This window comes from Lytechinus variegatus, chromosome 10 (assembly GCF_018143015.1).
Source record: "Lytechinus variegatus isolate NC3 chromosome 10, Lvar_3.0, whole genome shotgun sequence".
Taxonomy (NCBI): Eukaryota; Metazoa; Echinodermata; class Echinoidea; order Temnopleuroida; family Toxopneustidae; genus Lytechinus; species Lytechinus variegatus.
Genome location: NC_054749.1, coordinates 21,378,381 through 21,450,469, shown reverse-complemented (window position 1 = coordinate 21,450,469; position 72,089 = coordinate 21,378,381). Strand labels below are relative to the sequence as shown.

General features: G+C 37.0%; 2 protein-coding genes across 3 annotated transcripts in view; both read right to left on the bottom strand.

The window, feature by feature from the left end:
* Positions 1-3,408, bottom strand: part of LOC121423098 (cytochrome c oxidase assembly protein COX11, mitochondrial-like) — an 8,473-nt gene extending 5,065 nt beyond the window's left edge. Inside the window, exon 1 of the mRNA XM_041618388.1 lies at positions 2,845-3,408. Within this exon, the coding sequence (XP_041474322.1) occupies positions 2,845-3,399 (555 nt within the window). The 5' untranslated portion in view covers positions 3,400-3,408. The remainder of the gene's footprint in view (positions 1-2,844) is intronic.
* A 10,292-nt stretch (positions 3,409-13,700) lies between these two features.
* Positions 13,701-62,462, bottom strand: LOC121422881 (serine/arginine repetitive matrix protein 2-like). 2 transcript variants are annotated; one of them, XM_041618109.1, is made up of 15 exons: positions 61,994-62,462; positions 53,384-53,613; positions 48,395-48,485; positions 47,177-47,216; positions 28,065-28,097; positions 25,992-26,080; positions 25,050-25,161; positions 24,184-24,287; positions 23,648-23,820; positions 22,956-23,059; positions 22,306-22,491; positions 21,214-21,253; positions 18,988-20,814; positions 18,257-18,323; positions 13,701-17,947 (listed from the first exon to the last, which is right to left on the bottom strand). In XM_041618109.1, the coding sequence occupies exons 2-15, from the start codon at positions 53,547-53,549 to the stop codon at positions 14,176-14,178; spliced, it is 6,804 nt and encodes a 2,267-aa protein (XP_041474043.1). In that variant the 5' UTR covers positions 53,550-53,613; positions 61,994-62,462; the 3' UTR covers positions 13,701-14,175. The 2 variants fall into 2 exon arrangements, with proteins under 2 accessions (XP_041474043.1, XP_041474045.1); XM_041618111.1 differs by having other exon boundaries at positions 18,988-20,811.
* Between the last annotated feature and the right edge of the window lie 9,627 nt (positions 62,463-72,089).

Sequence of the window (72,089 nt, the reverse complement as noted above, 5' to 3'; positions counted from 1 at the left end):
TTTACTCGTATATCACAGTTATATGCATTTTATGATTCTCACTCTTGTGAAAATTTGTTTCTCCATTCGCATTGTGCATGATAAATATAGGGCCTATGGCGGCCATTTTGAATATGTTGAATGTCAAAATACAGCATTTATTATTTAAATGGCATATGAACAATGATGTTTTTAGTCAGTATTCCACTCGTTTATCTTAATAATATGCATTTTAGTGCTCACTCTTGTCATTTTTTTGGCCCCGGCCATTGCCATTGTACATAATACTCCTTGGGCCAGTGGCGGCTATTTTAGATATCAAAATACAGTAATGTCCCCATATGTGACATAATAAATGATATATCTCGTTATTAATGATGATTTGAATATATTACTTTGTTCATACATCGCGATTTTGTGCGGTTTAGTGCTAATTTGTGGGAAAATTAGTTTTCCCTATTTTTATTGTACATAATATAGAGTATATGGCATATGGCGGCCATTTTAAATATCAGGAAAATAAATATTTTGTCAAAAATTATATTTTCAGAGAGTATTTCATTCCTGCCACACGATTTCATGCATTAATATAGCCAATGGGCGGAAAATGTTACGTGCAATTGTGGTGCTCAATCCTGTGAATAATAGTTTCCCACTTTACATTGTACACAATACTGTTAATGTCTATGGCGGCCATTTTGAAAGTCAAAATACAGTATTTAACACAAACTTGAAACCTGAATGATATATTTCGTTAAAAAATATGTTTTTAGACAGTATCCCATTAATTCATCACATATATATGCATTATAGTGCTCTTTCTTGTGATTTCTTTGCTCCTCTTTCTCATTGTGCATAATACTTTTAGGGCCTTTGGCAGCCATTTTGAATATCAAAATGAAACTTTCATCACATACATGGCATATTAATAATATATTTCGTTAACAATTATGCTTTTAGTCAGTATTCCACTCGTTTATCTTAATAATATGCATTTTAATGCTCAATCTTGTCATTTTTTTGGCCCCGGCCATTGCCATTCGTACATAATACTCTTTGGGCCAGTGGCGGCTATTTTTGACATCAAAATGTAGCAATGTTCCCATATTTGACATAATGAATAATATATCTCATTAGTAATGATGATTTGCATATATTACTTCGTTCATATATCGCGATTTTTGCAGTTTAGTGCTAATTTTTGTGAAAACTAGTTTTACCTATTCGTATTGTACATGATAGTGTATACAATGGCCTATGGCGGCCATTTTGAATATCAGGAAAATAAATTTTTGGTCAAAAATTATTTTTAAGATTGTATTTCACTCCTGCCATACAATTTCATGCATTTCACAGCCAATGTGTGGACAATTTTATGATTTTCATGGGTAATTTGCATATTTTGGCGGCCATGTTGGATTTTGCCAATTTGCGGAAAATGCTCAAGGTTACACGAGTGGCATCATCCAGATTCGTAATCAGCACCCTCGAATTGACAAGAAACCATAAAAAAATATTGTATATATAAAAAAACAAGGTTTGGTCAAGTTTCTATGGGGCCTATCCTGGACTAATATCAAAGAGCTTAAAGCTTCAAAATCTGAAGGAGAAATGACCGCATTTTCTTCTTCACATTTTAAGATGAGAGTGTAAACAAGTGGAATGCCTCTGGCCGTCTCACCTGCATCACGCGGTTCAATATAGCAGCAGTGCTGACTTTGAATACTACTCTAACTCGCACAAGATGTTCAGTGATACATGGTTACTTTTATGTCCACTTTTTATGAACTAGACCAATAAACTTACAGAGATATGATGGTTATTCAACAAAAAACCCCAACATGGCCAAAGTTCATTGACCTTACATGACCTTTGACCTTGATCATGTGACCTGAAACTCGCACAGGATGTTCAGTGATACTTGATTACTCTTATGTACAAGTTTCATGAATTAGATCCATAAACTTTCAAAGTTTTGATGGTAATTCAACTGATACACCCAATTCGGCCAAAGTTCATTGACCTTTGACCTTGGTCATGTGACCTGAAATGCGCACAGGATGTTCAGTGATATTTGATTACTCATATGTCCAAGTTTAATGAACTAAACTAATAAACTTTCAAAGTTATGATGGTAATTCAACAGATACCCCCGATTCGGCCAAAGTTCATTGACCCTAAATGACCTTTGACCTCAATCATTAGGCCTGAAACTCGCACAAAATATTCAGTGATGCTTGATTACTATTATGTCCAAGTTTCATGAATCAGATCCATAAACTTTCAAAGTTATGATGGGAATTCAACAGATATCCCCAATTCGGCCAAAGTTCATTGACCCTAAATGACCTTTGACCTTGGTCATGTGACGTGAAACTCATGCAGGATGTTCAGTGATACTTGATTAACCTTATATCCAAGTTTCATGAACTAGGTCCATATATTTTCTAAGTTATGATGACATTTCAAAAACTTAACCTCAGGTTAAGATTTCAATGTTGATTCCTCCAACATGGTCTAAGTTCATTGACCCTAAATGACCTTTGACCTTGGTCATGTGACATGAAACTTTAATAGGATGTTCAGTAATACTTGATTAACCTTATGGCCAAGTTTCATGAACTAGGTCCATATACTTTCTAAGTTATGATGTCATTTCAAAAACTTAACCTCAGGTTAAGATTTGATGTTGACGCCGCCGCCGCCGTCGGAAAAGCGGCGCCTATAGTCTCACTCTGCTTCGCAGGTGAGACAATAAATGACTACTGATTTCATCTTCAAAAACTTTACCTTTACCTATGTTATGTACTGTATCAATTTTGCAATCCTAAGGCTAGGTTAATCTAAAAATATTTGACATTTTACCTGACAAAACACTGTGTAGAGAGGAACAGCTGCATAAGAGAATCCAACCACAAGGACTGCTCCAGCAATCACATACAACATGACAGACTTATTCCTCTCACGCCATGCATTCTGCTGGCTGCTACTATGTGAACTCTTGAAACGTACAGATCCTGGCACAAACGGACTTCTAACATTACGATGACAGTTCCTACATGTGAAATGATATGTCGCAATGTAAGGCCTAGTAAGTCTTGATACGATTCCTGTGTGATATAATGAGGATGAAGTGTGAAGATGGTGGGTTCCTCCGAAATGTGACAATAGTTTTAAGGTTCCTTGAGAAGTCCTGAATGTTTTTGCTTCAGTTCTTGATGAGCACCATCGGTGTGATGTTACTAGTGACCGATGGAGAGATGTTGTTGCCTTGGTTGACAGGAAGAGATGATCAGATGATTTCAAGTGGCTGGTGCTCTGAAGTAAGTTCCATTTGAAGAGGTTTTGTTGCCAAGGAATTGATAGAGATGATGTAGCCCTGGAGAGCCCATTAAGCTGGTTTGATATTACTCTAATCATGCTGCCTCAGTAATCCTATGAAAGCAAAATACAAAAATTAACAATAATCCCAATAAGGTTAAATGGTTTGATCTCAATTGACAAATATAGTCCAATAAATATATTTACACTAAGAAACAGGTAGAGCCACAATTATATTAATGGAAGAGTGCAAAGATGTTGTTTTTCTTTGTACACAACACTCTAATCTTGAAAGGGTTATTAAATTAATCAATAGTGTAAATATTACAAATTTGTGTCAAGCCACGCGGAATTCTCATTCAATTTAATGATAAATTCCAGTTGTGGTGACGATTTCAAAATGAGTTCATACAGAATCCAATGAAATGACCACCAAAGTGTCTGTTTGTATAAATAATATAGGGTATTTATATTGCACACATATCCACCTTGTTAGGTGCTCAAGGCGCTCCTATAAATAAAAAACATATGCCAAAGGATTCTGGAAGAAATTCATTTATCTTTAAATCTTACACACATCAAAAATACTTAATTGAATAGCTTTAGAACACAGAATTTGTAGACCATACATAATATCAATATGATTATAAAAAATATAGTCAAACTTACTCGTTTGTTTGTTTGCTTTATTGTTATTTCTGCGTTCGCAATACATTATCGAAAATATTACTTAAAAAAAAAAAATGACTTCAGACTCATATTTTGGCACTAAGCTTTCAAGCTGTCAAAGTCATACATGAAGGTGAATTCATCAGACTTCTGAACTATATGAAACACCCTGGGTAGTTTTGGACAAACCAACAAATAACTAAAGCAGGGTGCTACATAACTTTAAAGAAGCAGTTGCCCGGTCGGGCAAGTAAATTTTTAAATAGTTGGACTTTGGAATATACTCGCCCAAAAATCTATTTCACTTGCCCGATAAAATCCTTGAAAAAAAGTTGTACCTCTTCAAAAGAAAGTTTTGCAGCTTTATAAACCATTGAACTTTTTCTCTCTTTGGACATAAACTGATCTACCTTGTTATTGCATTTCTTTTTCCAAAGTGATTTTATGACCAAAGTTAGGGTCAATATCATATCATATCGACACTAATTTTGGTCATTCTACTGTGAGAATTTTGCCTGCCCCATTCGGGCAATTAGTTTTGGTCTTTACTTCCAAACAGTTGCTCGACTCTAACTTTGACTTGCCCCGGGCAATTTGGCAAGTGCTTATGTAGCACCCTGCTAAAGTATCAGAGAAAGGGAGCAGTCAAACAAAGAAGGGCATGGTCTGTTACTATGTTTCAATCAATGAGACACTAGCCATCATGTAATTATTATTATTGGAAATAGCCTAGGTTTTTATAATTTTCTAATGTCTTATATGGATCTGGTGGGTCAATGCTCTTAGGGTCACTCTACTCATGGCCTGTTACCTATATGTTCCAAACAACCTCAAAATATAGACCAGGAGCAAGGACATGTGAAAAATGAGCTGATTCAACCCACACCACAGACAAGGTTTGAAACCCATAAAAATGTGTAAAAACATTGTGAAAAATTGTTCATCTGTACCTTATGAGTTTTGGTGTTTGAAGAATGTGCTGTATTTAGGTCTAACTAGATGTGTTGCATTAACTGAAAACCATAGTAGAACAGATAGTTGTTCTTTCAACCTTTCCAACCTTTTTGCCAAAAGGGTCAAACTTAAAAAGGACCACAGTAAATGTTAGTATGATAAGGGGCAATTCCTAAGAAAAGTGGAAATTTCCAAAATCTTACAGCTGTATTTGAAATAGCCTATACTGTGTCAGTAAAAATAAAACAAAAAACTTGACACCTCACAAATTCACAATCAAAAGGAAAAAAATATGTCATGAACACTGTAATACATCATTTATATGGCAGGAAAGTGAATCTTCTCCAAAATAATTTGATACCATATTTATGAGGTATGTCTTCACGCTTGGATCATCAGTAAATTTTCTTTGCAGTGATGTAACTTTTGATTTATGCCAAAGTAAGGCATGACTGCAATTAATTAATCCAGATGTTAAAGGTAAATGCCAGTTTTGGTAGCGATATCAAAATGAGTTTGTACAGAATCCAATGAAATTACCACCAAAGTGTCTGTTTGTATAAATAAAGAATATGTGCCAAAGGATTCTGGAAGAAATTGTGTAATTGCTGAGAAATTAGCAAATAAGCACAGGATTCGGGTCAAGCGTCGGGCACGACATTCAAAGCAATAATAATACACTGTCCCACGTGCGCTTATCTGTGTTGGTGATCTTCAGTGTGAATATTTTTCAGCGTAGATTTCAAGATTTCACAAAGTTCAGTTTATGTGACTGTACCAGATCTAGATCCTCGATGATATATTGACAATTAAGCCTGGTTTTACACACTTTCTCATGAAATCAGTGTTTACTACAATTACTGGCATTTTCTTTAATGATGTCATTACCCCACATTGTATTAAAGTCCACTGCAAAACACCTTTCAATAAGTAACATTAGAAAAATGCTTTTTAGTATTAATTCTCAAGTTAATTTCATTCAAAAGGGATTTGCATATGTCTATATGTTTCCTAACTCATAGGATTACATCATTGGCATCTAGGTTCATTTAGTGCAGCTATGCGTTACTTTGGTGCAAATCAAACTTTTACCTTTTTAATTCAGAGTAAAAAATTCCTCCTACCGTAAGTAACGGTGTATTAACCGCACCCGTGTATTAACCGCACCCCCAACTTTGGACTAAAAAAAAAAAAAAAAAAAAATCTTACATTTACATGCATATTTGAGGTACGAAGAAACAAAATCTAAGATTTTAAGATTTCAAAGTATCCAAAGAGATTACCGGTATGCGGAAATCTGCTGTTCTTTATCAATTCATCTACAAATGTTAGAAAGAAAGAACAATCCCGACAATATTGGCAACTTACACACTCACTCACCTCACAGTCACAGTGTACACGCACACACACAGCACTGCTATTACATTGCAAACTACGATACAGTACCAGTCATGCCAGTACATCAAATTATGATGTGTCTTTCCCAGCGTAGGAGGAAGAAACATTCACATTTCTTGCATCACAACCTCACTACCATTTTCAGAAATTTAATGTCTTAGCATGAATTTTGGATATGGAAATACAGGAAGGTTCAAGAAACAAAGAAATTGACATTTTTTCCAGTTGTTTTTTACGGCTTCATGCCGTCTCCCTCGTGCGTGGTTTACATGGTATCTTATGAAAAGCAAACAGGAAGGAAAAAAAGCTGGCGCGAAACGGGACTTTGAATAGCGCCAGCTTAAGTCGCACTATAACCACATTACAACGCAATCTCTAAGCTCATTCAACTCTCGCTCATCGGTGACAAAATATTACCGAGTATGCTTGGCGTCTCTCTTAAATTAGCCAGGGAACTACACTACTTTGAATCGAGAATAAAGTCAAAATTAGTGTCATGAAGGTGGGTGCGTTTGTTATGGACAACATTTAATTAAGATCGTAATAATCGCTTCCCATTACCCGCGGCTCATACCCCTCTAAACGACATTGCCTGGGCGGCTACGCCCGGCCACTCGATGTGTTGTGAACTGGCAGACATCGTACATGTACGGGAAGGGTTACGGCGGGCCGGCTCAGACCCGTCACCGTGTATAAACCGCACCCCCGACTTTTGCTTCTATCCCGCCGAGAAAAAGGTGCGGTTAATACACCGTTACTTACGGTAATCATAATCCAATACACATACCACATAAATATGGTACCAAATTATTTGGGAGAAGATATACATGTTCAGGCCCTATATAATAATTAAGCGCTCATGACATATTTTTCCCCCATAAATTGGCGTTTGTGAGGTGTTCTTTCTTTTTCATTTTTGACTTATACGGTAGATCAAAATTTGGGATTAAGACCCCTACGAAGTATCCAAAAACTTGCGGGAAAGGTTAAAGTTAGCATTGCGAATGTGTAGGGGGAGATTGAAAGAAATGAAGCTACATGAGAGAAAAAACACAGATCGTATTGTTTGTAAGAAGTACCAGATCTAGAAAGAAGAGATATAGAGATTGAGGTATTTTGGTATGTATCCAATTCCAAGTCCAACTTTTCCTTCCTAAATTTCTTAGATTTATGTTAGATAATTCTTTACAAACCTTCTCCATATTTTTTCCCCAATTTTAATGGAGGGGACATATGGAAGTCTTGCCTAAACGTGATAGACTAAAATAACTGACAGTACCAAGTATAGAAACGTTAAAACGACACTTGGTAAAGTAATGACGTGCGACTGACGTCCTTGGAATTACCCTTACTACCGTACATGAAATCGAAGGTATGGGACCAGAGTAAAGATAACCAGTGAAATTAAAGTTAGAATGGAATTGAAACTCAAATAAAATATGTAACTATAACAGAATACAGAGCATAGGGGCGATAGGGTATTAAAAACGAAATCTTACCTCAAATCATAGATAAAAAACTTGGTAACTTCCGCCAATTTCTATGATTTCTTCAGGTTATGTCATAACTTCGAGACGACCAACACAGCATACATAAGCACGATGTACGCATGCGCAAATATACAAGATTCCGGCATAATGTTGCGTAATCCCCCGAAATAACTTTCATCCAATGGGGCCGACGCAATTCATATTCTAATCAAGATTTCTATGTCAGGTTTTGGGTTTGCAATTTCATTCTAATTTCTAATAATTCTAGCACAACAGGCGCTACTAGATGCGCTATCGTCATTATCAATTCTCTGGACATCAGCATTCCGGTCAGCATTGTTCCCAGAATTTTATATTAAGATAACTGAATAATTTAGATTAAACTCTTTCAAATCGATCCCATTTTGCGATCGAATTTATGAGTCTCGACATGTAAATGTACATTTACAATAATGAATTATAATAATCAATACCATCCTCCTCGTATAGGGTGTCTACTTCCTTCTCCCTTTACCATCATCATCGTCTCTATCATATTATTCTCTAATATAATGACACAATTGGCCGATCAGGATGCCTGTCATCCTCCTGAGCATGGTTATCAAAATAATGATGAAGATCAACATCATCATCATCCTCCTGACAATGATGGAATTCCTCTTACCCTATATCACATTTATGGCCAGTTTGAAAACCCGATGGGTTACAAATTCCATCTTCCATTGTTTTACTTTTTTCTAAATCAAGCTTTTACCGTTTTGCTTTCCTTTCTCAAGTCCTAACAACTTTTTATTTGTATCTAATTCCCTTTGCTTGTTTGATTGGTTCTAAATTTTTAGATGTAGGCTAGCCCCACATCACACATAATAAAAAAAAATCTTTTTCTCAAAAAACAAACTCGCATCACTTCAATTCTCTTTCACCTTTTATTCTCTCAATCCCTCCCCATTTAACTCCCCCCCCCCTGCTCCACGATGATCACTATCAGTATTACCTTCAACTCTCAATTTATTTTCTCTTAATGTTCTGTTCCTCTTTCCACTGATTAGCCCCTTATGGAATCTATCTTAACCCTCACCCTTCTCTCTCTCCCTCACACATCCTTAGGTCTACAAGGACCCCTCTCTATAAAATCTGAGGGGGTGGGGTGAACCCCTCTACCCCCCCCCTGCGTAGCGTCTGATTGGCAAGCTCCTTGGGTTTTTTTAACGGACAGTCCATATGCATTTTAGATGAATGAAATGGTATGAAATCAACCACTTGCCATAGTTGAGTTTCAGAGCATCAAGATAAGCTAAAAATTTTCCACCAATTGCAATCAAAATGATCTATCAAATTTGTAGTTGCATGCACATATTTTACACAATGCCATGATAAACCGATATCATTGTTCAATATTGCAAATTGCAATGAATTGCAAAGGTCTGCTACATGGCAAATTGCAGAAAGGTTCCTATTATGGGAACTTTACTATTTGAATTGTACCTTCCATGGAATCCTATTTTCTGATTGGCTGTTGAGCATTGTTACCATGGAAGAACTCAGTCAGATGGCAAAGTTCCCATGGTAATTTTGTTGCAAAAGGGTCCAGATCATTAAATATTTACAGACAAGCCTTTTACTGGATTCCAACTATAGACCAGTTCGTAGTTACCTCATGGGCAATTTTGGTCAAATGACCTTTCATTTCTTTCATTATGATAGGCAGATTTCAAAGAAAGATATCATGTAAGCATGCCTCACATAGCAGGATGAAGAAATTGCATAGACCAGGTGACCAAAAGAGCACACCGATGAACACTCTATGAAGGTTTTTGTTGCATTTCTTCTTTGAATGCATGATGTACTCGGCAAACTGTTAAAAACCGGTGTTAGTGGATGCATTGTTTTTTTTTTGTGGATCTAGTGAAAAACACATTTCACAAGAATATATGAATAATCAAGACATCAAAGATGGTGCTTATCTCATGATTAGATATTAAACCACCCCGTCACTTGAGTACAAATGACCATCTGATGATCATGCCCAGAGTGGAACTACGAACTGGCTTATAGGTAGCTATGGTCAAAGTCTTTCTCAATGCCATGAAGAAGAGATTATCAAGGAACTGTCAGAAATTTCAGTCCAGAAAAAGGCATGTCTATGTAAAAATAACTAGTTTGGAATCACTTTCCACTGCAATAGCTTGACACAGTAACACCCGAGTAGTTAAATTAATGTTTCTTTATTTTCAGAAATTATATACAAACTGAACAAATAATTTTCTCTATGTACATAGTACAGTTAGTACCCATTTGCAAAAGTAATAGATGCAAAAAAATATTAAAACACAAATCTTTCAGATTTTGATTTTTGATTTGGAAGAAACACTTGATAAATATTTACAACCCATACAGCAGATTTTTTTTTTTCCTGTTATGTTACATAAGGCATACATAATATAGTAATTTCTTTTTGCACCATGGAGATAATAAGCACAGTTAACTTGTACATTCAATAAGAAAAAAAACAACCTCAAAGTTTTCTAGAAAATAAAAGAGACACACTTATGGAAAATGAGTGAAGATAATATAAAGTTTTGACAATCAAAGTATAAAACTGTGATAGCATATATTTGTTTTGTAAGTATACAGTGGTGTGCAAAAAAGGGGTTAACATTGCAATGATATGGAAATATAAAAAATTAAAGTAAATTGAAATAGAAAAGCGAATATTGGACTAAAACGAATGGTGCCAGACAGAGTATTGTTATTTTATTTCTCAACTAAATATGTGGGGAATTAACAACCAAAACCTCTTTATATACCCTTCTTTCCTTCCCTTATCCATACTTTTGTCTTTTTTCTCCCTACTACTGTTTAAAAAAATCATGATGGGGATGTAATGCGAACCCTATACTAAAATACACAAACATATAAATAGTAGCACAGCATACAAAAAAGAAATCCAGCTCTCAGCTTTCTCCAATTCTATTTTTCAGACCGGGAAGTTTCTTTTCAATTTTTTTTCCATTGGATACCTGTCATTGATGAAGCATAATATGTACCTCATGAACTGCTTTCATATCCACCAGACCATAAAAAATACCTGTAAATTGCATGATTTGTTAAATCCTATAAATAGGCAATAATTCTCAGGTTCACATCCAATTGATCCAGAGTAAGCTCTTGTAAATTATTATCCTTTAACTCGCATTCCTGTAAATAACAATGTACATTCTTCTTGCCAATGATAATAGGTGCTAAATATTTTGCTTTCACACTGTCTGCATATATCCCTGTGAAATTTCTCCTAATTCCATAAAGAACCTACTATCCTGAGGCATTTTTAAAGGGATATTACAAGTACATGTACTTTGCTTTAACGCTTGTAAAACACCAAGGACTTTCTGATGGCACTAGAATTCTTGATCAAAAATAAGGTGGTATTTTATGTGATCGGGTGGATATGAAAACAGCTGAAGTAAGAACTTCATTATTATAAGCATTTCCTATAATGCAAAAACCTCTTTAAGTTCATACAAAGTTTGCATATCAATACTGAAAACAAGTGGAATGCCTCTGGCCGTCTCACCTGCATCACGCGGTACAATATAGCTACTCTAACTCGCACAAGATGTTCAGTGATACATGGTAACTCTTATGTTCACTTTTTATGAACTAGACCAATAAACTTACAGAGATATGATGGTTATTCAACAAAAAAACCCAACATGGCCAAAGTTCATTGGCCTTACATGACCTTTGACCTTGATCATGTGACTTGAAACTCGCACAGGATGTTCAGTGATACTTGATTACTCTTATGTCCAAGATTCATAAATCAGATCCATAAACTTTCAAAGTTATGATGGTAATTCAACAGATACACCCAATTCGGCCAAAGTTCATTGACCTTTGACCTTGGTCATGTGACCTGAAATGCGCACAGGATGTTCAGTGATACTTGATTACTCTAATGTCCAAGTTAAACGAACTAGACCAATAAACTTTCAAAGTTATGATGGTAATTCAACAGATACTCCCAAATCGGCCAAAGTTCATTGACCCTAAATGACCTTTGACCTTAATCATGAGACCTGAAACTTGCACAAAATGTTCAGTGATGCTTGATTACTATTATGTCCATGTTTCATGAATCAGATCCATAAACTTTCTCAAAGTTATGGTAATTCAACAGATACCCCCAATTCGGCCAAAGTTCATTGACCCTAAATGACCTTTGACCTTGGTCATGTGACATAAAACTCACGCAGGATGTTCAGTGATAACTGATTAACCTTATGTCCAAGTTTCATGAACTAGGTCCATATATTTTCTAAGTTATGATGACATTTCAAAAACTTAACCTCAGGTTAAGATTTTGATGTTGATTCCTCCAACATGGTCTAAGTTCACTGACCCTAAATGACCTTTGACCTTGGTCATGTGACATGAAACTCTAATAGGATGTTCAGTAATACTTGATTAACCTTATGGCCAAGTTTCATGAACTAGGTCCATATACTTTCAAAGTTATGATGTCATTTCAAAAACTTAACCTCAGGTTAAGATTTGATGTTGACGCCGCTGCCGCCGTCGTCGGAAAAGCGGCGCCTATAGTCTCACTCTGCTATGCAGGTGAGACAATGAAGAAAAAATAAATACATAGTGTACAAAGCAGTTGCTTCTTTTAAGGGGATATGAGACAGTGATGAAGATTGCATTTTCAAAGAAAACAAAAACATATGCAAATTGAATTAGGGAAAGAATCATGTTGTATTAAAGAGATAGAAGAAATTTATGTACAAGAAATATTTTGCTTTGCTATTAGCAATTTTGCAAGGTATCAAATTCACACTCATTGCACAAAACCTTGAATAACACAAAACAAACAAAAATAGTGAAAATGAAAAAGACTCATTTTCAGGAGCAATCAAATTGATTCTTCAATATTTCAGAAAACAACCTTAAATTGTTCAAAATTCCATGTGGACATAATTGGAACAAAAAAATGAGAGCACAATAACCTATCTGCTTTACAAACACATATACCATCTAACATTACAATTTAGAGGTTCACTTATTTCGGCAATCGCACCAAATATTGGTACTTATTAAACATATTCATGTTATTTTTCTGCCTTTTTAAAACATTGGATATATTTTCAATCCTGTATATGATTTTGTCACAACATCATTTTCTGTATGAATGCATCACATAAAAAATACAATAAATATTTAGAATTGATTGAAACTTCTTGTTTATGGTTGACCTAAATCAGGAAATCATCTAAAGTTGAGTGGAAAAACCTATGACATCACAATTACAGTTCAGACATCGTAGTGTTTTTTTTTTTTGGGGGGGCTCTGTAACATTTTAAATGCCTCGTATTTCAATTTGTTTACAATTTTGTTGTCAAACTTCATTGCTGAGCTTTGAGATGTCAATTCTGAATGAGCCTAAAGTCTGCAGAATTCATGAGTCAGGACCTCTCTCTTCAATCATCTATTATAGTCCAACTTGGTTGAATATACAGGTTAATATTACAATAATCTGTCCAACAAGATTTGTTAAAGGCAAGTTTGACCGTACATCATTAATATACATTGGGCAAACAGAAAATGCTCACCCATCCTATAAATCTCAATGGCATAAGTAGCACAAGGCAACTGCACTTCACATTAATATTGGGAAATAAAAATGTGATCGAGGTTTGTTTGAGAGAAAACAAAAATCATGAGTAACATTCAGGGCCCTGGGAACAATTTTTTTAACTGGGGGTGCTGATGTCAATTTGACAAGCAAAAAGAAAAGGGTTTTCACCACAAAATGAAGGCTATTTCTTTCCTGAGAAATTTGAAAATTCGACAAGCCCCCCCCCCCCCCAAAAAAAAGCTTTTCACTACAAAATATTGGTAATTTTGCTTACATTTCTCAATTATTTTTAACACCTACCAGAATTCATGGGGGTGCTGCCTATGGAAAATAATACATGCAGCACCCCCACTTCCCAGGGCCATGGTAACATCTACTACAAGTTGAAAGCAAATAAAACTTTCTTATGGAAAGGTGTATACTTTTACAAGTTCTGGGCATAAAACAGTCCCCTTTAAGAAGAAAAATTATTCTGATTTGATTTTTAGACTACCATATATTTGAATTTTTCATATTTTCTTGTGAATGCATTTAGCCACCAACTGGTGAAAAATAATGGTCTATGCACAGAGGACAATTAAAATGGATCTGTAGAGACTTGAATTTGATAGTCCTTCTCAATTTGGTATAAAATAAGTACTATTTCAACAGTCCTTGGTTGATTCTATGGAGCAGATTTTGACCATGATTACTAGAATTTGCATAAAAAATGAAGAAAAAACAAGACTATTTACTACTCTTTTTTGACTTCTTGGATTTCTTATGTTTATGCCTCTGTGATGATGATTTCTTCTCCCCATCTTCATGCCTTTTACTGCTACTGCTACTTTTCTTGTGTTTCTTGTGATGCTTCTTGTGTTTGCGATGTTTCTTGTGGCTCTTTTTCACTGGGCTGTCCTCAGGGCTGGCTGAATCGTCTTCCTCTTCCTCCTCTTCTTCTTCTTCCTCGCTTTGTGTGGAGTGGTCAGAGTCCTCCTCACCAACACTTGGTCTTGGTTTCTTAACCTCATGGTGATCCATGTCTTCAGCATCCTCTTCATAGTCAGGATCAAACGTCTCCTCATCATGACCAATGTCTATTAATGTTCCAGATTTCTTGACCTCACTGGGGCTGCCCGTCTTCTTCTCAGTAGTACTGGTCTCCTTCTGGTCATCAACTGGACTCTCTTCCATCTTGACCTTCTTCGGTTCATCTTCATCTTGGCTTTCCTCTTTAATCTCCTCTTTTGATTTGATTTCTTCTTTTTGCTCACTCATATCCATCCTTTCTTCTTTTATTGGAATCTTCTCTCGACTAATTTTAGTATCCTCATCACTATTCTCTTCTTTCTCAACCTTTATCTTCTTAATGTGTTCAGTCTTGAGCTTGTCATCACTGCTTTTGCGTTTCAGCTGCTTGGACTTCTCCTTCTTCACCTTAGCCTTTGTCTTCTTTGGCTTTTCTTTGACTTTTTCGCTTTCGTCCAATTCCTCTTCTTCCATGTTCTCTTCCTTTATTCTGATGGATTTAGATTTAACCTGTTTCACAGTTCTCTTGAAAGACTTGCTACTTGCATGTCTAGATGGAGATTTCTCTCTGACTCTTTCTGGTGATCTTGCTACCACAACACGCCTGCTATCACCAACTGTTGCTCCAAGTCGACCCTCAAGTTTGGAGCCTTTGGGTAAGGGCGAATCCTGTATCGGGACTTTAGACTTTGGACTGAATCCTGTAGAACTAGTGCTTGAATAGTCCACAATATTCACTGCTGATTTGACAGAATTCTTCACAGCACTTTTATCAGGATCATCACTAACAACAACAGATTTGGGCTTCTTTTTCTTTAACTTTTTAACTTTTGGTTCACTTGATTCTTTTTCAGCATCTTTTACTTTTTTTGTTTTCTTGACCTTCTTTTCTTTCTCAGGTGGCTCTTCGTTGTCTGACTGCTTACCCTGATCATTCTCAGTCTTAATCTTATGCTTTTTAATTTTCTTGATTTTTCCCTCTGTCTCCTTCTGCTTCTTTTTCTTCTTTGTCTTTTTCATTTCAGGTTCTTTCTTAGATTCTTTAGAAGCATCATTGTCTTTGTTACTCTCTTTATCAGAATGATCTTCTTTGCTCGGACTTTTTGAATGGTCCACTGATGTTCTAGATTCTTTCTCATCATCACTCCTTGCATGCTCACTTTCTTGACTCCTCCTGTCTCGATGTTTATGCTTATGTCTGTGCCTAGATTCCTTGTCCCTTTCCCTTTCTTCAGAGTACTTCTCATCACCTATTTGTTCATGCCGTACTCTTTCTTCACGTTCCATGTCATAGTCCCTTTCTGTCCTTCTGTGCCTTTCCAAATCAGTATCCCTTCTCTTATGCCTTTCATGATCCTCTGGATACTCTTTGCTCCTATACTTCTCCTTATGTCTATCACTGTCTCTTTCCCTTTCGTGGTCCTGTCCTCTGTCTCGAGCAGTGTATCTTTCTCTGTCTCGATCATCTTCCCTTTCTCTTTCATATTCTCTTGTGCGATCTCTGTCTCTGTCTCCATCTCGACGACTGTCCCTCTCCCTGTCATCATATGGTCTTTCTCTATCTCGATCAACTTCCCTTTCCCTGTATCTGTCTCTGTTGTCTCTTTCAGGATACCTTTCCCTTTCCCGATCATAGCCTCTATCATAACCACGATCATTGTCATATCTGATCCTTTCTCTGTCATACCGCTCCCTGTCGTTTCTTCTTTCAGTTTCCCATCTTGCCTTTTCACTGTCATAGCGTTCCTGATCCACTTCAGGCAACCGATCCTTTTCATGTCTGTAATCTCTTTCGCGATCTCTGTGTCTTTCTTCATCTCGAACTCTTCCAGGATCCCGTTCTCTATCCCTGCCATGATCTCGATCTCTCCCCCTGTCCCTGTCTCTTTCATGGTCCCGATCCCTTTCACGTTCTCTATCCTGTCCCCTGTCACTGGCTGCATCTTTACCCCTTTCTTGCTCATTTTTAACTTCTCTATTGTCACCTTTTCTTTCTTTGTCTTGTTCTAGTCTCTTTTCTCTGTCTTTAGACCGGTTACCATCTTTTGTTAAATGATCCTTTTGAGCAGACTCTTCTTTCGGAGTACCTCTCCTGTCTCCTGACTCTTTTTCTTCACTGGCATGGCGAGACTTTGATTTGCGTTCTTCATTTTTCTCCTTCTCCTTTCGATCTTCAGATTTCCTCTCTTTGTCTTTGGCTTTCCTGTCTATACTTCTACTTCTATTTTTATTCCTGTCATGGTCTCTTCCTCTGCGATCTCTATGTCTATACTCTCTACTATGAGGATCTTCATCAGCATATGCAGGTTGTGGTCCGTCAGGATGAGGGTATCGGTGGTCTGGTGGATACCTAGAATCTCTAGAATGTCCCCAGTATGGGTCGTCCCTTCTATCATCCCTTCTTTCATCCCTCCTATCATCATATCGAGGATCAAAGGGATAGTCTCCAAATGGTCGAGGAGGTGGCCCTCTGAATTCTGGATGGTCTGGATTGAATGGAGGAAAGTTTGGAGGAGGAGGCAAGCCCGGTGGAGGTAGACCTGGTGGAGGCAAACCAGGTGGAGGTAAACCTGGTCGAGGCAGGCCTTGTTGAGGGACACCAGGTGGGGGGTTTAAGGGAGGAGGTGGTAAAAGTGGTGGTGGAGGTAATGGGTGGGGTAGTCCAGCTGGAGGCATGAGTGGTGGACCTTGCGGAGGACCCTGATGTTGAGAATTTGGTGGAGGACCTTGTTTATGATCATGAGGAGGCCCTTGTGGAGGCATGGGTGGGAAACCTGGTGGGGCATTTGGAGGTCCCTGAGGACCAGGTGGGCCATGTGGTAGCCCGTGTTGTCCTGGAGGCCCATTAGGCGGTCCACCTGGATGGTGACCAGGAGGAGCATTTGGATGATACCTATCAAAGTGTTGTTGATCATTGTATCTTTCATCGTATTGGTCAAAATGTCTACTCCGATCATCATATCGCGGATATCTTGGTCGTTGATACCTTTGATTACCTCGGTATGAATAACCTCTTTGATTGTAAAACCTGCCTCTCCCTCTTCCTCTTCGTCGATAGTCCGGTGGCGGTGAGCGCGAGAAATTCCTTGGTGGAGGTGAGCGTGAGAAATCCCTTCTTCTTTGGTACTGCCTATCTCTCTGCATATATCGTTCTCTTGACATCTGACGGTGTCTGGGAGAGTATGATCTTTCTCTTGATCTGTATCTGTTTCTGTGTGGTCTTCGTTGTGGGGAGCGTGAACGGGATGATGAACGCGTCCATGACCGAGATCCACTAAACGATCGGTAGCTGGATCCTGAGCGGGACCACGATCGAGACCGAGAGCGAGAACTCCATGAACCTGATCTAGACCTTGATCTGCTTGAACTCCATGACCCAGAACTTCTTGACCTAGAATATGACCCACGCAGTTTCCTTTGCTGAGCTTGACAGAACTTTTCCATCTCTGCAGCTACATCATCCTGTGTTTCCTCCGGTTTATCAGCTTGTCTAGATACAAAAATTGATAAAGAAAGAGAGAAAAGAAATTAAAACCTCTACTACAGACAATTATTGCACACTTCCTCAAACTTTTTGACAAATTCAATCAAATCAATTATAGTAATGCAAGGATTTTTTTTCAAATAGTTTCATTTTTTTTAGAAATGTTAGATAAAGCTGACTTGAACGTTATATTTGTATCCTTCTTTGTTATAGTAGAAACCATACAGTAACCTGTTAGTGGTAGATCTCTTAAAAATATCATCTTGATTACAATGTTGATCATTTATAGCCACAGTGCATGTCAAGTAAACTTACGATTCAGTCTTTGGTTGATCGGATGCCACACCAGACTCACTTGAGGACTGAGTTTGAGGTTTAGTTTCTAAGGAGCAAGAAAGAAACAGGTGTATTCATTGTATCAAGATGTCCTCTCATAAAACACAAAAAATCAACACTTAAAAAAAATTGTCAGAGAAAAATATACTTATTTATGAAAATATTAACATGGCATATTTTAAAAACTTGGTAAAACAGACATTTTTCATTATGAGGATGTATATCAATATCTGTATGCGCTGAATTTCATTAATGGCATGAGGAAAACACCATGAATTCAGGACAAAAGGCAGAGTAGTCCCTACCACTTGTCACAAAATTGCCAATTTGTGATATTTTTTTATTTCAATGGAATTGTCAGTGTTAAGCGTTTCATTTTACTTCGGTTTTTTAGGCTCATTATTTCAGCTAAGAAAATCAGAAAACCCCTTTATATCAAATTTTCAATTCATGCAGTACCTTCATTTCAATGCCTTGAAAAACATTCTGAAACTTCTGAGACAATGGAAATATTGTTTTGGACAACTTTTGGCACTCACGCTGCATGATCACTGCAATATTTTGATGACAATCAAAATAAAATCTGAAAAAAAGATTCATGCCTTTGATACTCATTTTGCCTATTGAAGAATCAGAAATTTCTTCAAGGCATTGAAATAGAGGTACTGCTAAAATCAATAAATTCAAAATCATAATGGAAGGTATCATACCTTGAGAAGAAACTTCAAGCTGAGTTGCTGCTGCAGGTGGTGCTGAACTTTGTTCAACATGTGCTTGAGAAGCTCCAACTACTGCGGTTTCAGCTTGAGGTGCCTTATTGACGACATCAAGACTTGGTGGTGGCTTACTGAAGTCTACGATGACAGGAGCAGCTCCAGCTTGCAGACCTGGAGGGGGTTTGTTGAAATCTATGCTGGCAGGAAGTTGACCTACCAGCCCTGGAGGAGGCTGGGTTGGTGCTGTCTGGGTTGAAGGATGCTGTGAGACCCCATGGGAAGTGGCTTGTGGCGGCTGAGCAGTAGATACCACTGTATGATGTACTTGGTGTACAGTTGAAGGTGCAGCACTTGTCTGGACTGTCCCAGCTACGGTGTAAGTCACCTGCTGATTAATAGATTGGTGGGACAGCGAGGCAGATACAGATGTGGGATGTGCTGCTTGTGAATGAGCAACAGCCCCAGAAGAGTGAGGAGGTGTTTGGTGAGCTGGCAATGGTTGACTAGCAAGAGGTTGGTGTCCAGCTGGAACATGGTACACAACGCTTGTTTGTGGTGGACCTGAATGTGAAGGTTGAGTAGTCTGAGGTGGAGCTTGTGCTTGACCAACTTGTGATTGCTGCTGAGGGTGGCTGGGTTGTTGTTGGACAGGTTGAGGGAGATGCTGCCCTTGCTGTGGTGGATGTTGACTTGGCTGTGACGGATGTTGTCCTGGCTGTGGTGGGTGTTGTCCTGGCTGTGAAGGATGTTGACCAGGTTGCGTTGGATGTTGACCAGGCTGTGGTGGATGTTGACCAGGTTGTGGTGGATGTTGACCAGGTTGTGGTGGATGTTGACCAGGTTGGGCTGGATGTTGACCAGGTTGGGCTGGATGTTGACCAGGTTGGGCTGGATGCTGACCTGGCTGTGGTTGATGCTGACCTGTCTGTTGCTGCTGACCAGGTTGCGGTGGCTGCTGACCAGGTTGCTGCGGATGTTGACCAGGCTGTTGTGGATGTTGACCGGGTTGTTGTGGATGGTGACCAGGTTGTTGTGGATGCTGACCTGGCTGTGGTAGATGCTGACCAGGTTGTGGATGTTGCCCTGGCTGTTGCTGCTGACCAGGCTGTGGTGGATGTTGACCAGGCTGATGTGGATGTTGACCAGGCTGTGGTGGATGTTGACCAGGCTGTTGTGGATGTTGGCTAGGTTGTTGTGGATGTTGGCTAGGTTGTTGTGGATGTTGAACAGTCTGTGGTGGATGTTGACCAGGCTGTGGTGGATGTTGACCAGGCTGTTGTGGATGTTGGCTAGGTTGTTGTGGATGCTGAACAGTCTGTGGTGGATGTTGACCAGGCTGTTGTGTGTGTTGTCCTGGCTGTGGATGTTGTTGAGCAGGTTGTGGTGGATGCTGACCAGGTTGGGATGGATGTTGCATCAATGTAGGAGGCTGATGAGTTGCCGGTTGTTGCATATGTTGTGTCTGTTGGTGGAGTGTTGGAGGTGGATGGCTAAGAGTTGCAGGAGCAGCCTGACTAACTGCTGGTGGATACCCTGGAGGTGGCACAGAATGTTGATAGCCAGCTGGTGGAGGATGTGATGATACAGGAGGGGCAAGTGATGTTGCAGGAGGAGGATGCTGTGAGGCTGGAGGTTGATGATATTGTTCATATCTCCCCGACTCACTTGAACGTGATTGTTCATTATTTTGTTCAGAATATTCCTCATTTTTGTACCTCCTATTCTCATAATCATACTCATAGTTTCTGTGGTAGCGTGGACGCGAGTCGTACGGTCTATATGAACCTCTTCCTCTTCCTCTGTAATAAGAGCCACTCTCTCCTGAAAACACACAAGGGAAGAGAAAGCAACTTGTAAGTTTACAAGGCCAACAAAAACATAACACTTGCGACTAAATATCTTGAAAAATATCAATATACACAAAGTAGATGAAAGTAAATAATTTTGGGTAAGATAAGTCTATTTCACACATATTTGTTCTTGATGTTAGATGGTTCCTCTAAGAAACTTGGTATAGAGAAAATTTCCATTTACTAAACGACACGATTCATGATCGGACAATAGTATAACATTGAAATTGGATCCAATACAAATTTTAGAGAAAACATCACTTTGTTTTCAGATTATAAAAATATTCACTCAATTTTCACATTACATGAAACTGTCATTTTTAAAGTAAATATGCTGCACAACATTAACAAACGAATCATTGAGACTCACCTTTGTAATTGTCGTCATAATTCCTGTCTCTGTCCCTTGACTGTAATGAGAAAAGAAAAGGATTGGAGATATTGAACATCAACTTCAAGGTTTATAGAAGTATACTGTGAGCCATCTTACAAAGAAGACTCTTTGACAACAAAAATTGACTGAATCTTACAATGGATATGATTTATCGGTCACTCACAGATATTCTATCCATTTGTTCAAAGAAGAATAAATCAGCTTTGTCCTTCTCAACATCATAGTAATACAGTAAATATGGTCACAACTCAAATAAGAAGAGAAAACAAAATGAAGGGACTGAGGGAAAAATGGCAAATATTACTTACAAATGTACATGATATACTAGCAAGGCAGTGGAAAAGATTTTCCCCCGGTCTTTTTTAGTGTCAAGGTCTATGTTTAGGAAAATTCTTGAGTCTGGCAATGCAGGTAATAAGTGAAAAGAATAAACATCGTAACCAGCCTATGTTATGATCAAACAATGAAAAGTACGCTTGGTATTTTTGCTCCATTTCTCACAGCCTGTTCAGATATGTCACAGCAACGCTGGGAAAGATTTTTCCCCCAGTCTTTTTTAGTGTCAAGGTCTATGTTTAGGAAAATTCTTGAGTCTGGCAATGCAGGTAATAAGTGAAAAGAATAAACATCGTAACCAGCCTATGTTATGATCAAACAATGAAAAGTACGCTTGGTATTTTTGCTCCATTTCTCACAGCCTGTTCAGATATGTCACAGCAAAGCTTACAAACATTAGCAGCGGTCAGATGTGATGAGACTTATTATCTCAATAAATGTACATAAAGAAGGGTCAACTCTCATGTTTAGTGCAACAATGTAACATCTTTTCATTAATTTTTCAAGATGCATCCTTTTGCAAAAAAAAATTCCATGCTGAACTTCATCAGAATTTAATTGGCCAACAATTTTTTGCAGTCGGGCAACAATAAACGGAAATCCTGCCTCTGCAATCTTTATTTCATGCCTCATATCCAAACAAACATTGCAAACAAAATGTTGCTGGAGCTTTGCGGTGCCATATCTGAACGGAACTTTACAAACCCATCCCCTATACCACTGCGTACTTACCCTTGAGTGCCACCTGTCATCCTCCCAGGAGCTTTGACTTCTCTGTGTGTGCTCTGTGGAGGGTGCAGAGGTTGACGGGGGAGGGGGTGGAGGTGGGGGAGATTCCTCTTTGACTTGGGGCTGGGGTTGAGGCTTGGTTTTCGGACGTCGCACGTAGCTGGTCTCGTTCTGAAAGCTTAGCACAGACTGTGGGGAGAAAATTAAAACAATTACAATTCACAGTTATCAACCTGAAAGCAATGGGGCTTTTTAAGAGACCTAAAAGGCAGTTACAAAATTGATCATCAAATTGTGGCTTGTGCAGTTTAGTGTCCGAATGTGTCACCTCATTTTCCCATACACTTTGAGCAGTGAAACAGTGCAACAAAATTCATATGAACACGAAAATAACATTATTAATCTTTTTTAACATGCTCTTTTCTTTATTGTGAAGAGTGTGATGCTACAATGATATTGTTTCAATGAGTTACTTTAACCAATAGAAGATAGCACTTAGGGTTTTCCAGACAAAAAGTTTATGGCAACCTTAATGAACTGCTGCAAAGCTTAAGACAGCGCTTCTGGATATCTTTACACTACAAGCTTCAATATATTCATTCTTCAGCCGTTGACACGTCCACTACTTTGATCAAAAGATCAAGTATGCTCACCTTTCTGAGTTGTTGATTTGGCACAAGAGAATTAGGTGAAACATCCTGTTCATTGCATATAGGACATATGTGATCATCTGTTTCTAGTAGAGAGTTCCTAATACCTGCGGACAGACACAAGTGGTAAGATGATATAATACGTGGACGAGTTCAGCAGAGAGCACCTACCCATAAAGGGCAGATAACAAAATATTACTTGGCAAAATTCTGAAAAAAACAAAAGCTCTCATACCCAAGCCTCTCTTTCTCATGCTTTTTGTAAAGACATTTAACAGAAATTGTTATCCACCAAATGGTATGAGATATAAAAAATCGGGAAGGTAAGTATCTTAACTTTTTTTAAATCGAAATTGTGCGAAATTAAGCCAATGACATCCCCAATATCTAAGTTCTAAGTAAGGCTACACAAATGATAGACCTCAGTATTGGGTAAAATTTGCCATAACATGATACCACTGGAAGAGTTAGAATAATATGTTAACAATCAAAGATTGTTAACATAAAAGAGTTTAATGTGCATAATAGAGTATTATGTGCATTGTTTTCTTTATTTAAAAAAAATGTAGATCTCAAAACCATGTCCCAAAATGCTTGAAAATTTATCACAAAATTGTAAATACGCAAAGACTAGTCGAAATCACAACCAACTGTCTGATCACAATGCATTTTGTCATCATAAACAGTGCACTTACATTCATCACAGAAGCTATTGCCACAGCAAGGGATGAGGACAGCATCAGTCATCAGGTTCTGACATAGCTTACAGAGCAATTCATCAGGAACCTCTGGCTGTTCTTCTTCTGGCTCAGGTGTGTTGCTCTTGACAAACGGAGGCTTCTCCTTCTTGCCAATCAAGTAGGCTTGCCTGGATAAAAACAGAGATAAAGACAGTTACCAAGATAAGATTTAATTTGAGAGTTTAATTAAGAATGCTTATTTTAGGAGGAAAGAATCTTTAGGCTCATTTTCTTTTCATATATTTTCCTCTCAAATTCTACTTATGTGGGCTGTATTTGATATTTGGGGTGTATATGACGTAACCTGTGCATTATTTGTTTTCTTTTTGAGGGTCTTCGTGATCCTATGGCTGTATTATAAAACATGATTTTGTTTATTTCTTTTCTTCAAACTTACAATCTAAACTAATGCTTACTATTCCATAGACTACAGATAACAAAATCCTATATCAGGGGGATAACATATTCTTAACCAAATAAAATCAACTTACAGGTCCTTTAAAGGAATATCCAGTGTCGTCATGCGAGATCTTGGGATTCCTGCAGTAGATTTCATCATCAAACGCTGACCTCCATACACCATCTTATCTTCGTCCTATAAAAAAAAGAATTATTGCATTTTTACTTGCAGGAATGCAGGAACTGATGTGAAACTTTTTATTTGATATTCATAACAGATAATACTAGTGTAATGACAGAGTAAAAAGAGTGTAAAAAACACATATTTGGTCAATAATGAATATAAAAGAAATTGACATGAAATCGGTAAATCTATACTTCACCAGTATCCACGTCACAGGATGTGAAAGCCAATTAAATATGATTAGCAATATTGGCAAGTTTGCAAGAATGGTCCCCAAAGGGTCAGAAAAATTATAATTACAATGCAAGGGCAAGCCGCATTCCGGTGATAATGACAATAGTATCACTCTTGAATGTATCAATGTATTAAGTAGCTATAACATACAATAAGGTTAACCTGAAAATGAATTTGAACAGTGCCGATTCACAAATTTCTTGACCTATGTCCATGATGGTATTGGTATAGCACGAGTCCAATAATAATAATGAAGCGATCATTACAGTCCATCAAACAGACGAGTCGTGTGGTCCAGTGGTTAGAGCATTGGACTCATAATCATAAGGGTGTGCATTCAAATCCCCACTCTGCCATTGTCTCCACTTTGATAAAAAGACCCATCTCTCGTCAATAACTTCTGCCACTATGACTGATTAACCTAGACATAAAATATTTCCTAGGCGATTGGTTGTATACAAGCTTGGCGTTTACCAGCCAAAAGATGTCTTGCCGAGTTCCTATGGGAAATACCATAGACAGAAACAGATTGATACTTACAGCATTCAAATGGGGACATCTGTGCTTGAAGTGTCCAGCCTTGTGGCAGTGGTGGCAGATGTAGTTTCTTGGGGGCGGGGCATTGCGATTCAAGTGCCTTGTGTCGATGTACCTTGACAGAAATAGAATCAAGATAAATGACATAAATTCACCTTGATTTAGGCATAAGATCTGGAGATGATATAATTTGTGTATTTCATAATACTTGCATGTAAGTTGCAACTTAACTCCTTCGTTTTAATCCTGAGAAATTGGTCAATAAGTGTTTTTAAAAACAAGCATTTATGATTGGTTCGGGTTTATCCTATGATAATCCAGGGGCCATTTCATTAAGCTGTCCGTAAGTTAAGAGCGACTTCAAGAACGACTGGTGAACCTTTCGCATGTGCTAAATAATCACAAATGAATATTATTGGTAAATATAATTTACCACAATAAAGGATCACCGGTTGTTCTTATGACACACCCACCTGGGCCAATCCCAACCAAAATGCTTGTCAAAACCCTTCTTTCTTTTAATCATATCTTCAAAGTAAGGAATATGTTGCAACAACAAGATGCATTTGGGAGTGTTCCATATTTCACACTACTAATCAGAAGTTTTTAACATTTGATTTATAATAAGTAAAAGAATCAAGCCTGTTTAATTTTCATGCATGGTGTTGGCAACTTTTCAAGTTGTGGGACGTCATTGACAGTCAAGGGGCCCGTTGCAGAAAGAGTTGCGTTTAAACGCAAGTCAATAAATCAATCTCAAGTCCAAAATGCGCGCTGTTGATTGGTTGAAAATCAAGTTGCGCACGATTTTTAGGGTTGCGATCGATTGCAACACTTTCTGCAACTTAACAATCCTTATCTCAAATTCATCTATTATCCCTGATGCCCGTCTTTTTTGTTCTAGATTTCATGTTATCATGTTGTTGCTTTTTGTTCATGTCTTACCTTGAAGGGTTATACTCCTGTCCAGCCTGCATGACCATAGCGGATATCTTGTCATCTTCAGAGGCATCAATGGACACCAGATCTGCTCTCTATGGGGTTTGCAATGTGGGAGAGATATCAAGTATTCAAGCAACAATTATGTCAAAGTCATTACAGGATTACAGGATCCGACTGCATTCTGATTTTCTTTTTTTCATCCGATCGCATTTTGCATTAAATATGAAAGTTCAAACAAGTTACATTATCTTATCAAGTTCCCAATAATATTAGGAATACTGAAATCTAAATTCTGCTTTGCTTCAAGCCTGTAGCTGATGGCAAAATCACTATGATATCACTATTATTTAGAAATGGATGGACTTTGCATTTATTCCTTCAGGGACGCTTGTAGTAGCCTGTATTTAAATTTTTAATATATACACCACTATCCGGAACTCTGATCTTTATTTTTTATTTACAGGTTTGAATATTCATATCAAACGCTATTCTAATTTTTGTCCATATTCAGATCGTAAATGGATGGTGTTGTGTGCACAGGGCTTTATGGTCAAAACTGAGAAGCTTGTTTTGTATACCTTCAATGCTTTTGTGCATTACACAAAGGTGGATTTGCCATAAATGATTACTAACATGGGAACAATGCTGGTAGCTGATAAGAAAAAAAAATCTGGTTGTGCATTGATTGTAAATGTTAATTAAAGATGAAATTCATACTCCTTTTTGCACATTTCCTGTTCATCTAAGCATCAAGAAAAACTACACAATGTACTATCATAAATGGTGTCTTTAGTTAGCAGCTAGCTAGAGTCACTAGGGTACAGGGGACACCCCACATTTTTTTTTTTGGGGGGGCATTGTCATATTTTCACATGCTTGAAATGTTGGTGGCCTTTGCTATGACTAGTGTTTGACCTTCATCTATTCCTCTTTAGTTTTAAATGGGAAAGTTCTACAGATTGTAGTGACCTTCTCTCTCTCTTCTTTTTAAAAAGTTGTCAGAAAATTTTGCCCCCTCCAGATAAAGTTTGCCAGGTATGCCAGATGTGCCCTCGGGGGGGGGGGGCACTTCCATTGACGAGTGGATACCATGCGCGACCATGGGGTCTCAAAAAGCACCTTAAACAAGTATTAACATGTATTGGCGTGTGAAACCCTATTCCTAACAAGTATCAGAAACAAACGATACCCTTGGAAAGTATTCCCTGAATTGAACCCCTAAACAAGTACAGTGATATTTTAATTGTTATATGTCACAGACGTTGGTTTACCTTTACCTAAATGTACATCATTGGGTTTAGAACGGCCACACCTCGCACAAATCGGACTCTAAACACTTAGTGTTGACTGTTGGAGCAAAAATACATCCTTTATAAAACATTTGTCTTTTTTATACCCTCCCAAATTTAACCCTAAACACATAGCTTTTCTAGCGAAATAGATACCCTTTTTTCATTATTTTAGTGTTTTTACAACCTAATTACGTTACATACAGAACATGCCCTTTCTTAATAATACATCCTTTTTACGTGTTTTTAGGGTCGCGCATGGTATCCACTCATCAATGTAAGTGGCCCCCGGGCAAAGATCTGACCTAGATGTATATGGTTTGTGCCTTTAAAAACATGTGCATGGCATAAATGATTTTACAAACTGGCTCAAACCATGGTTTGTACCACTAAAAAACTGTGCACATTGGTATGGTGCGTGTGATTTTTACGAATTGGCTCAAACCCCTCATTTGGGTAAAAATGAGCAGCTCCTGAAATGCATACATCCACTTCAATTCAAATACTGAAAGAATGCATACGAATTGTGAACAAAATTTTGTATATTATAATTGAATAGAATGTATGCTTTAAATTGGTATAAAAAATTGATCTTTCAAAGCTCAAGGTTACGAGTGTCTGAAAAACATCCAAACATTCAATGCGATTATCTCAAAATCATGTTTTGGAGACAAGTCGAGGTTTGAGCCGGTTAGTAAAATCACTGACAATATGAGCCGTTAAGTCATTTATTTTCAGCATTATTTCCTGAAAGCCTTTTTTTTTCATTATGAAACACTGATCTCACCTTGCTTAGCTGGGCTATAGTCATCTTTAGACCCTGTGTAGAATAAACAAAATTTTGGTTAAGAGAAGGAAAATGCGTGAGCATTGTACTTGGGTAAGAATGAATACAGCAATGCTGCAATGGGGTTGACTTTTCTGATGTTGGTTAATTCATGTTTACTCTCAAGATTGCTGAAGTTCAATTTAGAATTGATAATGTCAAACATTAGCCTATTATATTCATTTTTTTTAAATTCCCTGAATATTGAACTTTGCAATGTCAACCCAACCTCCATATTTTAGAATAATTTAAACTTATATGAAAAGTTGGCAGAAACAATGTCTAAAGAAAAACGTAAAAATATAGGTTGTCAAACATAAATTTCATATTTGTTTCTTCATGAAAAGCTTGACAAATATCATCAATATTGTCTTCATTTTTTTTTCTTCCATTCTAAAACCTAAAATACTTACCAGAAAGGTTCTTTTTAAGAATGCATTCTCTTAAGGCCCATCCACATCAACCCAAGTTTTTACATAATATCCTGCTATTTCTGATGAAGCGAACTATTCTGATCAAAACTATCTGGTGATTCTTTGTAATGGAGATCCAATAAAAGAGCCATGACAGTCCTACCTTGACTTTGGATTATTTAGTGAATAAAATGCACAATTTTGAGAATCATCCAGCTCATTTGGAAATGAAGATACAATTGGTTTAAGCACAGGACAATAGATACATGATACCATAGAATAACATGTTATCTAAATACGAGGCCCCAAAAGTGTAACTCGGCATCTCATTCCACCCACAGAAGGGATTCTTAAAATTTAAGTTTTATTTTGAAAAATGCTCATTATGAGGCAAGAGAATGACCAAACTTGGGCTGATGGAGAACCATGATAATGCATAATTATTGGAATTATTTTTAAGAACAAGGTGTTAATGGTAGACAAGGGGTGCATGCTGTTGGGGAGGGGCTGGGAAATTCATGAATAAATTGTTCGTAAGATTAACAAGGTGTATGGGAATGTGTGAATGGATCAGGTCAGGGATGGCAACAGGGATGGCCCAAGGTTGTGGTATGCTTGTAGCCCCTAACCCAACAAATGAAGTAAAAGAAAAGACCTTGACTGCACTCAGTCAAAATCTGCACCCGCCATCGTTGGCTTGGAAATGTCCAGCACGCCGACTTTTTATAATTGTCATTTTCTGTGACTTTACTGTTTCCACTGTGAGTTTTGACCAAAAAATCCAATTAGATCTTCACACCTGTTAGATACATGAATCAAGTTTGAACCTCAGTTCCCAAATATCACAAGTAGGGTTAATTTTCTGGAAGACCTTTGACCTTGTGACCCCCCAAATTGAAGGTCGTGTGTTTAAATCCCACAGCGATCTGGCGTCCTTTGGCAAGGCGTTAATCTACACTTTGCCACTCTCGACCCAGGTGCTAAATGGGTACCCGGTAGGATGTGAAAGTCATTGTAGCTTGTCCAGTACTGTGTGCGCCTCATCGGCGACTGACTGGAATACTCCCCAGGGAGTGGAAGATGTGCACACATTGTGTGTGGGAATGACTGATTTGGGTTGATCCCTCAAAAATTTTTTTTTACTTATTACAGGGACAGGAACAAGGTATTTCAATAAAGTTAATTGAGACCTTTGACCTTGATATGCCCCAAATTCTCAGATTAAATCAATATTTTTAAGCAGTACTTGGCATATATGTTTGAAATTTATCCATCCAACATTTCTTTGGGTATCGCAAGAAAGAAATCCAGATAGAGGATACAAAAACGCTCATTCTCTGGCAATCATATTCAGTGTGCAGAGGCATAAAAACTGTCTCTGAAATGGACAATGTGTGGAAATATGGTCTAAGGTGACTTCAGGGGTTAAGGGATAAAGTTAGCACCATCCCCCCCTCCTCCAACAGAAAAAAAAATACATAAATAAAAAATAACAAGGGTATGAAAATAGGGAAAAATTTGGGGAAAGAAAGGTCAAACAAGAAAACATACTGGAAATGTGATGGAAACAGCCTAGGCTCATTTGAGAAACACCCTCCCCCTCTGGATACCACAGGGACACCCTTGTTAAAAACTACAGTAATCATATTCCTGAGGTTTTGCTCAATTTTGTTCAGGATTCCCAGATAAAGAAAAACGAATATATTTTCATGCTTTGGAAAGCCAAACAAGTGAAGCAATTTACAACTTGGCAGAGGGCACTTTCACTGCGACTTTCACTCAAACTCATGCAACACTTTAAGACCACAGCCACCATTACCCACAAGTTATCTCTCTTGATAGCTCTTGCTCACTTTGGAACCTCATTCTCTAACCAAAGCCAGGACTTTTCTACACTCCATAGTATCAACCATTGGTTGGGTATTTGTCTCATTAAGAGTCCAAAATATTCACCGTTTCCTGTGTCCCACTACATGACAGTTATTTCATGGTCGCTTTGCCATCCAATGGTAATTACCACGGTAACATTGCTCAACGGCCAATCAAAGTCAAGAATTTTGTGGTAACTGCCATTGAACGACAATGGCAAAGTTAATCGAAAAATAACTTCTATGCAACAGGGCCAAACTCACTTTCTCTGCAGAAGAGAGTCTGTGCATATCGTTCACCCTAATGCTTCCGAGCAATATATTGCTGAATTGGAATTCAGTGCTTGGGGCAGGAAGCATGTTACCAGATTTCCTTGAATTTGATTGGTTGAGAAACGGTTCCTATGGTAACAATGGATAAAACATACTTTGTCGGATAGAACATCAGACAAGTCCTTTTGTGCAACTCTCACTGGCCTGCCTCCATGGATTTGTATGATCGCAAGCTGGGCACTTTAAATTTGATGCATGGTATACCCATGGAAAAGAAATAAGCCCTGGCTTTCACTTCTCAACTTTCTACACTACCGCTGAAGAATAGGTTCAACTTCAAATCACAACCATTCAACAAAGCTCAGACAATCACCAATCAGATAAATGGTTTAAAAAATCATCAATATCTATTTCACTACTATAGCTGGTGAATTGAACTACCAAGAATTGTTTACAGGTTGGGGGCAAGCCATTAATTAAATCACTATTTTGATTTCTGAATCTGAGGGAAAAAAAACCTTGGCGATCACCTCAGGAGTTTTCTTTAAACTGCTCTAAAGGTACCTTGTGTTTGTCATTCTTACAAATCCTTGGAGAATCATATTTAACATACAGAAAATGTTACTGCCAAATGGTGAAGAGGTAAATTGCACATCATTTCTAATAAAACACAAGTGAGAGTTTGCTTTAGTTTTCTCTAGTTTGAAGAACTTGATCCAAGCTCACAAAAAATTATTTTTTCCTAAAATAGACACAAAACAAAGTATGCATTAATGAAGTTGCGTGTTGTGCTCTTCCAAGAAGTGAGTCTGAATAAGCATCTGAATGGTGGGATTTAACTTAAGGTGCAAACTAAAAGTAAATAGAGAAATGCACCAAGAGTAAATTGAACCTCTTCGACTTGCCACACTATACAGGTCACGTAATTGAGCTGTATTATTTTTAAAAGAAACATACTTCTTTGTAAGTTTGTAAGTTAGTAAGTGCTATGATAATATCCGGAAATGGACAGGCTTTGAGCTGAGTGACACGTAAGAAAGCAGAGAAACGAGAGGAATGGTGAAGATTAGGGTGTGTTTATGCTTCCATTGCGAGAACAGAATCAGCGATTTCAAACATCAATTCAAAACGCCGATCGTAAACGTGGTTCTGGGAGTGCTGTTTAAGCTTCACTTTTCAGAGCAAATCATGATCTCCAGCTGGCTTCGCATCGTAAAGCGAGGTCAAATTGGGCGCGCCTTTTTTCGAAAGTTTTTTTTTCCGATTGTTGTTATTACGTAGAGATAACATGGAGCAATACGACTGTATTTGCCCGCGGATTTTCATCTGACCAAAAGCATGTACCAAATGACGTCATTTAAACACGTTTATGATCGTGTTTCTGTTTATGCTACCCCAGAAAGCCTGATTCTGGTCAACCGACGTTTACAAACGCACCTTTTTGTGAGTTTACGATCGGCGTTTTGAAACAGCGTTTAAATGAAAGTAAGCATGGACGCAACCGTGTTTTGGACTAATCAAGTTTGGAAACGCTGATTCTGGCCTGAAAAGTGGAAGCATAAACACGGCCTTACTTATCTTATTGAATACTGCCTCTTCATTTTATTAGACTATGGGACAGAAGGATAGAATCAAATAGTTTACAACATGCAGGGGTGTGACTGGTCACAAAAAAAAAGATCTGAAAAAAGCTGAAGAGTATTGAAAAAAGTCTGAAAAAGAAAGAGCTCCCATACTTTTTGTACAGAGGAAAGTCAAAAATAAGCTGAAATTAAAGGACAAGTCCACCCTAACAAAAACTTGATTTGAATAAAAAGAGTTGATGACATCACTCACTCACTTTCTTTTGTAGTTTATTATATGAAATATTTTTATTTTTTCGTCATTGTCATGTGAAATGAAGTGTCATTCCTCCCTAACTCGTGGAATTCCATTATTTTAACATTTTGTGCTTCAGACAAGGAGGTCCTAATTGTCAAATTTGTAAAAATTGAAATATTGTATAATTCAAACAAAAAACAGAATAGTGAGTGACATCATCGACTCTCTCATTTGGATGTAACTGGCTCGTTCATATAACTATTTTGTTGAAAATAAGCGAAACTTTGAAATGTCAGAACTTTCTTATTTTACATCAGATTTTGATAAAATTTTCAGCATTGTGCTTGTCTAATTTTTCTCTATTGATTCAAATCAACATTTTTCTGAGGTGGACTTGACCTTTAAGCTGGAAAAAATCGGAAATCAGCTAAAAATCTGAACTCTCACACCCCTGAACATGGAAAATAAGGGAATAATATTTTAGTTTCACTTGAGACAAATTTACTCTCACTCAGTGGTAGAGTGGATAAGCTATCTAAATGGATTTTTTTTTCTTCTCAGAAGTACATCATGTTCATGTGATATAATAGTTTTGCACATGTATTGGTCATCTTGGAATTTTGATTGGTGGGGATGCAGGGGTGGATCCAGCCTTCGCCAATAGGGGGGGGGGGCTGAGATTTGTTTCAGCCTTATTTTCCCCGATCAGCTGCTCGAAGTTGATTTTTGTTTGTTTGAAGGGTAGTCCTAATAACCACTTCTAAGCTTTATTCAAATAAATAAATATAAAGTAATCTCATAAGCCTTAATTAAATCGTGCGAGCGTGAAGCGCGAGCAATTTTTTTCCTTTTTCATGTACTTTGTCCTAAAATTTTAACATTCTGGGCAATGTTTGTGATCCTTAACGAGAAATAGAAAGATAGACATCATTTTCATGACATAAAACTCAAAGTAATAATAATGAAACATATTAGCTTTTTTTAACTGTGATCTATATCAACCTCACAATTTTCCTACAATGTGCTTGAAGTACAGGGCTTAAACTGACCCTTTTACAGATCGGAATATCAAATATTTCAAGTTTGTGCTTTGCGTTCGCTTTATTGATTTTTCCAAAAAAAGGTACCGGCAGCGTACCGGTATTTAGAATGCCCAGATTCTAGATTGAAATCTGAAACATGTGCACGGACGTTTATTCAGATACGCATCTTGTTCTCCATCTAAATCATCCAGTTTCAGATCACAATATAAAACAATTTCTGCTTACGCTTTGTGCTCGCATTATTGTAGGAAGATTTCCAATTACTCATCCTTTTCATGATTTACAAAACATGGAAAAAGTGTCCCATTATTTAGGTGTAAATCTTGAATTTTTCCGCTCGCGCTTCACGCTTGCATCAATTTGGGCATTCTAAATACCGGTACCTTTTTTTTGTAAAAATTGCTCCCCGGGTCCTTTACACTCATGAGCTTAGTTTGAAGTTGACCCTCAAATGGTTCTCATATTTTAGTTACAAGAATTAGATATTTCAATGTATGATAATGACCTGTGACCTCACAACTCATAAACCTAATCAGATCATTTCTTCAATATGAAAACATGCATATTTGAAGTAAAACCCTAAAACAGTTATAAGGTAATCATGAGAATGGGATCTTAAGTGGCTAGTACCGAAAGAGTGAGTAGCGTGAAAGCCCCCCCCCCCTTTGAGGAACGTCGGGTATCGACAGGTTGACTGGAACTACACCCTTTGACCAAAGCCCCCCCCCTTCAGTTTTGCAAAAACGGCGCACGGTGACTTTTTTTATTGGGCCATTCTGATTAGTTTTCATTTTTATCTAACTTTCAGAGAGGTTATCATCCAAATCGATTTATTGCCACTTGGTCTACAGCCAGTTGGTCTAATAGACAATTGGTCCAACTTCATTCAGTCTAATATCAGTTGATATAATAACCAGTTGGTCTTATCATTTTGTCCAATATTTGGTCTAATTACCATTTAGTCTATAGTCAGTTCGTCTGATAGGCCTAGAAATGGTTTATAACTATTTGGTCTCATATTGAATTGGTTTATTTTCATCTGGTCTAATCATCAAATATTGATTTGATTTGGTAATTATCAGTTGGTCTAACTGCCATTTCGTCTGAATCATGAGGAAAGAATTCCTCAAACAAGGCAAAAGCAATTTTGTGTCTCGCCCACTTATGAAAATAACCAGAAATATCATGATTCGTGAGGGCACGAAAGAGGATTATATCGAAACTTCATTGTGAAATGACTGGGATGGAATAACACTTGTCATAAGAGCCTTGAACGTAAACTTTAATGTTGACCTGAAAATGACCTTTGACCTTACCATGTGACCTCCGACTGCAGCATAACATGCAGGTCACCTAAGTACATCTACCATCCAAGTTTGGTTGAAAAGCGACTTATGGTTGCGGAGTTAAGAGTCTTGCATGTAAACTTTAACATTGACCTGAAAATGACCTTTGACCTTACCATGTGACCTCCGACTGCAGCATAACATGCACGTCCCCTAAGTTCATCTACCATCCAAGTTTGGTTGATAAGCGACTTACAGTTGTGGAGTTAGGTGTCATAAGAGTCTTGCATGTAAACTTTAATGTTGACCTGAAAATGACCTTTGACCTTACCATGTGACCTCTGACTGCAGCATACCATGCAGGTCGCCTAAGTACATCTACCATCCAAGTTTGGTTGAAAAGCGACTTACGGTTGCGGAGTTAAGAGTCTTGCATGTAAACTTTAACATTGACCTGAAAATGACCTTTGACCTTACCATGTGACCTCCGACTGCAGCATAACATGCAGGTCCCCCAAGTCCATCCACCATCCAAGTTTGGCTGAAAAGCGACTAATGGTTGTGGAGTTATGTGTCATTACAGGTTTGTGACGGACCGACGACATTTGGATCCCTAAGTGTCGCCTTCACCTCTGGTGGGCGAGACAAAAACTGTGCGCACCTGAATCGGTAGCCTACCTTAGCTGGGTAATAATGGCAGGGCCTGCTGGGAGAAAAATTTTCGGAACTGAAGTGGCTACCCTGGGTAAATATACCGTTATTATAATCATCAAATGGTCTAAAATAACACCAAATTTGTCCAATACCAATGTGGTGTGCATCTCATTACTTTTGGTCCATTGCCCACTTTGTTTAACCTCATTTGGTGTATCATCATAATAGCCTCCACCATTTAGTTTAATAACAACTTGGTTTAATTGTCGGTTTTCTCTCTTTTTTGTTGTTGTTAAATATACCAATAAGTGGAGCGCCTCTGGCGGTCTTGCCTGCATTACGAAATTCACCAAAGCAGCAGTTCCGACTTTCAAATACACTATAAAAGAAGTATTCACAAAAAATCATTTAATGACATAATACTATGTTAATTGGCCCTAAATGACATCTGACCTTAACCATGTGACCTAAGATTGTGATAATTACCCCTATGTCCATATTTCACAAACTGTATCCATAAACTTTTAAAGTTATGATGACAATTCAACAAATACCCCCAAACATGGTCAAAGTTCATTGACCTCAAATGGCCTTTGACCCAAGTCATGGGACCTGAAACCCCGCACAGGATGTTCAGTGATACTTGATTAATCTATGTCCAAGTTCATGGACAAGGTCTATGAACTTTGAGGGTTATGGTAATTCAACAAATTCCCCCAACATGGTCAAACTTCATTGACCATAAATGACCTTTGATTTTAGTCATGTGACCTGAAACTCGCACAGGATGTTCAGTGATACTTAACTACTTTTATGTTAAAGTTTTAAGAACTAGATCCATTGACCACAGTTCACTGACCATAAATGACCTTTGACTTTAGTCATGTGACCTGAAACTCGCACAGGATGTTCAGTGATACTTAAATACTTTTATGTTTAAGTTTTAAGAACTAGATCCATTGACCACAGTTCATTGACCCTAAATGACCTTTGACTTTAGTCATGTGACCTGGAATTCGCACAGGATGTTCAGTGATACTTGAATACTTTTATGTTTAAGTTTTAAGAACTAGATCCATAAAGGTGTTTCAGTTATATAGGTAATTCAATAAATACCCCAAACTTGACCAAAGTTCATTGATCATAAATGACCTTTGACCCAAGTCATGTGACCTGAAACTCCCACAGGATATTCCGTGATAATTGAATACTTGTATGTTTGTTTTATGAACTAGATCCATAAAGTTTTAAGTTATATTGTTAACTCAACAAATACCCCCAACTTGACCAAAGTTCATTGACCCTAAACAAACTTTGACCTTGGTCATGTGACCTGCAACTCAGGCAGAATGTCCAGTAATACTTGATTAACCTTTCTAAGATAGGACATTTTGAAATCATTACCTTCGGTCAAGATTTGATGTTCATGCCACCGCCATCGGAAAAGCGGCACCTATAGGCCTCTAGTCTCGCTCTGCTATGCAGGCGAGACAAAAATCATCATTCTTACAAGGTTTGGAAATTCCTAATTCTAGGGAAAAATCATATTTGTCACTTTTCCCTTAAAAATCCTAGTAAATAGGATAATATCCTACTAATTAGTATCTCTGTTTATATATCTTGTCTTGATATTTATTGTTGTCATTAATGTTGATCTTTTCACGTTCTTGGAATTTGATACTACTGTTAATTGCACCATTCTTTTTAATTTCGGATAATGAAAGTGGCAAATAGAGCAATTTAATTGAATTGGATTATTAGAACGGGCTGTAGACCAAGTAGCAATTGACATCTGATGGGTGTTTCATGAAGCTGTTAGTAAGTTAAAGCGATTTTAAGAATGACCGGTGATCCTTTCTTGTGGTAAATGGCATTAATTGGCGATGGTTTTGCGCTTAAGAAGGGTTCACCAGTCGTTCTTAACTTAAGAACGGCTCTATGAAACGGTCCCCTGGACGATGGCCGATTTGAAATAACTCTTTGAAGGTTAGATATACATTCTGAACTTGGTCAAAATGATCAGAATGGTGTATCTAAAAATAGGTCCCAATGCACCCTTTCAGAAAAACGGGGGGGGGGGGGGGTCCATAAAATGCAACGCTACCCACCCTTTTGTTACAAGAATTTTTATTTAAGTAGCAACCTCTGACTTTTCCTCTTGATACCCAAAACTAATTGTCAATACAATACGTAATATGGTACTTTGACATTACAGGGAGTGTTAATATTTTGGGGGCTTATCTAAATATACTAATAAATATGTGTACATTACATTTTCCCCCTTAAATTGAGGTTTTGTGAGGTATCAAGTTTTTTGGGAATCACACAGTACAGGAAACTAAAACAAGTCCCTATTTCACCTCTTTCAATCAAAGCAATTTGTTGGAGGTTTGTGAAATTTTTTAAGATAATGACTTTGGACAGACAAAAAGAATTTGACTGGAAATCTGTTACTTTTCTCTGTCAGTTTGTTCTGAAGAATGGTAATAGTTATAGCCGTTAAATTTAAAGATAATCAATTATTTTCTTTACCATATGTTTTAATCTAAAATCACTATTTCTTTCATCTTTTTAAGAGGATAGGATTTAGAGATTACTTAAGTCAAAAGATTTTGAGTAATTTTTCATTGTTCACAGCCATACATGCATTGCAATGATCCTTTGTTGTGTATTTACCAGTGCATTGTTGGAAAATGGAAATTCCTTAATAAAATGAGTTAAGGGTTTTAGAAATCATCAGTTGTGTCAAATATAACTTCAATAACACAATTCGTTCCTGGATGGAACTTTACTTTAAAGGTCAAGTCCACCTCGGAAAAATGTTGATTTGAATCAATAGAGAAAAATCAGACAAGCACAATGCTGAAGATTTCATCAAAATTGGATGTAAAATAAGAAAGTTATGGCATTTCAAAGTTTCGCTTATTTTCAACAAAATAGTTATATGAACGAGCCAGTTACATCCAAATGAGAGTCGGTGATGTCACTCACTCACTATTTCTTTTGTTTTTTATTGTTTGAATTATACAATATTTCAATTTTTATGAATTTGACGATTAGGACCTCCTTGCCTGAAGCACAAAATGTTAAAACAATGGAATTCCACGTGTTCAGGGAGGAATGAAACTTCATTTCACATGACAATGACAAGAAAATTAAAATATTTCATATAATAAAATACAAAAGAAATAGTGAGTGATGTCATCAACTCTCTCATTTGGATGTAACTGGCTCGTTCATATAACTATTTTGTTGAAAATAAGCGAATCTTTGAAATGCCATAACTTTCTTATTTTAAATCCGATTTTGATGAAATTTTCAGTGTTATGCTTGTTGAACTTTTCTCTTTTTATTCAAATCATGTTTTTCTTCGGGTGGACTTGTCCTTTAATTATGTAAGCATATTGTGAAAGTTCGGTAAATTCTTGCATAGATGAATATCATATAAAGAAATGATTTGGTCTAGAACTTGTTTGACTTAAACTTAAGAAATTTTATTTAATTCTGAGATTAAAGATAAAAAACGTAAAGCCCTGTGAATGAAGGAAGAAATTTATGAAAGAATTTGAATTAAAAGTTATCTGTAAACAAAAATGTAAGTTGGATTAAGTTTTATAACTGGCGAAAGGGAAATTATGAGTGATAGTTATTGAAAGCCTTGTGGAAGAGCCGTGGTGTAGTGGTTCTGACTCTCGCCTTGTAAACAGAGGGTCGTGTGTTCGAATCCCCCCGCGGTCTAGCGTCCTTTGGCAAGGCGTTAATCCACACTTTGCCACTCTCGACCCAGGTGCTAAATGGGTACCCGGTAGGATGCGAAAGATATTGTATGTTTGATTTTGCCAGCGCCATAATGAGGCTGCGATGAATGCAAGGAATGCTCCCCAGGGAGTGGAAATTGTGCACTTTTCGTGCGGGATTGAAATGAATCCAATGACCGGGGTAATAATATGCTGTAACGCGCTTTGGGCCATTCTGGGAAAAGCGCTTTATAAAATTGGGTATTATTATTATTTTAATAGTACTTTCCTGCTTGTTTTTATGCAGGATTTCCATCAAGGTTGAACCCAACACAATTTTCAATGAACACAGGGATAACCAAAATTAGAGATTATGATTTAATCAAAGACCTTGTCACACGTTTTCATATTGTTCCAGCAATGTATATAACTATACTACTATTTCCCAACAGTTTGATCGGTAGTTTACATGACCTACAGCTTTGGTTAAGCCTTAAGGTTTAAAAATGTAAATAATTGGGGTGCATCATTTAACTTTCTGATCTATGACCAATCTCTTTTCATCCACTGATTCTTTGTGAAAATTTTTTTTTTTTTTTATATTTCAGTGCTTTCTCTCTCTCTGAAGTTTTTATTTCTTTTGATAAGAGCCATTTGAACATTATGGGGTATGTGATAAGTGTGTAAAATTGTGCATAACTTTCTAATAGCTAAATGAAATGAATGGCCCATCCCCTGGGTTCCCAAAACTTCTCAGTGAAAGATCTATGGGTCTAACTAAACCTACTGTGAACTGCCGCGATTTAACTCGACGCAATTTAACTTGACGCAAGCAGGAACTAGTTTGAAGGTTGCACATTGTGTGTCATCCATCATCTTTGGCTCTGCAGCTTTCCTCCAATCCTCTCCATAAGCACTAGTTTCAGCGCTCTTCACTTTCCCATCCAAAATAGCCAATGTTTACAATGTCTTCCGCAAAGGAAGCAGCCATATCATGCACTATTTGTTGCCACAATTGGCGCTTTATTATAGCAATCTCAAACATCTGAGTCTTGTTATCATCATGATAAACTGCACTGAGATGGCATACGCTCACCATGGTGACACAAGCATGCATTATGGCGACAACCATTCACGGAAGACGTCTCAGACACTGACGAACCCAGACAAGAAATGGAAGAAATGCAACATGCAAGTCCCACTTTCATCATTTTATTGCACTGATGTAAAATCAAATTTGAATCTTGATATAGTGGAAAAGCTACAAATTATCAGAATACATTATAAGCTCTCTTTAAAACTTTGTTTTGGGGTCTTGAGCATGATTATCAGCATTCAGGACTCGCATCTCAAAGTTTCGGACAGGACAATGGAATCAAAGAGTGAGGGGACTTGTCAATAGGCCTAATTCTTATCTTGTATTCCTAGCCATAATCACCTATTTGCAATCACCAAAGTGTATTAAAAAAAAATACATAAAATAGAGAAAAAACCCAGTCACAAGCTTTTTTAATTTCATGTTTCAACATTAAAAGTAAATTGAAAAACTCTTAATAAAAAAAAAGAATTAAGTCTTTAAATATTGCCAAGAACTAAACGTACTCTGGAGAATCAAATCTTCAACTTTTATTTCAAATTTCTTTGTTTCTCTGATTTTGTACTCTAAACGTGCAAAGATTCTTGTAAATATTGTGATTTTCATGACTTTTTCAAAATAAAAATAGATTCAAATAAATTGACAGCAAAATAACCTCCAAAACAATTATTTTTTTTATTGACTTTCATTTTAAATCACAAATATCAATGTATTTGATTCTTCTATATTTGTAAAAGAAATTGCAATTATTTGTTCATCTGTGATCTTATGTATCTATTCACTGATAAGAAGGAATACACAATATGTGGAAAATGTTGTCAGTTCTATAATTCATAATTCATGAATGGTCTTTCAAAAATAATAAGAAAATGCTAAGAAATGTGTTCAATCATAAAAATAAAAAAAATATCCACTATGTATGGATTGCACTAGGACTTGACCTGGCACAGGAAACCATATGACAGGAAACATTCACAAACAACCAGCACTCTAATACGCACAACCACACATTCCCAATCAAACAATTGAAGAAAATGTTTCTGCAGGGGAAAGAAAAAAAAGAAACTGTAACTGTAAAAAGAGTCTGGGATCCGACTATACCAACAAGGCATATGATGTTCAGTAGTGAACTTCCGATCTACAAAGTAGTCTTATCCCTGTCTGCTTCCCCCAAACTTGTCAACAAAAATGACCTTGAAATGCCATTGTTTTCAATGATAATTTATTATGGGTGTAAATTATGTAAAAGACAACACAAAACACTGAATATTGCGTTAATGTGTGATGCAAGTCAATTAATCAAACAATTGTTTGTATCACAACATTTTTAAGAGTCATAATATTTAAGAAAAAAATAAAGTATCTGTCACTGTTGATGCAAATGGAAATGCAAAAAAAAGATGCAAACGAAGGAACATGATTGATTGCAATCGTTTAAAAATTGATAAAATGATCTTCATACATTTACAGTGTAAATAAAATAAATGCGGGAATATCATTATAGACAAACTGAAAAATTAATATGTTTCAATGATTAGAGCACAAATATACATGTCAACAACTTTGACATGAGTTAGAAACTTTACTCACATATAAACAGATATATACATGTAAAAGAACATTTATATTGATCATTAAATGATTTTGAGTGCATAGAACGGTGAGTTTATTGCAATACATGTTCATTAAGCTACACAACTTCCCTTTCGGATTAACAGACTTAAAAATGCAAACAACTGTGAATGTTACTGTGTGATATCATCCATTTTTAATGTTCATATACATACAGTACATGAAGGTACAGCCCAAACATCTGCGGTGTGTTTTCCAATACAAAATGTTACGATACCAGAGAAATCGTTCCTGTAATCAACCTTCATGTCACAGAGACAGAAACGTATTGCAACTTCCACAACAGGGCAAATGTTGTGTGCACCCCATATCCAGCAACTTCTAAGTAGCAACAAGTACGAGTTCATCTAGTAGTTAGCACCAAGCAGAATTTCTCAATTTTCTTGCTGAATTGGCCCGTAACTTTATGATCCTGGTGCATGGATGCAGCCTTTATGTTGTTTCTTTTAGTTACTCAGCTGCAATTCTGCAGTGGAGCAACAGTTGCAAACCAGGATTAAACTTTATGGGCCAAAAAAAATTCACAATGAATTGACAAATCCTGCTCTATACTATTATTTCAATACTTCTACTTGATTGATTCAAGGTTTAGAATTTAGTATTATTCTGATATCATCTACATGTAGATGAAATATAGACCTGAAAATTCTTAGTTTTTGGTGAAAACTTAATTTCTTATGTATTTCAATATTTTAGCTGTCCATCAGTCTTTGCCGAAAAATTACTGGGCAGCCATGGGTCCCTCGAAAAAATAAAAAGTGGAAAGGCAATTGCTTACATTCACATCTCAAGAACTTTTAATTCTGTAAACACTATTTGAAGTTAAAATGCTACAAACATGTCAATCAAAATGCCACTTGACACTGAATAATACATGTAGTACACATTTTCCCATATAGCATCTCCTCAACCTCATCCGATACATTCTGCTGCTCTTTTTCTCGACTTTATGTAAGCATAACATTAAAAATTGTATGTATTCACATTAGTAGACTATTTTCGAGCATAAAAATGTGCTGATCTCAATTAGGCAGATACATTGTAGGACAAGGGGTTGCTACTACATTCTTTTTTTTTTGGGGGGGGGGGGTGGGGTCAACATTTCGAATTTGAAAAGTGTAACTCTGCCACCATTTGCGACCATGAACATTAACTTTTTTGGCCAATGTCATGGAATAGCCCATAGAATGGAACAAGCAGACTTCAGTATGAGGTTGTAAAAAAAAAGTTAATTATAATTTCTGGGAAGGTTTTAATGACATAATAACAAGTATCTGTATTATTTTCACAAAAAAGTAAACTTGGGGAAAGAAAATCTCCTTACAGAACTTAAGGATTAACCAATAGGGGCACTTCCAATACTGGATTTTAATAAAGTTAGGGAAACATGCATTTTGCCATCTCCCTAAGGAAAAATATACATGTAGATAAAAAAACATTATTTCCCATTCAGTTTATATTAAAATACACACAAGGTTTGATGCTACCAATATTTGAAAATGATATAATATCAATATTAGCATTACCGGCAACATGCAAAAACTCTGGTGTACTGTATTGCCCAATGACTAAGATGTGATGAAAGAACTAAAATTAATATTTCTGCAAATTGCAATTATATGAGGGACATGTACACTGTACATATTTTTATTTCCTTCACACCACGGATGTTCACACCTAATAAAACTAAAGTAGAATAGTTAATACATTTGCATGACACAATCATGTACAATAAACTATTCAATTAAAGCAAATTCGAAGATGAATAAGCACACAACTTCCAGGTCAGTTTATACAAGACATGTTGATACAATAACTCTCATAATAAATCAATTTCAATGAAGTTAAGTTTCATTAACCCAGAAAATTTGACTGTATTCAGTTTAACCAGTATGACCACTCATTATTTCTTTCCACATTTGACATTGTTGAGCCTTGTTCAAGCGACATGACAAACATCTGCAACATATTCATTTGAGTAACAAACCGCCAATATACATGTACTAGGAACCATACCCCAAATCAGAGCTGTCTGTCAACAAAAATCCTGCCACTGAAAGACACTAGGAAGGAATTCTGCGAAAATACACAACAGAATTTTGGTATGGTGCCCTACTAGTGCATTTTTGTTCATGAAATGCTAAGTATTCACACATTCCCAATTTTTCTCAATATCAGACATTGTACATGTATACACTGGCAACTTATAAAGAGTCTGACTGGTCCAACCCCGTCTCATACTTTGCCCCTTTGTCGCACCAGCCTACATTCAAACAATGCAGGATTTGTCATGTCAAGAGTGTATAATGTACCTGAACAAGCCTTTAAATGATTTTATAACTTGATGCAAATCAGATATATACATGTATTCTTAATAATAAAATTGAAAAAATAGTTATCTTATGAATTAAGCTAAAATAAATAAGGGAAAAATCATTTCTATCTTTAATGACAAAAATTATGTCCAAATTCAATGCAGATCCTTAAACCAATTTCAAATTCACACAGGAACTGTCTGTGCCTCTGTGGAAAAATATTTGGAAGCTTGCTCTCTGCAAGTGTTATTTTGCTACATGTACATCAGCATGACTTAACATATTCCATTGTTAAGTCAATCAAAAATTAATTTACAAAATTAGGGAAATCTTAAATATGTTGATAATATTGCTTTTTAGTACCGGTAATTATAATTTTGTTCAATTCATTAAAATTCAATTATATTCAAGTTTAAGCACGTAACTAGATGACTACTATGTTGTCATTTCATGAAATACATGTACATGTATTTTAGCCATTATTATGCATTACAAGTCAAATACACATGTTAATGTATGAGAGGTAAACAAAAAAATCAGCATATAGAAAAAGTAAATGAATAAGTAAACAATGCAAGAAAACTGTCCTTCAGGTTCCGAATCCATGATGTTTCTTCTAAATGTAATTCTCCTTGCGTGCACTGAACATCGCATAATGGGTTTCCGTTTCATTTTTTTTTATTTTGACCACGTTGATCCACAGCATGCAACACGCGATTTCCACTGGTCAAAGACGGTCTGCATCGGAAAGCTCATTGCTACAAAATATCACTTCAGACGTAGGAACAAATCTCCATGTACCACCACAGTACAATGCATCAACAACACATACAACATTTATTATGAAACATTTATGTGTGCAAACTTCAGCATAGTAGTGCTATCATAAATTTCCCTTAGTATAGTAATCATACAACTTGAATATGTTTTAAACTAAAGGTAAAATAGCTCTTGTTGGTGGTTGTCAATCCTAAAATATAAATGTAAATTGCCATTATGTTTTGTAATTTGTCATCATTAGATGTGCACATAATTTTAGCTACACAATGTCCCAATAACATGGAAATATTGTGATGAAAGGATTTATGTCTTCATTAAATTCATGACTAAATAATAAGCAATGTTAAGACAAATTGGTGAGCAACTATACATTATGAACTTTTATGGTATGCCACAAAGGATAACAGTTCAGTAATTGACAATTCACTTGGAATGATTACTGTATGTTATCAAGTTCTTCATACATGTATGTCTGTGGGTCTTTTCACATGTGAATCTTGAATCATTGTGATGATTGCTATTCGTCTTTAGAATCATCGGACCTTTCACACACTCACTCGAAAACTGTGATATGAATTCAAAATCCTGAGCGAAGGTACATGTAGTATGTGTCCTTGGTGACTTGTCAATCAAAGCACTCCATCGCAAATACAAACTACAATGAGTGCATGACAATTATATTATCTACAGAAGTATTTGAAAGGCTACGTAAGCTCCTCCTCCAAAAAAAAAAAATGTTTTGGAGGTCAAGCCTTTCACATGCAAAATTTGTACCGTAATTTGAGTGAAACTTAACTGGACTTCACCTTGAGGTAGAGTTTGAATTTGTGATTGTGATAAGCGTTCGTGATTCTAATCATGTAAAAGTTTGGTTTCACACGTGCGAAATATTTTGTCATTAGCCTTATTTTTCACTGGAATCATTCAAAATTTCAAATTATGTATTGCAGTCTTCTTTGTTTATTTGTGTGTTTTGTGGGGGCAGAAGTTCTATTTTGTTGATGCCATTCTTTTCTAATAATTTGCAATCATCCTACTGCAAGCAGACAAAAAATCTGATGGTCCATATTTCTACCAGTGAAAATTGTATAATTCTGTTTATATGTTCCAAATATACTCACCACTGCATCAAGAGTTAACACACATTTTCACATAACAAATTAACAAATTAACATTCAATTTGTTAATGGTTAAGCACAAAGTGATATCAAGAATAAAAACACAAGACAAGTTTTATAATTTATTGATTTCTTTTCATTTTACAAAGAGAATGATTTTCAGCATAATAGTGTTACAACCTCATAATACAGGATTTACACTAGAGAAAGTACATACTGATATTGTAATGCAAACCTCAAATTAAAATTTTACTGTAATTATAAAAAACAATCAAAGAAAATGATATAAATATTTGCATACAAATATATGAACAATGGCTTTCACTTAAAACAGTGATACATATTCATTCATGACTTGAACAATTTTCAATGAAAAAAATCACTTAGAACAGTGACATTATGTCCAAAAAATGGATGGACAATTGGTTGCTTATAACAGCAAAATTTTCGGCAAGATGAAAAGCTGCTTGTAAGGAAGGCTTCTCTGAGCAGATTTTTTATCCTGAGTATTCCCCCCCCCCTCCCTTCAACCCCCAAAAAGGGAAAATGCAAATAAAATCTAACACCCATATGAAAAACAAAACGGAAAAAGAGCTGAAGACCAGTGCCAAAGTTATTGAAACTATTTCCATTATACGTTTTGGGGAACGCAGGATGTGATTTCAAAATATTAGTTTGAAATCATATCAGTCACATCGATGAATGGAAACTTCATGTACATGTACATGTATACTATTCAATAATGACCTTGGAATGCCCTTAAAACAGTCCCAAGATTCTCTTGTGCAACACTGCTAAATATGACAGCAATTATTATACACAAAACCACAGTAGTTTTATAGAAAAATGATCCAGTTCACATAAGAATATACGAAACTGGTTCAAAAATTCTAAGAAAAAAAGGAAAAAGAGGGGACGTTTTGCTAAACAAAACACATTGTGCACCTCACCTGACCGAATGTTTTACATTCAATACTTGCAATTTCTTTTAAGAGAAAATGGAAATGGGATAGATACCACCAGGTCTGATTACGTACTGCTTTTGTAGATGAAGTCGCTTCCATTTTGACAGGGGCCCTGCATGGAAAGAAAGGGGGAAATATGGCCAAAAATGAAGGATAACTAGAAATATCACAGGCAATTTATAAACAAGGAACACCAGAAAAACATGTCATAAGCACACACGAAATCCCCCATTTACTGCCACATGTTGTAATCATAAAGCAACACACTTCAAGACCAATGTGTGTACCAAGTCTGAGGGGTGTTGAACAAAAATTATGTGGTTCACTCTGAAATAATGATTTATTGACAAAAAAGGGCAACACTATTTGACACTTGCAAAAATGTGTCTTGCACATCTTCAATCTCAAGATCAATGTGGGTGCCATGAAGTTTGATCCACAAGATTTTCAACGGACAAGACCAACTGCTCAACGGTAAGTCATTTTTTTTATTATATCCCCTTCAATCTTTCATTGGTGGAATATAAATCACCAAAACAATTATCAATTTGCATCAGCCTTGAAATTACTAATTTACATTAATTGGTAAAATGCCAGACATACACATGGAGGGTATTCAGTAACACAAAAATACCCAGGGACTATCCCTATTGGGAAAAGCATTGTATTTAATTACCATTAAATCCAATTCAAATTTTCAGTCTAGGCTAATACAGTCTAATATTATTTGTGGTATTTACAAATCATAGAATGCTAAGCACTAGTCCTGGAAAACATTTGGCTTCAAAGTCAGTCGATTATCGCCAGTAAACTATTGCCAATTAATATTTAAAAAATCAGTCTGAAAATGTATACAACTAGGGTCATTATGAGCTGCAGATTCTGTGACAACAGGGAAGAAGGAAATGAAATAAAGGCTTTCATTGGTGTTTGTTCATGAAATGCAAGAATTTGGGTACCAACTTACAAAGTTCTGAGTTGGTCTTAAACAATACAGAGCAGTACTAATGGCCAATGAATTCAAATTACCTTTTCATATTTGACAATATTTTGGTTATATCTTGTTATAAAACCTTAATGGAATATTCAATATTTTCTTTTACATCACTTGGATTTCCAATTTTCCATAATATCGAATATTGCCCAGCACCTCTATATACTGTCCATTGTAAAACTTCAAAAAGAGTTGATGTACTGGAAATGCAGAAAAAAAAGGTATAATAAGAAGTGTACACAAATAGGACTTTTCTTATTACTATTTATTCCCGAAAAATGATAATCTGTACTTACGCAACTAGGTTTGCTCCAACTCCACCAAGTGGAACTCTGCGGACTTGCACTGATGCATTCTTTGGAATGAGATCTCCCTCTCCTTTGTATTCTGAATAGAAGACAATAAGAACCGAGTTAATTAAAAAAGATTACAATACAAATTTTTTAAGTGTCCGCATCTAAAAAATTACAGTCAAATACTCAAATTCTCATTCCTTTTTTAAAATTTGAACGGATTAATGTAGTCCTATGGGACACAAGTTATGATGCATAAAGAACAAATGCCGGTTGTGGTAATAATTTGAAATGACTTCATACAGTACAAATTCCAAAAGCATCACTTAAATGTCTGTTTGCATATTAAGAAATATGTACCAAATATGTGTGGAAGAAATTGTGTAATTGCTGGGAAATAAGAAGAGTAACCATGGGATTCAAGTCAAATACATATCAATCCTTAATAGGACAGAAATGAGGTAAGGAAATGATTTTTTTTAAGAGCTCTGCAATTAACATAGTCCTAAATGGAGAATATTTGTGTTTTTTAGGGGGTGGGTATTTCTCATGAAAGCTGAAGTAATTACAAAAGCAATAGGACATCTCTCTAGTATAAATCATGTGAATCTATCAATAAATGCTGAATATCACTCAGAATTATTAATTCAGTGACAATGAAGAGCTTTCCACATCTTTTCAAAGCCGAATTCATTGTATTATGTTGATGAAAATTAATGAGACAGTACCATTATCCGAATAGAATCACTAATAATCAATACACGAAAATAACCTCAATTTTTTTTAGCACCACAATCAATTTTAGTACATGAAAAATATCTATTGATGATTCAATCTTTAAAGGACATGTCCACCGCAGCAAAAAGTTGATTTGAATAAAGAGAAAAAAATCCAAAAGGCATAAGACTGAAAATTTCATCAAAATCGGATGTAAAATAAGCTATAACATTTTAAAGTTTTGTTCATTCACAAAAAAGTTGCATGTATACATGTATGGGTCAATCCATGTCAAATCAACCAATTTTTAGACAATTTGTCACCCGACCCCCTTCGATTTTCTTTAAACTCGCACCAAATGTTCCCCAAAGTGTCTGACGGAAAAAACTGAAATATTTTGCCCCAAGGTCAAAATATGGCCTCCCTTAGCAACCAATGCATGGCCAAACAAAAAATAAAAGTTTTAATAAAATTAGTTATTTTGATTGACAGCTGGAGCCAAGTTTGATGACGCAGTGTTCTAATTTTCTGTAAATTGGAAGAACTTTATAGTCTTAACACACACAATATGACGTGGATCTGACCAGCCGTTATTGCACACAAGGTCGCCGAAAATGGTGTTAAGCGTCCAAGTCAATGTTTTTGGGTATATGCTTGGAGGCTCATAACTTCCAAATTCAATTAGCTTAGAACCCAATATTATGCATATTTGAAGTCTATGACTTGCTCAACAGACCTACAATTTGGCCGTACCATGCCTGTCGATTTCTTCTAGGGCGCCCTCAAAGTTGGATTTTTCTAAAAGTTGCCAAGTTCAAGGTCACGAATAAACCCTCGTCCCATCCAGGTGCGACCCCAATTTCTGTATACTGATATACATGTACATTTACCTTATTTTCATGGGATACTTAAATTTTTTTGTGACGGAAATGTTTAATAGCTGGTTTGCACATTCGAAAATGGTCGTAAACACAGCCAAAATCGATGTAAAACAACACGTAACAAGTTTTCAGCACATTTCAAATTGGGATAAATCAAAATAGAGAAGGGAGAAAGCACTGGTATTGTCCGTAATGGTAGTCTGTCATTAGAACTAAAAGGATATGCATCACAAATAGTTTGTCTTATTTGCAATGACCTTGAAAAACACAGCTGAAAATCATCAACAAGTGGAATGCCTCTGGCCGTCTCACCTGCATCACGCGGTTCAATATAGCAGCAGTGCTGTCTTTGATAACTACTCTAACTCACACAAGATGTTCAGTGATACATGGTTACTCTTATGTCCACTTTTTATGAACTAGACCAATAAACATAGAGATATGATGGTTATTCAACAAAAAAACACAACATGGTCAAAGTTCATTGACCTTACATGACCTTTGACCTTGATCATGTGACCTGAAACTCGAACAGGATGTTCAGTGATACTTGATTACTCTTATGTACAAGTTTCATGAATCAGATCCATAAACTTTCAAAGTTATGATGGTAATTCAACAGATACACCCAATTCGGCCAAAGTTCATTGACCTTTGACCTTGGTCATGTGACCTGAAATGCGCACAGGATGTTCAGTGATACTTGATTACTATAATGTTCAAGTTTAACGAACTAGACCAATAAACTTTCAAAGTTATGATGGTAATTCAACAGATACCCCCAATTCGGCCAAAGTTCATTGATCCTAAATGACCTTTGACCTTAATCATGAGACCTGAAACTTGCACAAAATGTTCAGTGATGCTTGAATATTATTATGTTCAAGTTTCATGAATCAGATCCATAAACTTTCAAAGTTATTATGGGAATTCAACAGATACCCCTAATTCGGCCAAAGTTCATTGACCCTAAATGACCTTTGACCTTGGTCATGTGACAAAACTCATGCAGGATGTTCAGTGATACTTGATGAACCTTATGTCCAAGTTTCATGAACTAGGTCCATATATCTTCTAAGTTATGATGACGTTTCAAAAACTTAACCTCAGGTTAAGATTTTGATGTTGAGATTTTTGGTGTTTCACAAAGATTTAAGTATGACTTAGAGTCGCACTTAAATACCGAGTTGCATACGGTATGAAAGGCTTGACCGCATTGGTCAGATCGTGTCATGAGGACGTGCACTAATGCTTATTTATCAATAAGATCGCGTGTTGCATATCATGTACGCGTCGGCATTTAAGTGCGACTTAAGTCATGCTTAAATCTTTGTGAAACACCCCCATGGTCTAAGTTCATTGACCCTAAATGACCTTTGACCTTGGTCATGTGACATGAAACTCTACTAGGATGTTCAGCAATTACTTGATTAACCTTATGGCCAAGATTAACGAACTAGGTCCATATACTTTCTAAGTTATGATGTCATTTCAAAAACTTAACCTTAGGTTAAAGGTAAATGCTAGTTTTGGTAACGATATCAAAATGAGTTCGTACAGAATCCAATGAAATGACCACTAAAGTGTCTGTTTGTATAAATAAACGCATGTGCCAAAGGATTCTGGAAGAAATTGTGTAATTGCTGAGAAATCAGCAAATAAGCACGGGATTCGGGTAGGGCGTCGGGCCCGACGCCCTGAGCAATAATCATACATTGTCCCACGTGCGCTTATCTGTGTTGGGGATTTTCGGTGTGAACATTTTTCAGCGTAGATTTCAAGATTTCACAAAGTCCAGTTAATGTAACTGTACCAGATCTAGATCCTCGATGATATACTTGCAATTAAGCCTTGTTTTACAGACTTTCTCATGAAATCAGTGTTAACTGCAACTACTGGAATTTCTCTTTAAGATTTGACGTTGACGCCGCCGTCGGAAAAGCGGCGCCTATACATGTAGTCTCACTCTGCTATGCAGGTGAGACAAAAACTATAAATTGGGTCAATTTTCGGTAATGATTGGGTGCTAAAATGTGTTTACACCCACTTTCGCTTGTGTGTCATTTCAATACTAATGGTGACTTTAAGCTGATAATTGCAAATCATGTTCCTTTCTGGTTCTTTTTTAGGCTCCAAATAATACATAAAGACATATACCTTTATATATCATTTGACCTTGACCAAGGGCATGACGGCCAAAGGAAAAGGGCAGGTAAATATACGGCCGTAACAGAATAAATTTTCTGGAGCGCATAATGGCCAAGCAAAGAGGAATCCATGGCCATGGCCATCAAATAGTCAATTAATTTGAGCTTTGAGAGATATCACTGAGGAAGATTAATACCCCTGCCCTATGCTATTACCATGGCTATGTACATGTGTATTTTTGAATACACTTTAATAAGCCCTCATGTCTTTACCCAACAAAGATATATAACACAATTTTTAATTTCAGCCCAGTTGACACTGTAGTAAATTATATTAGTGACATAAATTGAGGAACCAGAATTGAAATTGATAAAGAAATGAAGGAGAAAAGGCATTTTTGTGATTTATGAATAAATTTTCCATAAATTAGCTGAATTTTCTCGTCAAAATTTCAAAATTCTGTATACGTGTACAAGTTTGCTGAACCTCATGCAGCTCTACCAGATGGTGGAAAAAAAAAAAAAAAAAATCGGTCAGGAAATAAAGAAGCATTTTATGTGGATTTTGAAAAATACGCATATATCAATGTTGCATGAATTTTCTAGTCAAAATTTCAAAATCCTGTGTAGAAGTTTGGTGAACTTCATGAAGCTCTACCAGATGGAAGGAAAAAAAAAATCAAAGTCGGTCAACAAACAAAGAAGCATTTTATGTGAATTTTGAAAAATGCGCATAAATCAGCATATTAAATGAGTTTCAAAATTTTGTGTAGAAGTTTTGATCCCCTCCCTACTACATGTAGTGCTACCATAAAAAGCAAACAAATTGAAATTGGACTTAAAATGACAAAGAAGAAGCATTTTGAAATTGTGGACAGTTGATGAATGCCACGCCACAGCATAGCAGGATGAGCTCAAAACTAATGAAGTAGTTTTCCTAGCTGTAACCATGGCAATACATCTTTACCCCAAGACCAATGTGTGTTCCAAATTTCATGAAAATTGGTTGAAAATTGAGGAAGAAGTTCCATGATCAAGATTTGCAATGGACTGATTGACCGACAGTACGCCGATGCCTATACATGTATACATACAAACCAACGGTTCGCTGATGGCTACATGTACCCCTACAAACTTTGTTTAGCGGGGATATAACATTGAAAAAGCCAGAGCTTTATCGTTATACACAATTTTGTTGTTTTTATTTTTAATATCAGATAATTTTTAGGTTAATAAACCTACTGTACCTTCTGCCGTTTGTGCATTCGTCACTTGAAGGTCAAACTCTGCTCTGCCAATTTTCTTCTGTTCCATGATGGCCTTCTTCAGGTCTGCGAGTGATATATGGAGGCCATCAAAGGTCACCGTGTCGTAGTCAATACTACTCTTAAACTTGTAGTGCACAGAGGACATGACTGCTCGTGTTATTTTCTCGCTGTTGTATGTATTCCAGTTCTGTTCACTTCCTGTCAAAGTCCTGTGGGTAAAAATGAAACAGAAAATATAAGTATTAAATATCCTGCTGTTGGTCAATTCCACTTTACAATACATTTAACTGATCCAGAGATAGCTTTGTTTAATTAACGAGCATATCCACATTCTCTGGTTGAGAATTCAAATGATAATGTTGATGTCGAAGCCAAAAACACCCATTTCCGAAGCTCGAAGTGGCTGAAATCCTGGTTAATGATTAATTAATTAGATATTTAGGAATAAATCTGAGGTCAGCTCATGCATGTAGGTACAGTCCGACCTCTCTTATCCGGCCTCCCCTTATCCGGATCTCTCTATTATCCGGACGCACACTTGCCGAGATTTTTTTTTTTTTAATCTAGTACCGGTACGCGAGGAAATGAGATTTCAATCTAAACTCAATCCTATACGTAAACTCACTTTGATTACATATATTTCCCAACATTGTCACCCTACTCCAGACATATTTTTCATGAAAATATCTCACCCAAATCACCAAAAGAACTTTAGGAATGATAATTTCCAGTAAATCAGGGTGCAGCGCAAACATTTCATTACGTTTCTCTTTTTGCTTCGCGGGAAAAGCAACACATGTCTTGCTAGCTAACTTTAGGCCTCAATACAGACAGCGCCATCTATCATGTTTGAGCCTACAGTCAGTGTAACAATGGCTGACATTGCGAAGCTGCGATAATACCGATGATCAAATTTCAAAACTTGGTTTCATCGAGTCATTCTCTTTCTTTCGAGGTATGCTCGATGTATACCTCAGCCATTTTAGCAGGTAAATTATCCAAGAGTTTTGGCCATCGATCGATTTCATTTCCATAAAAACATTGCCTATAATTTGCACCGACTCTGCAGTGAATATTGTCTTTACCGTACACCCACTACAATAGTGTAGCTACTGCCGGTGGCCGGCCTGGGGAGGCAGCCGGCAGCGCAGCTGCGTGTATTTAATTATATTGGGTCTCCCAGATCCGGATAAATCCCTTATCCGGATTGTTGCTGGTCCCAACGTGTCCGGATAAGAGAGGTCGGACTGTACATATATTTCACATGACATTACCAGTATGTCATTGTTTATATTCATTTTTCAAAGATATACAGACAGCTTCAAATCTTTGGTGTTTTCGCTTTCTACTCGGACTAAGCCTGAGTCATATCGATTATTTTGAAAACCGGTGTTCGACAGCTCTAATTCGATCGAACATCGATGCATCGAATATTGAAGGCGGGGAAAATTTAGTCTTTTGTTTTTGCGTCGATGCGATGCGCTTTGCATATGCACTACGCACTGACGGTATGCAGGCCTACCAACCTGTAAACATACAAAATAGGAGTGATTCATTTACAAAATAGGAGTCACAGCATATTTCCCATAGATGACTGTACATAATATATGGACAAAAAAAAGGGGAATTTTCTTTCCCTATGATATAATGGATATTAAAAATTTCCAAAAAAAGGAGTAACTCCTTTTAAAAAGGAGTAGTTGGCAGGCCTGGGTATGCGCTGGCGTTGGCCGGGTGAGCGTTGCACAAGCAGATGACAGCAAAGTTCGTTTGTATTTTCCAAGATCACAAAACACACAAAAAAAGGCCGGGGACCAAAGCAGAATTCTTCCCAAAATATCTTCAACAATGATATTTGCAGATGACAACATATAAGTTTAAAATGAAACAATAATAATGACATGAATCACGCAGAGTCGATCCGAATGATTTTCGGTCAACTAGCATTTGCAGTCCATTCACCAGCCCCGTCCGCAGCTCCGTACACTCACTCTCCCGAAACGACAGGCGTGCTTGACGTCAACGCCAGCAAACAAGTGCAATCAACGGAGAGCGCTGTAACTTGCCTGAGACTGTGTAGTTGGATCCAAAATGAGCTCCAAATAAATTTATGGGAATAAAATGATACGTAATTTTCTCTGGATGGTCATTTGAATTGCTATTCAATGCTGATATAATGATTGTGAGGAAAGATTGTGGAATATGAGTTATGACGATGTTCGAGAATAAATCCTGATGACAATCCGTTTTTTTAGACGCAATTGAGCATGCGATCAAAATAAATACGAATGTTTCGAATCGAGCCCTAAATTCATCTAAATTATTACGATTTAACAAGATTTTATGGTCATACTAAGAATATTGACGATGTCAGCAAAGTATGTTATGTTCATATGGAAGAATTAATACTGGCCGGATTATTTCTATTGTTATTCCATCTTTTATCTCTGGACGTCTCCTCCACGCTCCGAGAAAATAAGCACAATGCGCATGCGTGTTCGATGACGTATGACATATTTTCCCATTCATGAAATCAGAGCCCAAAGTTGGGCACAAACTAGCTTCAAATTGATGGGAAAAAAAATCAAACGCAATTTTCTCTGTTTTGTCATGTAAAATGTTATTATATGGTGATATTACGAACTTGAACAGAGTTTTTGCATGTAGACAATGTTCGAGAATCAATCCTGATGTGATTATTTTTTTTAGACAAGTGCACTAGCTCGAAGTCAAGTCGATTGTTATGAGATGTCCGCCATTGAAAATTGAAACGAAATACAAACGTTTCACATCATAAGCTCTAAATTCATATTAATGATTATCTTATGCAAATTATTGTTAAATATTACGATTAAATAATGTTCTTTGGTCATGATATTAACATTGTTCATGAAAGCAAGATTTATTTTACGTTGATCGCGTCAATTTCCGGCCATTTTCTGGTTTGATTAAAGAACAGTACTGCGCATGCACGATCGATGGCCATGACTTCCATTCGATGAATTCATCGTGCATAAATTATCTCGGCACGAGCAGAGGAGTAAAGACTCGAACTATGATCGAAATAAACTTAAAATTAATGGTGAATAGCATCATAATTACTCAATCGATTTCATTTTGGGGGCAATAGAAATCAAGTAAGTAGTAGTAGTAAAGTTGGACATTACTGATATTTTGATGATTGATTGTGTAAACCAAACGAATCGGCCAGCCGACGTATTTTTTAAATTTTTTTTCGATGCACCGATTTTGCAAAATCTGCACCGGTGTTCGATGACATCGATCGAACACCGATTTTAAAATCGATTCGACTCAGGCTTAACTCGGACTATGCATGTCACTATTTTATTTCATTACTAGAGTCCACCCCACAAAAATTTTGATTTGAATGAATAGCGAAAAACAAGCTAGTATAACACTGAAAATTTCATCAAAATCAGATGTAAAATACAAAAATTATGACATTTTAAAGTTTCGCTTATTTTTCACACCAGGGTCATTCCATGCCAATTCACCCGATAATGTGCAATTTTGCACCCGACCCTCTCGGAATTCGTTGTAAATTGGTACACATAAAATTCATCATGGCCCACGCGCATAACAAAAAAATTAGTCAAATCGGTCCCTCGGTTCTCGCGCTACGGCTCGGCCTTTTCTCCTTGTTTTGACAAAAATGGGTGTGACCTTTAACGTTCAATGGCCATTGCGTCGTAACGTGCTGACCAATTTTCACGAAACTGGTACCAATCAAAAGGAAATTCGGAGAGGAATCCAAAACATGCATCAAATAATGTATTGGAGCGATTTATAAGGTTGTGACCTTTGACCTTTACTTTGACCCCGGACAAATATTTTTTTAACTTGATTTTCGTGTATGTTAATTATTTGTATGATATTGACAAAATATGTTAAAACCAATGATGATATTTTACTTCTTCACCTTTTAAAACTCTTCCAAAGATACCATGAAATTTCACTCTAGTCCCACATACTGATATTCATGTTAGTACAGTGTTCACCAGTTACATGATTTCTTCCAATCTTAAGTCACAGTATGAAAACACATGAAAGAAATTAAGCTCATCAGTTCACAAATGAAACATTAAACATTTATGCTCATGAATATGTATCTGTTTAGGCATTTTGATGTTAAGCAATATATATCTCATATATATATATATATATATATATATATTATGGGAACCTTCAATAGGCATATACTCAACAATTTGACAATAAAAGTACATGTAAACACTTTACTAACAAGAATATATATGGAAATACAAACCTTCGGAATAACGAAGCTTCGGAATGACGAATGTATGTGCCTGTGCATACATTACACAGAAGCTCAATTTGATTGTACCATGAATTTATTGCGCAATCCACAAGACCAGTGGAGATGAATTACATGCACTTTGATCATTGACCCTATTTGAACAATGAATAAGGGCATGGCTTTCTTTCATGAATGTTGATAAACAATCTGTAGAAGATCAAGGGGTGGGGGCAACAGTGGAGAGAGAGGTTGGAGAAAGGAGAGATCGAGAGAGGGAAGTTAGTTGATCGAAAGACAGAAAGAGAGAGATGTGTAGAGAAAGGGGGGGCGTGGGCTAGATTGAAAGAGTTGGGGAAATTCAGCCAACTCAATCATTTTAATCCTTTCATTTTATTCCTTCATAATCATTCATGTAAAAATACATTCACAACCAGATTAATTTCATTTTAATCATTTATCTTCCTCTATGGTTCGAGTCATAACACAAGAAACATGCCGGTGCATGTCTTTGATTACACAATCCACGACTGGAGTGGACCCCTTTAATACTTTAATACCGAAAAGGGCCTACCTATGCCTGATGTAACGTAATCAATTTTTATTTCAATTCCCGATCCGATTTTCCACTTTTTCTTACATTTTCCCTATTTCCAATTTTGATGCTTGAGAATAAAAATCAGATAGATCGGATTGAAAATTGGAAACAAATTACATTCAAGAATTTCAAGCGTGGAGGCGACGAAACAGCATCGAACTCGTCAAAGCGTGAGCCAAGTTTCAATTTCTGCACTCACCATCGCAAGCCACATACAACCGCACCCTACAGCATACTTGCCAACTTAAGAAAAAAAAAAGGAATCCATTTTTCACGCAGAGTAACGAGCGTGTCACATTTTGCGCGGGAAGGGTGTGGGGGACTGGGGCCAGTGGGGGTACCCCCTGCCACGGTTAGAAATTTTTGAAATTTTAGAACATGAAATGGGGGGCTTTCCTTCACTTTTGAAGTGCCTTTTACCTGTCCACAAAGAAGAAAAATATCTTAATTTTGTACAAGTGTAATGAAACATGAAACAGGAAAATCAACAGGATTCATTTCATGAAATTGTACCAAATTTTTTGACTTCAAAAACATGTACCGGTATTTCCATTACAATAATAACTGGATATTTCTCAGAATACTCCTTGTATTTCTTAATAATTTTGGCTTTATTTCACGAAAACAGACTAACAGTCTAAATACATATGTAACTTACACATGAACTTAGAAGTTAAATTATGCAATGGCAAATGCACCGGTACGGTACTCACTAACCCAGGGAGCTCCGACATACGAAGCGGGCAGGCCGCAACTGGGCTATGTACCGGTACTCAGTCACTGCCCACTGCACTCATGCACTGTCTGTATAACGATCGGAATCACAGTCACAACTCACATTCAAAATCCAAACGACGCATTGGCGACAGTATCCAGTTTCCACACACTAAATTTATAATTTTGGCTTTAAAATTTCACGGAAAACTATATCCTTTGGCCATTAATCCGACGATCGTTGAGCTGGATCTTACATTTGTACACGTATGCACTTGCAGCGCGGTAACCCATGGAGCTCCGGCCCGTCGGTAACCAGGCACGGGTCAACGCTCCCTGGGTTACGATTCATAACAAAAATGGCCGATCGAGACGGGGGTAGGAGAGAACTTTTCGTTTTTTTTTAGGTTCCAGTTTGTGCCCAGATGTCAGGAAACTGCCACTCGTTAGACCTTCATCCATATAATCATGGTAAGTGCTTGATTTCTGTTTTAACTATTTATTCGGAGAATTATTTTGACCATACTTCACGCTAGTCAGGTGAGTATGGTCAATTACACGTAAGGTCCTGGGCTCCAACCCGCGTAGCGGGCAGGAGTTCCCTGGGTTACGTATTACCATGGCATGTTATTTACTAGACCAAAAGCTTCGGTCTCTGTTTTGTTGGTTGTTCAGCTGATCTCCGTTGGCTTCACTTACCAAATACAGAGACCAAAGTTCTAGCGTGATCTGTACAGGGGACTCAATGGCCATATGTTTACGACTTAGATCGGATAAAACGGGGAAGTGAATTTGCGCGACAGCCGAGGTAAGTCACTGTTTTTGTTCCTTTCAACTTCATTTTTCTCAGTTTTTTGGCAATAAATGCCAAGAGGGAATATAAATTTGCATTTTGGTCGCGTTAATTTTCAAAATTTTTATTCATTAAAGACAAAAATTGAACAGCCCCGACGGGGGGATTTTGCATTGCAAGTCCCTATGGTGGCTGCAAGATAGCGACTCAGCGAGCCGTCTGTATACGAGGAGAAATTAGAAATAACTAGAATTTTAATTCGTCATGAAGACGAATTAGGTGATCTGTCTCTGATTTTCATGATCATGAATACAATCACCATGTTTATTGAGATCAATACGCTGCTCATATTGAAAACTTGACTTTTATTACGAAAAGAACATGTTGAATACTCTTGAAAAGAGGGAAATGAGAATATGTGAAATACATGTAGGTGTAGGCGATACACACTGTACATGTTATAGGCCTATTAAAAACGATTTTAACCTACTTTATTGTGCTATATTTGAATATACCTTGTAATGGTGATTAAGGAACATTTGTGAAAAGTTGAAAAGAAAAAAATTTATGTTCACTTTTGGGTTCGAACCCTCGACCTTAAGGATGCAAGTCTGGTGCCTTACCAATTGAGCTGCACTGTATCCCATAGACTTTCTACACAAGTAAATTAGGAGGATCTCAAATCCAATTTTGCAAGTGAAATACGGGCATGATCCCGGCATCTGATCGGAAAACGAAGACCACATTTGCGATAGCTTACAATCTCAGCTACAACATACTTCAAGCTCAGAGAAAACCAACCAATAGAAATGGAGATATGGCTCGCGAAATAGAGGAATGTAAAATCCAGTTTTGAGAAAAGTCATTTCCCATAGAGATTGCACACAAAATGAGCAAAAATGACATGCCTCTATAACTTGCCATTTTTCAGGATGATCCATTCCTTTAAAAGTAAATACATGTAAAGGCATCAAATTAGAAAGAGTATGTCCTCAGCTACAACATATTGAAAACTGAGCGAAAATTGACCAATATCTACAGAGTTAAAGTCAAATTTGCATAATTATAATGACGTCATAAGTAGCGAAATGGGAATTTTGAGTTCCGACGCCATTTTGATGACGTCATGATAAAAATTCGGGTCAAATGTGACATGAAATCACATCTCCCATCCACACTCTATTCGAATATGAACAAAAATGGGGGTCAACGGACTACTTTAAAAGCTATAATGAATTTTGTATAGGCATATTTTTGCACATATATTAAGGCTCCAAAAATATAGAGTCCAGACACCCGACCCCCACATCTTCACTTAATTTACATCAATTAATACCATATTATATTCAAATTTATGAAGAGAACGAAGCAATTTCAAAAGGGTGGTACAATAATAGAGGCTCATCCCAGTGCCGCGGGTGGATACATTTTTGAAAAAAAAACTGTCTGGCCAAAACACTAACATTTATATGCCTTTATGAAAATTGTCCTTTCCCCATGTGTTTCTAGCAGTTTCTGAAAAGAATGGTTTAATTGAAAACAAAGCCTGATGACGACAAGAAGAAAATGGTCATGATGGTTATCATACGAATATCGTGGGAATATAGGCCCTATAATCGATGAAAAGTCTGATCATGATCATCACAAGATATGGTTTAACCATGGTCCCAGCTAGCATGCTGACGTTGGTTGGGCCAATTAAATGCGGGGTGCCGATGTCGGCGAAAATCCATTCCATAGACCAATGAAAATTAGAATACTACGTACGTACGTACGTGATAAATACCACGTACGTACGTGATAATACTGCGTACATACGTAATGATACTGCGTACGTACGTAATGATACTGTGTACATACGTAATAATTATCACATACGTACGTAATAATTTTTTTTTTCGTTGTCAAAAATGTCCGGTTTGGGGCTTCGTACAGATCACCTAAATTTCTAAAAAAATATTCAAAAACTCCTCGAAACAGACGGCTGCCAGCTGTTTAGATATTTACCAGAAAATATGGGCATTATCGTGATATAGGGAACCACCGTTCACTTCATACAGCAGCGCTTTATTCAGTCACATGCACGGTCATGACGGTTCCCTATTTCCACCTCCATTAATTGTACACAAGTGCGCGTACACAAATGTACGAGTGGTTCCCAAAACCACAATTTGGCCAAAATATGTAATAAGACTTTCATAAACTTACGGCTTGAATTAAAATCGGAAGAACAGTTCCAGCTCCAAGGCAAGACCAAGTCCAAGAAGAAGACAGATCACGATCGGGCCGAAGTCAATGACAACCCTGCACAAAGCCAAAGGCTGCAGTTGGACAATCGTAGGCGTAGCGTACCGTATGGCCAACTTCCATGCATGCAAAGCAACGTAGAAAAAGGTCGAACTCTAAACTGCGTGCGACCGCCTGCTCCCACTGCCGTGACTGCGGTGAAATTCAAACGGGTTCGATACCAAAAATAATGGTTTCTTCTCGACAATATGGCCGAATAATATATGCTTGGATCCCTTGCGTTGAAGGCCAACTGGAAATGCTGTGTTTGACAAATTTAATTCCGTCAAAAGTGCTTTTAAAACTGTTCTGATGGCACCTTCCGTGCCTTCCGTGACGCCATGTTTACCTTTGCATCGCAGACGTAGATGCGTAATCGGTGTATATACGGTAACGGGTTTCCGTAGCTGCGCTGCACGGGTGTACTATGGGCAGCTAGCTAGCTAGCAGGAGCCGTCAATGCAAAATGACGTGCAAGGGGGGGGGGGGGGGTTGGAAAACCTTCATGAGCCCGTATTCTGGGGTCCGTTGCAGAAAGAGTTGCGTTTAAACGCAAGTCAAAAAATCAACGCAAGTCCCAAATACGCGCTGTTGATTGGTTGAAAATCAAGTTGCGCATGATTTTTAGAGTTGCGTTTGATTGCAACTCTATTTCTGCAACGGGGCCCTGAAGTCGAAAGTATCAAAAACTTTTATTAAGTTGTATGTTTCTTATGTTTACTGTGCTCTTTCCTGATTCATCGATGGTGAATACAATCATCTATTTATACTTCCTACACAGTTATGAATAATTTGAGAGCCGAATGAGCTGAAAGTATGATATATCTCTAGTACTGTACAGTGATTACGGTATGTAAAAATTGGCTGTCCATGACTCTATTTTTAAAACTTTAAACCTGAGTTTAATTTAAGCCCAACTTCAGAATATGGGCCATGGTGTCTGTATTTCGTTCAGTCAGCAAAATACCAGGATTGGCACATCACGCTAAATGGTGAATAAAATGTTGGTGATTTTATTTTAATTTTCTTACGCAAATAAAAGTTGCTAAAATAGCACTAATGCTTAATTGTAAGCAGTTCTTCGGGCGATTCATTTAATGAAAATAAAAATACAGCCATGTGCAAATGAAAAAAAAGAAATTAAGATATATACATGCAGAATATTGAGAATCTCAAAATGAAAGACTAACAAACGCACGATCATTTCAGGCTGCCCAAGTGCTTCATATCAATTTGTTTGCGCTCCTTTTTTACAGTGCGTAGCGTGTTAAATTATTTCCCTATGGAGAATAATAGAAAATACGCCGTTTTTGAGGGATTTGCTAAGATATCTCCCAAACGCGTAAACAAGGTGATCTATCAAAACAGAATAGAATAGAGCAGATTCTCACCTTGAACATGATATGATTTTCATTTAATTTTAGTCAAATTAAGTTCTGTCACTTTTGAGGTTTTTGGAACCTTTCTTGATGATTTTGGAAATCAATTTGTACATGAGCCAATGGGCAAGTGCGGGAAACGAAACGTTTGGTGCGATCGACTTAATTCACATTGTTGTAAAAAATTATATACGTCACAATAGACCCTATCAAAAAAAGACATTTTGCAGAAAATGCTGTGAAATGGAGATAGAGATTGGATAAAAAAAACCTCTGTCATTTTTCACATTTGCAAAAGCTTTTGCAATTGGTCACTAGTCTATAGTTTGGCGGGTTCAGCTAGCTGCTTGGCATTGTGTGTACACAGTATGGTACACAGTACACACGCATAGCTAGGCAACGCAGCGCGTAAATTTCACTATTCGTACAGCGACGACTTGAGTGTATGTTGGATAGGACCCCCGGGGGGGCCACTTCCATTCACAAGTGGATACCATGCGCGACCATGGGGTCTCGAAAAGCACCCCTTAACAAGTATAGGCGTGTGAAACCCTACCCTTAACAAGTATTGGAAACAAAACGATATACTTTTGGAAAATATTCCCTGAAATGAACCCCAAACAAGTACAGGAATGTTTTATTGTTACGGGTCCTTCCGGGGTCCTTCGGTCGTCGGCTTTACCTTATTTGGTTTAGTACGACCCCATCTTCTACACCTCGCGCAAATCGGACTCTAAACACGAAGTGTTGGGGCAAAAAGGACATCCTTTATAAAACATTTGAATTTTGTTTTATCATCCACGCAAATTCGACCCTAAACACGTAATTTTCCCAGCGAAATAGATACCCTTTTTTCATTATTTTTGTGTTTTTGACACCCTTATCACGTTACGTACGTAACGTGCCCTATCGTGAAAAGGACATCCTTTTTACGTGTTTTTTTGGTCGCGCATGGTATCCACTCGTCAATGTAAGTGGCCCCTCCGGGATAGGACCGTACCATTTTTGACCGGGGGGTGTGCCAATGAATGCAAGTGATCAAGAAGAGTTACAAAACTGAAGGGAGTGAAAAAACAAGGAAAGTGAGAGGGAAATTTATGAAAACAAGTAATGCGAGGAAAAATGACAAGAAAAGGAGAAGAAGTGAAAACACGCAGCTGAGTGCGCGCTCACGATATATGTAAGTTGAACTGCACCGCAATGTAGCAGCCCGCCACTATACACGTAGACTGCCTGCACGATGCGAAGACAGCGGCGCGTATTTCTATGCCTTATAAGAGGAGCGTTTTTTGTACACAACAAATTGATATGCACTGCGCCCCTTATAAAAATCGCCAATGGTATTTGAATGGTGCCGAATGGTAGTTGAATGGTGATCTGAATGGTAAATGGTACGCGAATGGTATTTAAGTGGTGTTTCAATGGTAAGTTCTTAATGGTAATTGGTAGTTTATTTAATGGTAAATGGTATACCATATACCAAATGGTGTCTCAGTGGTATGTGTCTAATGGTATGATTAGTATGATGAATGGTATACCACACACCCAATGGTGTCTCAGTTGTATTCAATGGTGTTTCAGTGGTATGTGCTTGTAATGGTATGATTGGTATGATGGATGATATACCATTTACCCAATGGTGTGTCAGTGGTATTCAATGGTGTCTCAGTGCTATTTAATGGTGTATCAGTGGTATGTGCTTGTAATGGTATGATTGGTATGGTGAATAGTATACCATACACCCAATGGTGTCTCAGTGGTATTCAATGGTGTATGAGTAGTATGTGCCTGTAATGGTATGATGAATGGTATACCATACACCCAATGGTGTCTCAGTGGTATACAGTGGTGTCTCAGTGGTATTCAATAGTGTCTCATTAGTGTGTGCCTCTAATGGTTTGACTGGTATAATGAATGGTATACCATACGCCCAATGGTGTCTCAGTGGTATACAATGGTGTCTCAGTGGTATTCAATGGTGTCTCAGTAGTATGTGCCTCCATAATGGTACGACTGGTATGATGAATGGTATACCATATACCCAATGGTGTCTCAGTGGTATACAATGATGTCTCAGTGGTATTCAATGGTGTCTCAGTAGTATGTGCCTGTAATGGTATGATGAATGGTATACCATACACCCAATGGTGTCTCAGTGGTATACAATGGTGTCTCAGTGGTATTCAATGGTGTCTCAGTAGTATGTGTCTCTATAATGGTATGATTGGTATGATGAATGGTATACCATACACCCAATGGTGTCTCAGTGGTATACAATGGTGTCTCAGTGGTAATCAATGGTGTCTCAGTAGTATGTGCCTGTAATGGTATGATGAATGGTATACCATACACCCAATGGTGTGTCAGTGGTATACAATGGTGTCTCAGTGATATTCAATAGTGTTTCAGTAGTATGTGCCACTATAATCGTATGATTGGTATGGTGAATGGTATACCATATACTCAATGGTGTCTCAGTAATATCCATCACCATCCTCTCTTTTCCCCTTTGTTTCCTTTTCGCTTTTTGTTTCTTGGTAGTGAAAATTGAATGGCAGAAATGTAGCTCCTCTATCGTACGGTATACTGTTCGTTTTTATTTTAAACTACGTTCTTCATATTTTTATTTTCAAAGTTTTATTCTATTTAATTTATAATCATTTTGCTTATTTATGGCCGCTTTTTATGAAAAGAACTATATCTGGAGTGTTCCAAAAAGATATTTGCAATTAATCCGAAGATGCAAATTTACAGGTTATATACATTAATTTTATCTAAAACATATCAATTTGGATTTTTTGATGGAAGAAACAATAAATCAGTTGCAAGTTTGCAATGAAAAGTATGACTTTCAATTGATTTTGGAGTGTGAAATTGATTTTCGTTCGATTGCAAGTTTCTTGCAATGCCCCATATTTTGCTCAAAATAAATTCACTGTTGGTTGTCTTGGTCCCCCAACCTCTATCAAATTCCCATCCGCAAACCCTGATATGGTCAGTCTGCAACGTCCAAATTTAGCCCCCTCCGAACCCATTTGTACGCTACTATAGCTGCTTCCAATCATGAATTATTCCTCTCTCTTTTTTTTACAAATGATATTTTCAAAATTCTAATTCTATTTTTAGGCCCTAATTATTCTTTCTCACGGACGGCGTTCATAAAGAGGAGAGCTATTCTATAGGCCGGTCATTACTTGATTGAAATGATTTATCCATATTGTCTTGCTCCCCCACCCCTATCAAAATTCCCTTCCGCCATACAGGATATAGTACAATGTAACAGAAAAGAAATATACTGAATGAAATCTCAATTTCAATCAAAACAAAAGCAAATTAAAAGGGAAGAGGAATGAGTAAAAAAATATAAAAAAACAAGAAAAGAAAAAGGCAAAGAAGAAAAGAAAGAAACAGAAAAGAAAAAAAGACAACGAAAATAAAAAAGAAAGAAGAGAGAGAAAAGGAAAAATGAAGGGATCGAAAACTTTCTTTCATAGATTCCAAGATCCAAGCAGTGGCAAAAATTGATCTCACGCAATCATGGTTTCCATCCCAGAACCAATCGAGAGGAAAAAGAAGACACCCCGGATTTGGATTAATTCACGCCCCACCCATATCGGGATGTGTATTTATCTTGGCGAAGAAGTCCCCTCCCCCAGATTTGGTCATAATTTATCCCCCCCCCATAATGCGTTGGCTAGCGGGGCCGCTTGGCTGCTTGCCAGGTAGCTCTATTATACATGTTGTTCTCGCACGTACGCACGCGTGCACGTCTAACCGCCAAGTGCAATATTTGAAAAAGAAAACTCGATCTACCGGTACTACCGTTTTGCCGTTGATAAGTCCGTCGATAATTCATCAAAAACTAAAGGAACACGGGTCAGATTCGGACAGCGACTTCAAAGTCATTTGTAGAAGGCTAAACAGTAAGTTCTATAACAATTTTCTTTGATTTATTTATCAAATTGTCTCAAAATGTTCGATGTCGTTGTACTGCCACGACCACTGCACTGCCACCGTCACTGCCCCGTTTGCGCTGGCCGCTGCTCTACGGGCTGGGACGTGGCTTTGACGATAGGGAGTGCTTATGGTTTACATGTATGCTTTGTATTTGCTGAGTTTAGCTCGGCGAGCATTGAATAGTAATTCGCTCATATTGCCTGATGTTTATTGTCAATGTTTTACAAAACCATCTCTGAATACATTGAATTCATGAATGAATGATTTGTTAATGCTAATGTCAAGACTGTCAAAGTTTTAATTGTGATAATGTGAAATAGACCGTTACTGCACAACGTTAATTCACTGAAATTGAAAACTTGCCGACAAATATTGCTTTGAAATTAGGCCTATAATTTGTTGTTGTTGTTGATAGATGTTGGTAAATGAGATAAAATGGAGGTGAAACATGGTAAGGGTCCTAAAGTTTAAAAAATGATAAAGGCTACGCAGGCCTATAACTTAGCTACACCGTACACACCACTCATTGCACATACTATTTCAATGGTAAAATGTGCACTTTGTGTGTGGAACTGTGACTGGACGGAGTGACAAACGATTCCTATTCAATTTTTCGAGGAATTATGCAGAGAAAACTGGCGCTAATGCAGTTTTGCACCGGCCGATTACCAGCATACCTCATCACCAAAACTTGTTCCCAAATGTCATGACAGGTCCCTCAGTCACATTTCGATGTTAATATACCCACCGCTTTTCAAAATATTGGGAATGACTGTATTTAGTCTGCGATCTCGACGTCGTTGATCTAATCCGTAGACATCACTTCGCGGATCGCTCGGATTCGCTGTAATATTTATATGGACTGAAGTTAGCAACCAAATCATGCTAACATGTGGCGATCAAACTGCCAGCATGCCGCATGCGAATATTTTGATCGCATAACTTCGGTCCATATCAACATGACGGCGAATCCAAGCGATCCGCAATATTTTGAAAAGTGGTGGGCATATTGTGTATTGATCTCAAAATGTGTGTAGACAATTCTGGTGGGGAGTTTTGCTCGAAGTTGCATGCACAACGAACAATTGTCCATAGACTGTGTACAACGGATAGATCGTCTCCGCAAAGCGATTCGAAGACCGCTGATTGGTCAATCGCGCAGATCACGTCATGACCACATGGTCCCAAAAATAATTCCTTTGGACTGCGTGCGGAAGTATCGATAGCGATATCCGGTCACGTTGTGTACGCGGTAAATAGTCTTGGTTTGTGATCGGATCGCTCCGGTATCGATCGAAAATTATCGAAACTCTGCAATTTCATGCATATTCACGCGACGCTCCGAAACCCGGAAGCCAATTGACTTTGTGCACGTTGCGATAGACTCTACAAAAGGGGGACACTTGTGTAAGAAAGCCACATTTTTATAAAACACATCGACTATTACTCTCAAGGTGGGGGCACAGGTCAAATGTGCCCACTTGGATCTGCTTCTGCGATTGTCAATACCAGAAAATTGGAATTTATGTCATCGATTACCCTCCTTTTGAAAATTGCTGCTCTAGAAATTTGATTTCAGATGACATAGATATTACTAGAATAAAGCATGCACAGTTATAATACAGCCTTGTCTGAACTACGCTGAATACTATCACATTTCCTTATTTTTAACCTGAATTCTGGGCTGGTAATCAGAGATCCATGAAAAATACCTTTGACATTAAATTTCTGAGATCATTCTTTTTCTATTACTATATTAGTATTCTATTTTTGTTTGTATCTGCACATACATGCAGATTTTACAACACTCAAATTGATTTTATTTCATTTTCAAAGTTTGGACGACGGATACACTGGATGATAAGTTAGATGGTCCAGCCTTATCTGGGAATGACACGACGGGTGTTGAACACAGAAAACGTGCCGTGTACAAGAAACAATTGGAGTTTATGAAAGGTAGGTGTGTAAGAATTTTCTTGAGTAGAAAAAATTGCAAAGCTTCATGAGATAAAACAGATTGTATTCCTGCAGTGGCATAGCTGAAAAAAAAAACCTTGTCAGGAATGGTAAAAAATCCTGAGAAAGGACAAATGTCATCCCTATTTAGAGGAGCACACGTCTTTTGTGACACCCCCCCCCCAGAAAAAAAATCAGTATGTTGGCTGAGGGGGGAAGGGTGGACACTTTCCCCAGGTATTCATTTGTTGTGGTATTTGTCATCATTGGGGCAACCTCCCATTAGATAATAGGTTACCCATCTATGGTTAAACATAAATTTATTTATATTTTACAAAATGTTTTGTTGATATTTGTTAATTGGTATCATTCAATTGAATGGTAGATTATACTGCAAATTTCTCGATATATAAAAAATATATGAACTTCTAAAGAAAGCTTACACACACGACAAGCATTCATATTTTGAACCCTTAGCTAATATACTGTCCTTTGCATTGTTTTCATCCAGTATTTCTTATTGCAGCTTCAAGGAATTAATCCTGCCGGGTACCCATTCACTTCATCTGGGTCTAGTGATGCACAGTGTGGATGAATTTCGGGTTGAAGGAAAACACACTATGGCTAGGACTCAAATTCACGAACCTCTGTTTGAAAGGTGAGAGAAAAAACCACTAGACCACGACGTTATAAACCAGCTGATGTCATATCCCCACTTGTTCTTTTGTATTTTATTACAAGAAGTCGCGCTAATTTACATTTTGTCCTCTGAGAACTATAAAAAATGGAGTGAAAATTTATTTCAAAGACATGTCCACCCTAACAAAAGAGTTGATTTGATTAAAAAGAGAAAAATCAAACATAAAAATCGGATGAAAAATAAGAAAGGTATGACATTTTTAAGTATCGCTCAATTTCACTTAATAGTTACATGCACATCCAAGTCGGTATGCAAATGAGGGAACTGATGACATCACTCATTCACTTTTCTTTGTTTTTTAAATATGAAATATAATTTTCTCCCCTTTGTCCAATGAAATAAAGTTTTATTTTTATTTTTTAATTGTCAAATCTGTAAAAATTGAAATATTGTACAATTCAAACAATGAAAACCAAAACAAAAAGTGAGGGACATCATCGATTCCCTCATATGCATGTGGGTAAATTGTGTATATAACTATTTTGTAAAAAATAGGCGAAATTTCAAAATGTCATAACTTTCTTATTTTGCATCCGATTTTGATGAAATATTTTGCATGATGCTTGCCTGATTTTCTCTGTTGATTCAAAAAAACCTTTTCTGTGGTGGACTTGACCTTTAATGTGAAGATATGCATTGCTGGAAATAATGATATGATACTTGGGACATATCATACACACATGTATGAAAATATGAAATAATTTTTTCATTTTATACAATAAGCCTAACAAATATTCCTGACGATCATGTGTATATTGGGTTAATTTTGTACCAAAATGTTGTGTAATTTCAAATTCAATAACTTTGTTATCAGATTTTAATGAAATTTTCAGCATGATCCTTTTCTGATTCATTCTCTCCCTACCAAAATCTCCCCTTTTCTCATGCTTTCTTTCTATGGTCCCCTTCATTCTCCTTATAACTATGTTATATGTAAAATGTAACCGGTCGTCCAACCAATTTGATTGAAGGGCTAGAGGTACTCGAGACTGAAAGCTATGTGATATAATTCAAAGTGTACATCAGACAAACAAAAAACACTGAAAATTTCATCAAAATTTGTTGAGGATTAATGAAGTTTTGACGAATTAAAGTTGTTATTTTTTGGTAAAACTGTTCTCTGCAAGTCCTCATGAATATACAAGATCACAATTTATATATTTTTTGTATTATATGAATTTAAATTTTGTCCAAGCTCGGTTGTAAAAAATTACGATTGACTACTGATTTACTGTGTAAGACAATAATCATATTATTTCTCACACATAGTTGAGTTATTCATTTGATTCAACACAACAAAAATAGAAAAGAAATAAGTGGGTATCTTGTATATATCATTTTCTATATATTTTGCAAAAATGGTCTCTATTTTTCTTCTGTTTTTTAGTGTTCCAAATTGAATAATTTTCTTTCCCTATTTTCATTATATTTTCTTTCTATTTGTGATATATTATTTATTTCTTAATGTATCATTATTGTATTTATGATAAACTTTTGGCGTGTTTCTACAGTAAATCATTAAAAACAGTTTATCTTTTCCGGACACGAATAACCTTATCATTCTTAAACCAACCCCTTTCTACAGACCTTATAATCTCATTACCTTGCATTTCGCGTCGCAAATACGGCGGAAATCGGAAAATTCAACCTATAACCTCACATTGCATTTTGGTATGTCGAAAATTGCATCTCGTTAGGAAAATTTTCAAAATTCATGGTAGATCTCACTCATTGTAGCAGGTACACATTTTTCGCGATCAGCTGGAGAGATTAAAAACGGCCAGAATATATGTATACTGTGAAATCGCACTTCTTGGTTCAAGCACTTAAGCCAGACACGTATGCTATTTTGCCCCATGTTTTTACAGAAAAGTAAAACGGATTAACATGGCAATAACCACCTCTCAGAGAGATGGTTATGAGAAACTGTATTTTGCGCGATGCAATTTATCAATAAACTGCATCGCGTCTGTTTCTACAGGAAAGTTATCCGGGATTCTGGATACTTACTGTAGGCGGGTAATAC

Excerpts from the sequence above, each read along its gene's own strand:
- LOC121422881 (XM_041618109.1), bottom strand. The coding sequence starts at position 53,549 with ATGTCCTCTGTGCACTACAAGTTTAAGAGTAGTATTGACTACGACACG. Across the intron at positions 48,486-53,383 it reads GAATGCACAAACGGCAGAAG|AATACAAAGGAGAGGGAGAT; the intron begins GTACAGTAGGTT and ends TCTTCTATTCAG. Across the intron at positions 17,948-18,256 it reads GATCAACCAAAGACTGAATC|ACAAGCTGATAAACCGGAGG; the intron begins GTAAGTTTACTT and ends TTTTGTATCTAG.